This window comes from Anolis carolinensis, chromosome 1 (genome assembly GCF_035594765.1).
Source record: "Anolis carolinensis isolate JA03-04 chromosome 1, rAnoCar3.1.pri, whole genome shotgun sequence".
Taxonomy (NCBI): Eukaryota; Metazoa; Chordata; class Lepidosauria; order Squamata; family Dactyloidae; genus Anolis; species Anolis carolinensis.
In genome coordinates this window covers 27,293,321-27,354,268 of record NC_085841.1, presented here as the reverse complement: position 1 = coordinate 27,354,268, position 60,948 = coordinate 27,293,321, and the positions used below count along the sequence as shown (strand labels likewise).

The following is a 60,948-nucleotide window of genomic DNA, read 5'->3' as shown; positions in this document are numbered from 1 at the left end:
GAACTAGAAAAGGTCATATGAACAATGTGTACAAATTTAAAGCATGTTAATGTTTCTACCTGCATGCTTTTTAAGCATTCTATAGTCCAGAACGTCTACAATCAATCAATCACTATTCAAAATTGCAAAGTACCAATAGGTACACACAGCTCCTTTCTTGTATTGGAAACATATTTGGTACACATCAATAAGTCATAAAGTGAGGGACAAAGTGAAATTATATTTTATTAAATGGTACAAATGGAGCTCAGAATTGTCAAGCATGACCTGTATGAAGTGTGCTACAGTTGCTAAGTTTCATTTATTCAGCCCTGGGCATTAACATTAAACATACCTGGCCAAATTTTGATGCACATTATTTGCTGCATTAGTTTTTCAAGTACTACATTTCAAGCCTACCTGCCATTGTATAGAAAATAAGCATTAATCTCAGGCAAGAAGTTGAGAATAAAGGTTTGAACTGTCCTGCCACCATCAAAGACTCACTTGGTAGAAGCCTTCTTATTGGCTGCTCCTACCCTCTGGAGTGCCCTTCTATAGGAGATTGGGACTTGCACCCCTCTTGATTTCCTTTTTGCCAGTAGACAAAGACATTTCTACTAAAGCAGGGTTTCAACAAGTAAGCAGGAGAGCTTTTTATGGGGGTATTTCCTTTTAAAAACTTGTGTGTCTAAAATATTTTAATCGTTATTTTTAAAAAATATATAATAGTCTTCAATCTCACTCTGGAAGAAGACTGTATGCAAATGCAATCAATAAATTAATAATAGATATTGAACTGAAAGACCAAGATTTAAATTTTTGTTCAGTTACAATGCCTACTGAGCAACTTGCACCACTTAGATCCTGATCAGATGCATTCTTCTTTGCATCTTCTCCCTATTACTGCCATGGAGTCCCATGGAGCCCATCACATGATGCAGAGCAATTTCCGGGAAGACTCTTTGGGGCTCCATTTCATCAGGATGGAGAAACAGAGCCCTGAAAGACTTTGGAGGAGTCGACTTCTAATTGGAGAACATGAAGAGGAAGCAGAGAAAGAACGGGAAACCACATGGGATGGGAGGCCATCCCAGAAGACAGTAAAAATGGTAGAGAACAAAGGAGGGCGGTTCCCTCCACTTTCCCCTGCTTTGCCCCACTCCCCCCCCCCCCTTAGTCCTTATGGACTGAGGTCGTTAGTCCATGTCTACCATGTCTACCATGGCTGCTAAATCCATGGAGAATCTGGAGTACTATGCTTTCAACTTACCCTAGATTGACCATGATTATGGCTGCATGGGCCGCATTGATGCTGACATATAATGCAGTTATAAACTGCATTATATAGCAGTGTATTAGGATGCTATGCACTGGGCTGGATCCTCTGCAAGGCTGCATTGCTGTTCAGATAGCCCAGCTGGGCTGAGGCTCCATCAGTCTCATGGCCCATCCCCTTGTCCTCATGTCATTGATGTTGGTTCTCAACATCAATGACAATGAAACTGTTTGCAAATTTAGTGAGGTATATATTGGATATTATGTTATTGGTAGAGTATGAAGTCCAATAAATATCTGTCTAATTGGAGTCTCCCATCACTACTGTACCTTTCCTTTTTGATGGTTTGATCCTTTATTAAAGGAGCACACTGCCAAAGTCTGCAATTTGTCTTGAGGGTTTATAGTGAACACTTACAAAAAGTTCACTGAAATGACAACCTGTGTCCCAGGGTCCTACCCAGTCCATTGTTCACTGTTATATATTGCTGTATCATTAGCTCCCATATAGAAATTAAAAGGAGTCTGTGGACTTTATTATTCTTGTCATTATGTGTTATGTATGCATAACATACCTCCAAGTATCACATTACAAAAAGCACAGATTGCTATGAGAAGGATTTGGCATGTAAAGAACATCTTGAATACAGACAGTCCCAAAGTTACGAACAGGATAGATTCTGTAGGTTTGTACTTAAGTTGAATTTGTATGTAAGTTGGAACAGGAACATTTTTAAGTGTAAGAGGTAAATGTTTTCCCCTGATATTAAGTCCAGTCATGTTTGGCTCTGGGGTTGGTACTCATCTTCATTTCTAAGTTGAAAAGCTGGTGTTGTCTGTAGACACTTCCAAGGTTATGGGGTACCTATTGATCTACTCACATTTGCATGTTTTCGAACTGCTATCTTGGCAGAAGCTGGAGCTGACAGTGGGAGCTTACTCCTTTCGATCAGCAAGTTCAGCAGCTCAGTGGGTTATCCTACTGCACCACTGGGGGTTGTAGTTTTTAAGTGTAACTCCATATATATACATATACATATACATATATGCTTTGGATAGCATAGGGAAGGGTTAACACCCCTGTGGTCATTGTATGTCTGTCTGTGCCATTTCACTTCACTTTCTGCCCCTGTGATAATTGGATTTTGAAAAATTGGGCTTGTTCTGGAAACAAGAATTTGCGATAAAGCTTCAGCTGACATACCTTTTCCCCATGATAATTCTTCCAGCAATAAATTTCCCTTCCTGGGAGTAGATTTCTCATTTGGAAGAAATGAGCAAAGGAGCCCCTGCATCCTGCAACTTAGATCATGAAACCATAACATTGGAAGGATCCACAAGGACAATTTAGTTAAATACTCTACCATGCAAGAGCATGCCAAAAATGGTCTCGAGAAAGACATCCAACCTCATTTAGAATGAGCCTTCAGTTGTTTGCAGTCAATATTAATCGTAGCATGTGCAGGTGACTTTCATGATGTAATACATGGTAACCATGAGCACTCACTGCTAATGAAATATGGCCAGAAAGATTATATTTCTATAACGTGTGATCTCTTTCTGCAGATCATTTGTATGTACTTAGAAGTGCCATGCTCACCAAAAGTCAACATGGGTTTCTCAAAACAAGTCATGCCAGACTAATCTTATTTCTCTTTATTTTTTTAAATAAAGTTACAAATTTGGTTGATGAAAGGAATGTTGTGGATGTAAAATTCCTTGATTTTAGTTAGGACAATGACATGATCCCACGTGACATTCTCATGAAGAAGCTATAGATAGTGCTACTGTTAGGTGGATTGCGAATTGGTTAGCTGGTAGAACCCAAAGGGCCTTTTTCTCGCCCTCATCAAAGACTATTTTTCATCCTGGAAAGAAGTGACTAGTAGGTGTCACATGGTTCTGACTTGGGTCCAGTTGATAATGATGACCAGCGAGTCACTCTAAGATCTTGTGTTCTTTCTCATTCATAACTTTTTCCCTCAGTTCACTCTTGTAGTGTTTGGTCACATGTCTCCCAGTTTTTAATTTGTGAACACATCTACACTGACCACTTAATGTGGGAGGAAAGTAAAAGAAGTGGAAGTGATTTGAACATGGAACTGATCACACATCAAGCTCAGGAACCAGGTTGAGATGTGGGAGGTCCTTATATGCTACCTGAGGATTTTTTTCAAGCCCCCCTCCCCTATTGCAATGTTCACGTGTGAATCTTTGGAGCACTCAACTCCTATTCAGTTTTGCTGTGCAGTGTTGTTAAACTTAGGTACATTGATTAAGAGACCTATTCCGGAGTTTACCCTGATTTTGCTTCTCCTGGTTTGAGGTCTCTAATTCATGTTCCTGCATGCATCATTTAAACACTACACCTTTGAAATGCTTTCAATCCACATTAAATTATAAGTGCAGATGTACCCTGAGAAATATTGGAAAGTATGTATTCTATCAGGCTCTACATCTGAATGATTTCCTCTAATCTTACTTTGAATCATTTTCCTGCTATAGTCATGGTTCTGTCCATTCATAGTAATCTTATGGTTTTATGTCCTATTTCTCTTCCCTACTCCCAGGACAGGTTGTTCCTTGGTTTCTTGTGGGTGCACATCATCAAGGGGATATAAGGATAAAGCTTGTCTACCTTTCTAGAAGCAATTAGAGCTCCATGTTTCTTCCTCTATGGTTTTAGGCATTCTGCTGGGACCCGGACAAACCTTGTTATTCTGAGATGCTCTGCACCAGGTGTACCCTGCTCTTTGCAACCTGCATCTTCTTTCTCCTCACACTTGGAGGTAAGTTACATTGACAAGGAAAAGGATTTTTTGGTCAAGTCTCAAATATACACAGCAAGTTTAATGCAGTTTCTCTGACAGAAATGTGACTATTAAGCATCAAATTAGGTTATGATTTTACAAATTAAGCACCAAAACATCATGTTTAACAACAAATTTGACAGAAAAAGTAGTTCAATACGCAGTAATGCAATGTAGTAATTACTGTATTTACGAATTTAGCACCAAACTATCACGATGTATTGAAAACATTGACTACAAAAATGCATTGGATAATCCAGAACGTTGGATAAGTGAGTGTTGGATAAATGAGACTCTACTATATATGCACTACACACTTATATTTATTCATGGAAAGAAATCATTATCAAAAAGGCATAAACCAAACTTTTCTATACCTATTAAAATAAGACATGATATTGCATCTCAGTATGTAGCATGTAGTTGCTATTACATGGCAGTAGTGTGATCACTGATAGCATGATCATCCTTATTATCATGTGTGTATCATGCAATTGTACTGACTTTCTCATCATACCACCACAGAAATGGAACAGCACTGTCACACCACATAGTGATGGGACTGCTGCCGACCGGCAACTATTCATGGCTTTTGCTCATCAATAAATAGTGAAGGACAGGTTAATTCCAGGGAGGAGGCAAACCAGCAATGGAATGTACATGGTATCATGCAATAATCTTCAATAATGTTCATAGCTCAGCTAGCAATATTACCCAAAATGCTATACTGTATACAAATGTTATAACATGCCCTATCTTGTATGTGAAAAGGGAGGCCTGTTTCTACCCTGTGTATACTATAGGAGAAGCCATCACAAAATGATATTAAATAGCTAAAGCTCATGGTGATGTCCTAAAACTCTTATTAGGGTGGGGGATGGGAGGATCTAGATATACATTAAATAAATAAAATCAATTAAACAAGTAACTAAATAGGCATGACTTTGGGACTGCCTGTTTAGTTACTTGTTTGCAGCAAAGCCTTGAACATGCACTCTCACATCATGGTTAGAGTTCATCTACTATCCAAGTACAGACAAACATTTTTCCTCTCATTATGCTCAGCTGAAAAACTTTAAAGATATTCAAGTAGCAACATAACAGGAAGAGCCAGCAAAAGTCCTCAGAACTGAAAAATAATAAGAATGTTGAAGTCAAGGGGAAGAAAGCTTAGATTATAACTGGAATTTCTAAGTGGAGGCAATGTGAAGCCTTTAAATATCTACAGCAGAAGAGGGAAAGTAGCCTCAAAATAGATTTGAAATATTCACCCATGTTTTTTCAGCTTCTATTATATTTGCAAACAGATGACATTTTGAATTTTCAAATTTTCCTTTTGTAGGAGATGCTCTGAAGTGCCATATATGTTCAATGACAAGTGAGTCAAAACCTTGTGAACCAGCTATGGTCTGTACTCAAACCACTAAAACAGCAACATGCGCTACCGTCAAACTCTATAACAGTAAGATAACTTTGTTGAATTCCAGGGTGGGATTTTGGTTTTTGTTTTTGTTTTGCTATTATTATTATTATTATTATTATTATTATTATTATTATTATTATTATTATTATTATTATTTTATTATGACACAGCAAACAAGATAGATATGCTGGATTTCATATCACAAAATCACAAGTCGAACACTTCCCAAGTGTCTAGGACTGTGTGATGTATTTTCGGATGATGCATGCAGATCCCAGTAGGGTGGCCTTTTGCAGTTAGCAGATTGTGATTTTGTCAATGTCTATTGTTTCCAAATGCCGGCTGAGATCTTTTGGCACAGCACCCAATGTGCCCATCACCACTGGGACCACCTGCACTGGTTTCTGCCAGAGTCTTTGAAGTTCAATCTTGAGGTCCTGATAGCGGCTGAGTTTTTTCTGTTGATTTTCGTCAATGTGACTGTCACCTGGGATGGCGACATCAATGATCCAAACCTTTTTTTTCCACAACTGTGATGTCTGGTGTGTTGTTTTTCAGAACTTTGTCAGTCTGGATTTGGAAGTCCCACAGTATCTTTGCGTGCTCATTTTCCAATATTTTTGCAGGTTTGTGATCCCACCAGTTCTTTGCTGCTGGCAAGTGGTACTTGAGGCATAAGTTCCAATGAATCATTTGGGCCACATAGTTGTGCCTCTGTTTGTAGTCTGTCTGTGCGATTTTCTTACAGCAGCTGAGGATATGATCAATGGTTTCGTCAGTTTCCTTGCACAGTCTGCATTTTGGGTCATCAGCTGATTTTTCGATCTTGGCCTTAACTGCATTTGTTCTGACGGCTTGCTCCTGGGCTGCAAGGATCAGGCCTTCTGTCTGTTGTTGTTGTTGTTGTTGTTGTTATTATTATTATTATTATTATTATTATTATATTTGCTTTCATTCATTGACTCCACAGTCCCATGTCTCCTTTATGAACTTCCTATATGTCAGGTTTAATGGTACAAGCTGCAAATAGGTCAAATATCTTAAAGATCAATGATTTTATTGGCACAGGTAGCCCCTCTGCCAATGTAGATCACAACTGTTCCATGCTTTGCCTTTGGAGAAAGAAGGGAGGATCTGAGCCCCATGCTGGAAGCCAATTTTTGAAGCCAGTGATCATGTGGTAGTGACTTACTTAGGCGATCCCTCGTAGTTCAAGGATGGTGGTCCTCCATTTCTTGGAAGACGCCTGTGCGTGATTTTTTTTAATGTGTGGAGGTCGGTGCACGGCTGGTCAACACACAGTCTTCACAGACTGAGGTCCCAGCAGTGGTGTGATTCAGGGTTGTTGTCTTTTGGGCTGTGTGGCCATGTTCAAGAAGTATTCTCTCCTGACGTTTCGCCCACATCTATGGCAGTGGTGTGATTAATACAACGAGAGTGGCTTCTCAGTCTGTTGCAGCCTTCTTCCACCTTCACAGCCATTGTAACATGTACCATGTTATCTTCCGCCTGCTCTGCCGTTGAGGTCTTTGGGTCTTCGGATTGTTCTTGGTCTGAATCCTCCCCTGTGGCCACTCCTGAGAGTGTGTGACTCCCGTGGTTGTGCCCGCAGGTTCATTGGAACACGCAAGCCCCCTCACCACGTCAAGGTGACAATCCATCGAGGGGGTGACTATTATACAGCGATACTGTATATAATAGGCATGTGCAAACTTCGAGGTACTGAACCTTTTTTGGATATAATGTTTAGACAGAGTTAGATAAAATTGCCATCAACTGCCGAGGAGACTCTAAGGATTAACTGGACCCTCTTCCAAAATGTATTTTAATTATTGTTATTGTTAACTTGCAATGTTTTTGCTTTTGCTGGGAGCATGATTATGGTTGCTGACCTGAAAGCTACCAGGTTCGAATCCCACCCGGGGAGAGTGCAGATGAGCTCCCTCTATCAGCTCCAGCTCCATGCGGGGACATGAGAGAAGCCTCCCACAAGGATGGTAAAAACATCAAAACATCCGGGCGTTCCCTGGGTAACGTCCTTGCAGATGGCCAATTCTTTCACTCCAGAAGCGACTCGAGTTGCTCCTGATATGAAAAAAAATTAATATCTGTTCCAAGGGTACTATTGTGCGCATGTGGTGCTTTTTTGTCATGGCCTTGGGCCTATACAATAAACTATTTTGATGATGATAGTGTTTTAGGCAATACTTTGATTAAATCTGGATTATAACCCACAAATATTGTAGACACCCCCCTCCAGCGGAAAACAGCTTTGTACAGGTTCTCAAAGAAACAGTTGGATTCTTGCATATGATACATGGCTCATTAATCCAATGACAGATTGAATTAAAATCCTGTGTTTCATAATCTATTCTGCAAAACTGGGATAGTAATGACATTTTAGAGGAGTAGATTATGAGGCCACATTGAAATACTGAGAGAACATTTAAATAAAATTACTATTCTGAGACTTTTATCTGAAAATCAATTAACACTAACAGCCATTTTTTTCTTTTTCCTTACTTTCATTTTAGATAATAGGCTCTTTCTGATAGTTCGTGATTGTTGGCCAGAAAAAGAAAAAGCCTGTGGTACTTCACATGTGGAACCAAAACTTCAACTCCGTGCTAAAATCAGTTGTTGCAGTAACAAAGACTTTTGCAATGAGTGAAAATAGATGAATCTAAAAAGCCATCTGAAGATCTTTGCACTCTTCCTTTTGAAATTGCTATCTTTTTAATCTTGATCTTGGATCATGTCCCCATAGCCATCCTGATTTCCAAGTGAGCAAAGCAATAGGGAAGAATGAGCTTCATCTCCTTCTCTGAAGCTGCTGGGCTCACTTAATGGCAATGAAACAGGAAGGAAAGAGCAGGGACTACTAGTAAGGGGCAATTTTACTCCTTTATTCAGGGAAATGGGGTGCAGGGGAGAGGCAGGAAGAGACTGCCATCCCGTCTTCCCTGGCTGTCTGAACCTGGAGAGTGCAGGATAGCTATGGGGACATGATTCCAGATCAGGATCTGTGATGGCTTTCCCCACTGCCTCTTCCACACAGCTGTATAAAATCCACATTGAACTGGATTATATAGTAGTTTGGACTCAGATAACCTAGTTCAAAGCAGATATTGTGAATTAACTGCCTTGATATTCTGGGTTATATGGCTATGTGGAAGGACACTAAATTAGAGGTGTTCTGTGATTTTCTTCTTGAACAGAAATGTGGTACCAGTGGTAGAAATAGTATGAAAAGAATAGGGATATGTTCCTACCGCACACAAAAAAGAAGAGAAGTAAAAGATATTTCAGCAAACATGTTATTCAAAAGTACCATTATGCACAGCAACTAGGTACCATATATACTTGAGTATAAACCGACCCGAATATAAGCCGTGGCACCTAATTTTACCACAAAAAACTAGGAAAACTTATTGACTTGAGTATAAGCTGAGGATGGGAAATGCAGCAGCTACTGATAAATTATAAAAATAAAAATAAAAATAAAAATAGATAGCAATAAAATTACATTAATTGAGGCATCAGTAGGTTAAATGTTTTTGAATATTTACATAAAACTAATTTAAGATAAGACTCTCCAAATCTAATGAAATCATTATTCTAACCTTTTTCAATGCAAATGTGCTTACCAGTACATATCCTTTCAATAATAATAGAGTAAAATAACAAATGTAATAATAAGAATACTGATAGAGTAAAATAATAAATGTCATAAAAATAATAATAAATAGGGTAAAGGAATAAATGTGATAATAACAACAATAATAGAATAACATAATAAATGTAATAATAATAATAATAATAATAATAATAATAATAATAATAATAGAGCATGGCAATGCCCCCCCCAGTCTCCCTCTCTGAGAACCCCCCAAAAACACAAAGGTGCTCCAACTTTTCCTCAAAAGACGGAGAGAAAAGAGGGGAGACAAGATGTTTAGCAATGGAATATGGAGCATGGTGGGGTCTCCTTCCTACTCTGGGGTTTTTTGAGCAGAGCCATCTGTCTGGGGTGGTTTGATTGTGTGTTACTGAGTGGCAGGAGGTATGACTGGATGGCTTTTCCCGCTGCTGACCTCCAAGGCTGTTTCTCTCTGAGGAAAACGATATTTGCAGAGACAGAGACGGAGAGAGAAAGGAGGAGCCAAAGCAGATTTCTGCTTTGCCTCCAAGATTGCTTCTGCCCTTGGGAAGGTGGCAGTGACAACCCTTCCTCCTCCTCTTCCTCTCTGCCTCCCTCCCTCTTCAGGACCCACTGAATCTGAGCAGTGGCCAGCCTCCTGAAGGGATAGGAGCTTCCTTGGAGGGAAAGAGAGAAGACTATATTACCAAGCAGGCATGTCCTGCTTCTACCTCTCTCTTCCACTTCAAATCAGCCGACATTCTGCTGACGGGAAAGGAACTAAGCGGGCTTTAGGACCCAGGGCTTCTGGCATGGCTGCCTGGCTGCCTGCTCTCCTTCCTCTTTGGGGTGGAAAAATTGGAGTGGGAAGGGGGCGAGTGGAGAAGTGGGTGCCCTCTCCTTTCCTTGGCACAGCAACCCAGGTTGGAGAAAGAGAGGAGAGGAAGGCAAGTGCATAGAGAGAAAGAGAGAGAGCTCTTGAGAGAGGCTCAGCACAGGCGTGCGCCCTCTCTGCAAAACAACCATGCACCCCTTCCTCACCTGGGTTTCAAGGTGTGCTTGCCTTTTTCTTTTGGGTATATATTATACCACAATGTTCACCATTGTGTCAGCTCCTCTTCTTGTGAGCTTAATCTGCAGGCAGGAGACTGTGCATGCATCATTTTTGTGCCTACAAATCTCTTCCTGCTTATCGCTTGTGTGGATACAAGCGATATCCACACAAGCTGTAAATTTGCTGGGCAACCATGCACCTCTTCCTTTCCTCCTCTCTCTCTCTCTCTCTCTCTCTCTGGGCACTTGCCTTCCTCTCCTCTCTCTCAGCAGGGTTGCTGTGCGGAGAGCAGCACAAGCGCACACCCTCTCCAAACAGCCACACAACAACCCAGCTGGAGCGAGAGAGAGGAGAGGAAGGCAGGGCCCGCTCCTCTCGGCATAGGACCCAGCTAGGTGCGGAGAGGTGAAGGACCTGTCAAAGTGAGGGTCCCACCAGGATCCTCACTCAAGTATAAGCCGAGGGAGGCTTTTTCAGCCTTAAAAAAGGGCTGAAAAACTCGGCTTATACTCGAGTATATACGGTAATTAAACTTTTTATGTATGACAAAAACTCTTTGAATCTTCTAGTGACCACTTCAAAACAACATTCAGACTACATCCTGACCTGACTTCCTGTCTTTCAACACCCCCATTTTTTAAGATTTCTGTTTTGCTGACCAAACTCACATATCCATGCTTTTTCAATATGCCAGGGAATCTCGTGAGGCAAGCCAATCTGATTTTCCCCGTTATTTCTGGCTTACTCTTCACACATATTCAGTAGGTGATTCTAAAGACTCCTGTTGACCTTGTATAAATACACACAGATATTATAGGATCTCTTGAGAATATAATCTCATTCTTCTCCAAATCAAACTTAACTACATTACCCACTGCATTTCTGTCTTTCTTTTTCACCATCTTCCCAATGTCATTGCTTTTTTTTTTTTTTTTTTAAAACAACTTTCCAACTAGACAGAAGATAAAAAGGATGTATGGGTTCCTGTAAATTGGACTTTATTTGTCAGAAACTTTTAAAACTGTAGTGTGCCAGTAATTATTTAAAAAATAAACTGAACATTGTATCTGCTTTTTATATATGAAGTGTGTGTGTGTGAGAGAGAGATTTTAGTTTTTATGTACACGTTGTCTTCTACCTTACACATACTGTCATGCCCCATTAAGACCCTCACTGCTTACTCCTAGTTAAGCACTTTTTAGTTAGAGGGATTAATATTTTATGTATAGTTTCTGGGGGGTTAGTCTAGATAGCCTCTTTACATTTGAAACCTCCACCACCCTGCCTCTTTCAGAATTCCCTCAGGGGCAGAGCCTCAGGCAAAGCATTTCTGGTTCCTGGGAGAGTCAGCCTTTTTCGTACCTAGAAGGTAAAGAGAGAGGAAGGCTGGAAGGTCTACAAATAGCACATCCAGTTGGAGCTGCATGAGCTGTAATGAAGTCCGGTTGGAACTGTATTCAAGTCCAGTCGGAGTTAAATATTGAGACCATCTTAGAGACAGTTGAACACCATACAAGAAAGAGACAAAAAGAAGAAATAAAGATTCAAGAGTCTCAGTTCAGCCAGAACTGTGTCTATCTCTCAAAGACTTTACCTCTCCTCATAAAGACTTTCTAGTGAGACTCAGAAGGCGAGAAAGTCTAAAATACTTGTAAATTAATAAATTCTTGTTTGATTCAGCTTCATAGTCTCCGATCTGTTCACTGAGCAGCCAGTTCACCTTCCAAGTAGTTAAGGGGACAGAACACATACCATTATTTTAAACTATTTTGTAATATCTATATATTCAGATGAATATTACAAAGGTGGAGTTTCACATATTTTAGGTAAGCACACAGACTGCATTTTGCTGTGTAACATCACAAATCTGTGATAAGGTGGCACAGTACGATCGAAGTATAACTCTGTGGGAATAAAGTCATAGACTCCATCTACACCCCCATATAATGCAGTTTGAAACTTCTTTATATGGTTGGTGTAGATTGAAATGATAGAGTTTAACGTCATTGAACTTCATTACATGGGTCCACGATGACCATAAAATGCAGTTCCTAATTGCATTATGTTGCAGTATAGATGAGGTCATAGGAATACAAAGTTGGAAGAGACCACAAGGGCCATCCAGAGCACTACCATGCAGGAATATACAATTAAAGCATCCTGCTAGATGATGATTCAGTCCATATTAAAACCTCCAAAAAAAAGGAATTCTACCACATTCCAAAGCAGCACATTTTACTGTTGTACATTTATTAGTGTAAGAAAGTTACTCTTAATGTTCATGTGTCATCTCTTTCCCTGCAGTGTAAATCCATCACTCCATGTCCTAGTCTTTGGAGCAGCAGAAAACAAGCTTGCTCCCTCCTTAATCTGACATCTGAAATTGCTTTATGTTTTTTCTATAAATCTCCAAAGATTCCCATTGCCTCGCTCTTGGGCCCCTTCTACATTGCCATATAATTCAGATTATTAAATCAGATAATCCAAATTATCTGCTTTGAACTGGTTTAGGCCCCATCCACACAGCTGTATAAAATCCACATTGAATTGGATTATATGGCAGTGTGGACTCAGATAATCCAGTTAAAGATAGATATTCTGGGTTATATGGCTGTATGGAAGGTCTCTTACATGCCATATAATCCAATTCAAAGCAGATAACCTGGTTTTTATATGGCAATGTATAAGGGTCCTTCATAGTTGTGGTGGCTCTGTAGATGACTACAGCAGCCCTGTTAAGGGACCTCATATATACCTAAGGCCCTTTCTACATAACTGTATAAAATCCACACTGAACTGGATTATATGGCAGTGTGGACTCAGTTAACTCAGTTCAAAGTAGATATTGGGCCCATCCACACAGGACACAAAACGCACGAGCTCGCACACTTTTACCAGAGACATCCAAATGGTAAAAGCAAATTAATTTGGGACAAAGCAGGAAAATCCTGCTTTTCTTTAGTGTCTGGATGTCCTGCCGGAAGGTCCAGCAAGGCATCTAGACAGTCCCCCCCCCCCCAGGAATGCACGGGTTTTGGGCGGAAGTGAGTGGACTTTAACACACAACCAATCAGGTTTCTTAAATCTGATTGGGTACAGGTTGAAGGCCTGTGTGGAACTGGCCATTGTGGATTATCTGCCTTGATATTCTGGGTTATATGGCTGTGTGGAAGGGCCTTTAGTTAAAACATTATATCTGGTATTATATCAGTTTACATCAACAACTGGCAATAACCATGGTTTCTGGTGAATTTTTCTTCTGTCATTGTAGTATTGTTTTTCCTTCCTGAAGTTGATTTTTGCCGTTAAAAGCCCAACAATATTGTAATTCTTAAAACCTTGGGATCCCCCATCCCCACCTTCAGCTCATACATTCCTTTTACAAATACGAGGGTTATCCAGAAAGTTCATTACGTTTTGGAACTAAAAATAAACAAAGTATAGGAGAAAACATTTACCATATTCAGTTGAAAGCCAGACCCAAATACTAGTTCTCACCATAGTCCCCACTGAAATTTAGGTAGCTATCATAGCGATAAAAGTGTTTGAAAAGCCCTCCCCTCCCAAGATTCCCGCCTGGCTTGCGTCCTGAACCAGGCTGGTTTCCCTTCCCTCAGATGTCAAGTGGTGCGCTCAGCTTTCCGCACGAACTTCCTCGATCGCTCTTTTGTTTTGCAGTTGCTTGCAAGGAAGGTTTTTTGGGACAGGAAAGGTGTGCTTCTTGCAAAACCTTAGAAGAGCACCTTCTTTGCAAGCATCTGCAAAACAAAAGAGCGATTGAGGAAGATCGTGCGGAAAGCTGAGCGCACCATTTGACAGCTGAGGGAAGGGAAACCAGCCTGGTTCAGGATGTAAGCCAGGCGGGAATCTTTGGAGGGGGGGGGGAGGGCTTTTCAAACACTTTTATCGCTATGATAACTACCTAGATTTCAGTGGGGACTATGGTGAGAACTAGTATTTGGGTCTGGCTTTCAACTTAATATGGTAAATGTTTTCTCCTATACTTTGTTTATTTTTAATTCCAAAATGTAATGAACTTTCTGGATAGCCCTCGTAGATTGAATATCACATACCTTGAAGTAAGAAGGAATGAATTCATTATTTCTTTGGGAAAAATCTCATTCTGATGAGACTGACATTATTTAGCCTTTCAAGTCCTCGTTTATCGACTCTCACGTTTCAAATACACTTCATGGCACCTGTATAAAACCCACATTGAACTAGATTATATGGCAGTGTGAACTCAGATAACTCAGTTCAAAGACGATATTGTGGATTATCTGCCTTGATATTCTGGGTTATATGGCTGTGTGGAAGGGCCCTGGAATCCAGTTCCCTGCTACATGGCCATGAAGCAACATAGCGCATACATTATGTTGGCCATTGTTTAAAGCTTCCGAAATGTATCCTGATAATTCTTGCCCATCAAAAATGAAGAGATTTCTCTTTGATAAAGAAGCAGCTTTTTTGGTTTATCCAGACCTAAGTCATACCAGCCACTTCTAAATACACACAAAAATCCCACCTTTGACATTTTAGATGACCTTCATAGTGAGTTTTTCTTTAAGGAGGAAGGAAGAGAATTAGGGAAATGCCAAATGAACTATATACAGATTGAAATCATGTTAATGTTTTTATCTGCATGCTTTAAAATCCTTCTATAGCCCAAAACACCTAAAATCAATCCATGACTATTTGGAATTACAAAATGCCATTAGAACAGGTACACACAGCTCCTTTGCTATATTGGGAACATATTCAGTACACACCAATAAACAATAAGCTGAGGGACAAATTAAAATTATATTTATCAAATGGTACATTGGATCACAGAAACTGGGGGACAAAGGAAATTTAGATTTTATTAAATGATACAGCTAGACCACTGAATTGTCCAACTTGACCTGTATGGAATATGTTGGAATACAGTTCTGTGTATTAACATTAAACATATTTGGCAAATTATTTGCTGCTTTAGCTTTTCAACTACTACATTTGAAACTAGCTGCTTTTGATCTGAAGATAAGTATTAATCACATTTAGAATAACTATTAGAATGATCCTTTCACCATCACAGTCTTGCTTGAAGAGAGGCTTCTCAGTGGCTGCTCCCATCTTCTGGAACCGTATTCCATGAGAGGCTGCACTAACCCCAGAGGACAAACCAGAATCCAAAATTACCTTAATACGTTAGAAAGCTGGGCCAAAACTACCAAAATGCATTTCAACAGGGAGAAATATATGGTGCTACACTTTGGCAACAAAAATAAAATGCACAGGTATAGGATGGGTGATGGCCTGAAAACAGTACATGTGAAAGGGATCTAGGCCACAAGATGAATATGACTCAGCAGTGTGATGCAGCAGCTAAAATAGCCAATGCAATTCTATGCTGCATCAATAGTGTATGGACTGAGGGACTCAATTCCGCTTTGGTCAGAACTCACCTAAGAAACAGTGTCAATTTCTGGGCATCAGAATTCAGAAAGTATGTTGAGAAGCTGGAGAGAAGGATGACCCCAAGGGTCAAAAGTCTGGAAGCAATGCCCCCCAAACATGTTAACACAAATTGTCTCATGAGCCTTACAACCCTTTCCGACTTGCCACTTCATCTCATAACTTAAATACCACCAAGTTCTGTACTTAAAATCTGGTATTCCTCTGGTCCACTACCTTAAAGTGCAGTTTTTTGAGTCTTTTAAATGTTGAGGGCAGCAATTTTTTCCAACGTATCAGGGAGAGGTGAGGAAATGGATTTTTTCTCAAAACTCCGGATGTTTTGCCAAATTTCAATTGGATTAGGATCATCCAATTTGGGGGAGGAGTCAAAATAAACTTTTTTGGGCAATTTCTGTCATTTCCTTTTGCTCCCCAAGCAGGAAGGTTTGGTTGTAAGCTACATCATAACGCTTCTACTTTGCCACAAAATAAAATAGCCTTTGAGGGTACCTTTATTTCTTCCTTCCATGATTTGTCTGTGTCATGATTTGTCAGCCTGTGTTGCTGCCGTTCCAAACTGGAATCATCCCCCCCCCCATCGCTTTTCTCTCTCTCTCCCTCTCTGCTGTTGGGAATTGTGGGAGGATTGCTTGTTGATCGCCCTGACTACCACCTTGTTGTCACACCAGAAGCAAACCCATTTGTTCCTGAATACGTCTTCTCATATGTGCACCACCACTACAATAGGGAACAGTTCAAGGAAAGTGAGGTTGCACCGTATTCTGCTATTGTTCCATCTCTCTAGCTACTTCATGGTGCACCAATGACCCTAGATATATGCCCCAAACCATAAGCTTCTTGTTGCATCTGAATGGACCTGTAATTCCAAGACAGGTTCGGATCTGCCCTGCCACACTGAAACACCGTTGTCCCAGTCTAGGAAAGCAAGCCATTCTCCCAGATCTTTTATCATGCTCCACGTGACTCCAATTCTGTAATGGGGGGCTATGACACTAGCGGTAGCCCTGGCCTGGCATGCACAAAAGGGCCTAACTGGTGACACTACTTTGCATGCAAAATTGAGATGGCCTAAGAGAGGTTGAAGTTCCTTAATGAAAACTTTTTGCTTCCAATAGTGAAAGAAATGCACTCCCTGAGGGCACAGAGCTTGTCTGCTTGTCTGGGAGGCAGGAAATCCCCTTTGCTGAATCCTGTAAAATCCGTAGGTATACAATGGAGTTAGCTAGGCCTTCCTTTATTTCCTTGGCAAGAGGGATACCAAATTCTTTAGCCAGGGATATAATGCTTTAGCCAGGTTTAGCCAGGGATAAGGTTCAATGCTTACTTTTATCTTCTGTTACTATATTGTTGTTTTATTCTGCTGTGTTTATTATCCATGCATTTTTAGTGTGTTATATTTTAACTATGTTGTTTATGCTAGTCCCTATGTGAGCCGCCGCAAGTCCCTTCGAGGAGATGGAGGTGGGGTACAAAAATAAAGTTATGATGATGATGATGATGATTATTATTATTATTATTATTATTAATTGACACAACAACATAGTATGACACAGCAAACAAGATAGATATGCTGGATTTCGTATCACAAAATCACAGGTTGAACACTTCCCAAGCGTTTAGGACTGTGTGATGTATTTTCGGATGATGTGTGCAGATCCTAGTAAGGTGGCCTTTTGCAGTTGACAGATCGTAATTTTGTCAATGTTTATTGTTTCCAAATGCCAGCTGAGATCTTTTGGCATGGTACCCAGTGTGATGATGATGATGATGATGATGATGATGATGATGATTGTTGTTGTTGAAAAGAGACATGAGGTGTCACTGTTACAGTCTCCCACAAACAGGAAATCATCCTAGTAATGCATGAAGGACCTAGTGCCAGTGAGGGACTTGGTGACCCGTTCTAGGAAAGTACTGAAGATCGTGAAGGCCACACAGTTGACTGGGCACCTTATGAACATTGCCTTGTCAAAATACCAGAGATCACTGAACTTGATTCCTAAGAGATTGAAATCTGCCAGGTAAACCCGGCAGCAGTATGACCTGTGTAGAAGGTCCCTGAGAGGATATTTACATCTAGGAATGGTAGATTTACATACAAATTCAACTTAAGAATGAACCTACAGAACCTATCTTGTAAGTAACCTGGATACTGCCTGTAGTCACTGAATTAAGAAGCAATGTATTTAGCAACCTGAAGGTGAACTAAGCAGCAAGTATGTAAGTTATACCTATCTTGTACAGTAACATGTTTGCCATCGTACACAAAATTCTGTATGTTCTCTTAACATCCAGGTATGTTGCTATGGTGCACATTTCTACAAAATTAATAAAATGAAATTATAACATTTCAAATTTTAGCAAACTGTTCACAAAGTTGCAATACCTAGTATTGCATCATTTAAACATATCAGGCAGACTCCTATTGTGTAATTACGAATGCATAATTTTAAATTACCCATTTGTGACTGCTTTGTGTTCATGATCCCTAGTTATCTCCACATTTAAAGGATACACAGAGAACATGAAAGTACTCCAATCCCTAATTGCAGCCTGGGATCTGGTCTCCTGCCACATGGTTATGTAGCAACATAGTAGATACACCTTTTGGCCATTATTTAAAGCTCCTGAAATGTATTATTGAAAGTTCTTGCTCATCAAAATCAAGAAACTGGTTACTCTTGAATGAAGAAGCAACTTTTTGGTTTATGCAGACGTAGGTCTTGTCAGCTACTTCTAAATACACACAGACACCACTTTTGACATTTTAGAAAACTTTCATAGGGAATTTTCCTTTAAGGAAGAAAATTAAGAAAATTTAGGTGCACATATCTTCTTTCTTGAATTGAGAACATATTCAATACACATCAATAAACATTAAGCTGAAGGACAAAGAAAAATTACATATATTAAATGGTCCAATCGGATTACATAAGTGTCCAGTCTGACCTATATGAAATATGTTGGAATTGCTATGATTTCTTCCTTCAGCTCATTAAACATGCTTGGCAAATTATTGCTGCCTTAGATTTTAAGTCACTGCATTGATTTCTGATTTTAAAATAAGCATTAATCTCAGAGAGCAAGTTGAGAATAATGATTTGAATGGTCCTTCACCATCATAGTCTTGATTGAAGAGAGAGCCTTCTCAGTGGCTGCTCTCATCCTCTGGAACATATTCTTTGGGAGGCTACACTGCATCTTGTCTGCTTTCATTTTGTTGGTAGTCAAAGACATTTCATTTCTGCTCAAACAGTGTCTGAACATATAAGTAGGAGAGCTTTTCAAGAGAATATCTTATTCTTTTTACATTTGTTTGTTTCTGAAATATTACTATTTTAATTGTTGTAAAATGGTGACTATTTGGTAATTGTTTTGAAAGCCATCTTGGTTCCCACTCTAAAAAGGGGGCTTTATTGTTTATGTTTGTAGCAAAAGAAAGAAGAAGGAAATAGTAGGTCCACTTCATGGAAGTGGTGGCAAAAGGCAGATTTACTCAACACCATTTGTGCCTGTCTTTTCTCAAAGGTAAACAGTGCTCTGGCTGGGATTTCTGGGAGTTGTAGGCCAAAACACCTAGGAATCCACAGGTTGAGAACCACTGCCATAGATGTTCCCTTGTTCAATGGAGGGAACAAGGGAACATGTACCTTCCCTTAGATGTTTCCTTGTTCCACAGAGGGAACAAATGTGGTTGAATGTCTGAAGTCAAATAAAGCTTCAGACTTTCAGCCATGCTTGTTCCCTCCATGGAAACTCTGTTCTCTGTGCTCTCCACTCAGGAGGCAAGATTCAGGGAATGGTTGTAGCTGAAAATCTGAGGTTGAAAGGCATGTGTGTAGACAATGAATAGGGCCAGTTGAACGCATGGCGACAAACCTAAAGATACTCCAGAGTTTCCTGTGCAGTTGAGTATTTCCCAATTTTGCTTACTATAGAGCAGTGTCAGGCTAAAGTGAGAAAAGTTCTCGATTCTGTCTAGAAGTTGTCACGAAGACTGCCAGCACCGAGTTTGGGATAAGTATGTTTGTTTTTAGAAAGCATGGTGAAATTCAAAATCAGGACCTCATCACGCTAGAGCTTGGATCCACTTTAAATCCACTTTAGGTAGGGGGCTTTAAACAGCTTAGCCAGACAGGTCCTGGGCCTCACCAAACTACAAAACCCAGAATTCTGCAGGAGGCAGAAACCTGATTTAAAGTGGATTCATGCTTTAGTGTGATGAGGCAGCAAGACGGCTCTACTGAGTTATTGTAGGGATAGATGACAAAAGGGGAACCATGTAAATCAAACTTTTATGCACTTGGTACAGTACAGGTTAATTAAATCAGCAGCAACAACAACAATAAAAGGAATATGGGCATTGTATCATATACAGAAGTTTCAGGGTTGTTTTACTGTTGTTTTTCGGCATAGCCTTTGTTATACTTTGTAAATGCATGACCAATTTATGATTTCATGGCCAATTGGCCTTTCTTGTTGTTCTCTGATAAGAGAGAGAACATTCTTTCAATTGCATGTCAATATGTATTAGCAGGGGCATAAAAGGAACATCTTCACAGAGCTGGACAGGACTGGAGAGTAGTGTTTTTTTCCTAGATGACTTAGAGTGCTGCTCTAATACACTGATTCTCAAGATGTCCCTCACTTGCCAAATTCTTCTCATATCAATCTGTGCCTTTTTTCATTTGGCACCTGGAGGTAAGTCATGATGCTTTTATATCAAGACCAATAAATAACAAGCCATTCCTAAGCACCTCCTTTAACTGGAGTAAAAGTAACTCCTTTGATAATGTCATCTCCCACCAGCATCCCCTCCCCCCAAAAGGCAAAATTTAGACAATTTTGTAGTACAGTCAGACCCCAAGTAATGAAAAAGATAGGTTCTGTAAGTTTGTTTTTAAGCTGAATTTGTTTGTAAGTCACAACAGGGACATTTTAAAGTATTACTTCAGCCAAATAGAAATACTTTTTAGCTTTGGATAGCATAGGGAAGGGTTAACACCCTGTGGAGTTTGTTTTGCTGTCTGTGCCCCTGTTCAGAAGATTTCCCCTCACTTCCTTTTCCTGTGATAATTGGATTTTGGAAAATTTGGCTTGTTGTGGAAACAAAGACTGGTCAGAAATCTTGAGCTGAGACACCTTTTTTGCAGAAGTGATTTTCACTTCCTAGGGGTAGATTTTGCTCACTTCCAATTGTCTCACACCCATTCTTAACTATGCGTTGCTTTTAAGTCAGATGTTTGTAACTCGAGGACTGCTTGTATTTTGTTTTAGAAACCATGGAAACATGTCTGGGCATTGACTAACATGTTACAGATATTTCTGTTCTGGATACATGAAACATACTGAATAGAATTCTGCTCAAAGGACGTGCATTCCTGCTTGGAGTAACATTGGCAGAAAAATCAATAACAAGTGTACTGTTTCCCTCAATGTACAGCTCACTGAAATAGTTAGATGTAAGATCTGAAAAATGGCCAGTCCAGTGATATCAATTTGCCAGTAGTTGAGAAGTGAGAAAGAGGTGCCCTTCTGGGCCTTCTCTGCACCTCTCAATAATAATGAAAAGACATTTTTTATATTCTTAAGAGTTTCTCTTCAAGTGTGGTAGATCTGGTGTTTGGGAGTACTAGTGATTCTATGTTGTTATAACCTTTTCTGGTTACTAGTACTACTGTACTTTACAGTGGTGGTGGAAAAACTATTTGTGGACTTCATTGTATCGTAAAGGAACTATCTAAGTTGCTGGATCTATTTTGATGTAAATGTTCAGTATCTTGGGAGAGTTTGTTTAAAATTCAGAATCGATTAACTCGATTCAAATAGAACACACACCACAACCATGGAAAGCAGCATCCCCCATTGGTGTAACAATAATGAGATTTTGTCTTTGGGAACAGATGCAATGAAGTGCCATGCATGCAGTGCCTTGAATGAATCAGGTCCATGTGAACCAGTAGAGGATTGTGAGATTGATGAAAATGAAGCATGTTCTGCTACCAAAGTTTATGAGGGTAAGAGCTGTCTTTGGGTTTCTCAGCTGTCGTCTTTAGCTTCGAAGTTTCTATATACCACACACACCACCCTGAAATTCTTTGTATTCATAAAGTGAGAATACTGCTTGCTGGAAAACAATACTCTTCTTTTTTTCAAATATTATCACTATTGATGAGAAGAATATTTTAAAAAAAACACTAGCCATGAAAGATAGGTGGCAAATTGTAGTAACTTGTTTATATAGATTATAAACCTGTGAAAAAGTGTTTTGGAGTTGGGATTTTTTTCAGATTTTGAAATTCCTGTATTTAAATATGTATACATAATAATATTTCTTAAAGGTGAATTTCAAGTGTAAATATGAAAATCATTTATGATTCACATGCACTACAGTATATACTAGACTTGTGCATTTTGGCTGAACCACAATCTGTTTCTAATCAGCATTTTAAACAACAATTTCACTCAAATGTGGGCCAATGAAGAAGGGTCCATAGTCTGAAGATAATTTTATACATACATTTTGTAATAATATTCTACATGAAACAAAGTTTGTGTACACAGATTCATTAGAATGTCAAGATGTCACTTTCTCAGTCACCCATTTGGATAATTTCAGTGTCACGCTTACTTCAAACGATCAGCATGAACACAGACCAAAGGTAGCTGCTATCAAAACCAATCTTTATTGAAGAACACACAACTTGCAAAAGTCGAGAATGACATAATGTTTACATACAATCATTTTTATTACCTTTACTACAACGTCACCCCACACGTAAATATCATCACCCAAACCCCACCCCATGTATCAAATGACAATCACCACAACACAAACTACTCATTGAAATTGTTTTGATTCCCACTCCAGAATTTCCCATGCTTTGATGCCAGGTGTCCGTAGGAGCTATCGAGGAGTGCGTATTGTTATGGCTCCGATTCAAGAGCTTGTAGACTCAGCTCTTGGAATCGGTCCCATGACATTCAGATTATATTCTGGAGTTTAGAATTCCAAATCAGGATGTTTGATCTGTAATCCCACCACCACCACACTGAAAAGGTTTTGTAGTGTGGATTTGGTGTCATAATGCCTCTCCATGGTCAAGAAATCTACATTGTATACCTTGGGACTCATGCTTAAAATACCCAGATCTTGATTCTACAGGATGTAAATTTGTATAGAATTTCCATGCACTTCTTCATTTATAAAACTATAGCAAAAAATGTATTTAAAATTTCTCAGCAGAAACCAAACAATTAATTTTCTATGGGAATTATGAACTCAGCTCATTTACATCTGCTCTAGAAATCATTCTGTCAGTAGTTCATTTTGTGTTATAGTCACAAACCGCATCTGCTGTCTCACATTGGGAAATCTTAGACTCTGAGAGCAAGAAAAACCTTAGGGTCACCATAAGTCAGAAAATAAACTACATCTAAGATTAAGAGGAAGGAAAATCAGGAAGCGGCTTCAAATTGGGTTGCTGTGAGTTTTTGGGGCTGTATGGCCACGTTCCAGAAGTTGCTTCTGGAACATGGCCATACAACACGAAAAACTCACAGCAACCCAGTGATTCTGGCCATGAAAGCCTTCGATAACAAGGCTTCAATTATTTTTCCACCTACAGTAGAGTCTCGCTTATCCAACCTCAACTCATTCAATGTTTTGTATTATCCAACACAGTCTGCTTCGCTCATGGATCCACAGCTGTTTTTCTAGGCAGCTATGCACCAGGCGCATGCCAAGAGGGGCAAGACGTGGTCGACACAGACTTTTCCTGTCGGACACATCATCTGACCTGCACTGGCTATGTCTCGCTCCTCCTAGCGGGCATCCGGCGCACGGAGAGGCCTTCTGCGTGTTGCTGCCTAAAAAAACAAACAGCACATTGCTGCCCAGAAAATGTCCAGCAACAACAAAAGTGCAACCACACACTCAAACAAGTGGCAGTCCCCTCCTGTCACCGACCTATGTATGCCCTTTTTCTGTGCGATTATGACAACGAAAAGAAAGAAGGTCTTACTGTACATTCATTTTATGCAATTCTATCTTTATTTGTAGTCAATTTTTAATAGTCAATGGTTTGCAGTCGATGTTTTCAATACATTGCGATGTTTTGGTGCTAAATTTGTAAATACAATAATTACTACATAATGTTACCATGCATTTAACTGCTTTTTCTTTCAATTTGTTGTAAAACATGATATTTTGGTTCTTAATTTGTAAAATCAAAATGTAATTTGAAATTTAATAGGCTTTTCCTTAATCCTTCCTTATTATTCAACATTCACTTATCCAACATTCTGTCAACCCGTTTATGTTGGATAAGCGAGACTCTACTGTATCCTCAACACGTATGGATTCCCCTTCAATCTGTTACATCACTCTTATTTTCATGCAGTAATTTTTTTCTCTGTAAACAAGTACAGAGAAAGGATTGGAAAACATAGAAAAGAAACAGAGAACAATGAAAAAAGAAATCAGAAGGGGAGGCAGAGGTAGCCAAGGAACATTATCTCTTCTTTTCTGTGTTTTTCTGCTGTTCTCAGAATCATAGGACCTCATCTGATGGAGTTTTTTCCCCAACTTAGCATGCTGCTGAGATGTAAGTGGAAAGGCGGCTGCTGGAGCCCATCATTTGACACAGGGCTACTTCTGGCTGAGCTCCATCCTGGCTCGGTCTTGGCAGCATGCTTTGAGGAAGCCGTGAGGATACAGGTGACTATCTTCACTTAACGAGCTGGGGGCAATGTGGGAGGAAGCCAGAGACCAGGAAATGCCATGGGATGGTAAGGGGATGAAGCTGGGTGCTGCCCCACAGTTTCCTCCATTGCCCCACAGTCTCTCTCATTGTTCCCTGGATTCTGGACCTCCATCTGATGAGGACATGGAGCAATTGTCAGATATTGTAAGAAAAGAGATTCCACCTAAAAATTAGGAAAACTTTCCTGATGGTAAGAACTGTTTGGCAAAGCAATAGATTTCCTTGGAGTGTGGTGGAATCTCCTTCTCTGGAGGTTTTTAAGCAAAGGCTGGATGGCCATATTTCAGGGATGCTATGATTGTGTGTTCCTGCATGGCAGAAGGGGTTGAGGTAGATGTGGTCTCTTCCAAGTCTATGATTCTTGAACTAATGAACCATTTGCTATGTCAACACCTATGTCAATTTCATTAATTAGCAGTTGAAACTAAGAATGTTTGGTGTTAATTAATTTGAAGAAACCTACTGGAAACTCTGATTTTTCTGCATCATTTATTTCACTTTTATATAGAGGGAGAGGTATTTATAATACTACGAAGCTGCTCATGGGATAAAAGTCGCTGCGGTACAACAGAGGAACTTAAAGATGGGCGAACAATTGAAGTGAGCTGTTGTGAAGATGGTGACTTCTGCAATGATAATTTGTAGACAGATCCAAAAAGTAACTGGAGCATTAAACGTCTGTTTGTGCCTTTCCCCTTGGAATTATTCCTATCCTAATTTCTTTTCTCTAGAGAAATTGATTGAAACTATGACTGTTGATGCAATTCCATTCATTCACAAGAATTAAAACTACTACCATGATCAGAAGTCTATGTTTTAATTATCTTAAAGGGAAATGTTTCTAATTTTGCTGGAAATATATACATTTTGTCAAGTCCCTGAGAGCCATAATACAAATTGATAAAGCCCTGTTTCCAAGGTTTTCTTTCTGGAAAGGATGGGGTTCAAATCCAGTCATAGAAGCAGAGAAGAAAGAAGGCAGATGATAAATCTTGCTAATCAAAAGGGGTCATGGAGGCTAAAAGGACAAAGAGGATGAGAATTAAAGAAAGCTTGGAAAATATATATACACCTTTAGTTTTAATTATGCAAAATTCTTTAGACCTGAATTATTTTGGATTTGGGGTGTCCCCCCCACCCAGATTTTGGATTACCCAGAATTGAATAGTAATACATAATGAGATATGAAATGACATCAAAGATTAAACAAGAAATCCCTTTTCATTTAATCAGTAACACTCTGAGCTCCAGAAAACTCCAAGCTAGGTTTACTTAAGATTTATCATAATTAAAAAATGACTTGAAGGTGCACAGCAATAATTCCAAGATTAAGAAATTGGTTAATTAAGAAGGTTGACAAAACTATCAGAAAGAAAAATTGCCGCTATCTCAGCCACCCACGAGGACACATTTTTAGATTTTTTAATTCTGCTTAAGTGTTGACAAACCTGTACATTTAGAACTAGAAAACACACAGAGAGGAAAATAATTAGTCAGCAAATGAGAATGGAGGAGAGTAGCAGACACAATAGAGTAGAAAGGGAAGGAGCCATTTGTCAGGGATTTGGAAATATGAAAGGAGAAATATAAGAATGTACTAGGGAATTAGAAGCTACTAGAAACTGAGGATGAAAAGAAACATAAGAAGGTGTATCAAGGTGTGAAACAGAAAGGGAAGGATAGGTAGAGTTTTTCTAAATTTTTCTTAAAAAATTTAGAAAATTTAGGCAATTTTTCTAAAAAGGAAGAAGCGAGAAAGAGAAATTTAAAGAAAAATTAAGCCAATCATATATCTAAGGTCAACCTTTTGTTGAACAGGGACCACTTGACCAGGGACCACTTTGAACAGAAACCACTCTTCAACATTAGTACTAAAAGGGTTATGAATCAGTTTTTGGCCAACTTTAGATTTGGTTTGATTATTTGGAGTGCTGATTCAGAAAATTGCATTGGATAGACCACAGCAGCTCTAGTTTCTGATACAGAATATATGCCATCCAGTAGTCACCATCTGCTCACACACAGAAAACCATATTTAATAATCAAGAGCTGATGTGGTCTATCCAATGCAATTTTCTGAATCAGCACCTCAAATAACCCCAGGAACAGGCCTAAAAACAAAGATACTAAGGCACCATTGCTTCCAGGCACCGCATGGAATGGCTCCGATGAGTAGTCAGCCTCTCCCCTCTGGATATTCCCACTGGCTTGGCATTATAAGAGGGTTTTGCGAGCTCAATCACTCTCATTGCAATGGTGAGGCTGTGGACCATATTTTAGTTCTTAGGGATCACTCGTGGTCCATGGACCACAGTTTGGGAACCACTGATCCAAGACAAGGTTGAAGAAAAAAAGACAACAAACAATGAAAAGAAAAATAGGAAAAGCCACAAAAGCAGCAACACTGATATAGGCAATAAAGAGCCACTAGCAACAGCAGTAAAAGTGACAATAGGGCTCCAGGAGCCTAAAAGGTGTGTGATGACAATGGAGATGTATCCCAGGTGGTCCTGAGACTACCCAGAAGTGAGTTTTCACAGGCTCAATACCCCATTAAACCTGGGCCTTTCAGGAAGGCCTGGCTCTAATGGGGCATCAAATTAATTCAGAACAGAAGAGGGAAACCTTGTTTTGTTCCAAATTAATTCATTTTTACCAGAGGCATTGTTTTGACACCTCCGATAAAAACCGATTCAGGTTCCAGTTTGGTGCCTGTCTGGATGGACCTGCAGTCTGCCTAATGGTTTTCAGTGACTGCTCCAAACTACAGCAGCAATGAAGTTTGCAGCATGCAGTTTGAAAAGCCATGTTACTTTCCCAAGTAATAATAATACAGTAGAGTCTCACTTATCCAACATAAACGGGCCGGCAGAATGTTGGATAAGCGAATATGTTGGATAAGCGATAATAAGGAGGCATTAAGGAAAAGCCTATTAAATATCAAATTAGGTTATGATTTTACAAATTAAGCACCAAAACATCATGTTATACAACAAATTTGACAGAAAAAGTAGTTCAATACGCAGTAATGCTATGTAGTAATTACTGTATTTACGAATTTAGCACCAAAATATCACAATATATTGAAAACATTGACTACAAAAATGCGTTGGATAATCCAGAACGTTGGATAAGCGAGTGTTGGATAAATGAGACTCTACTGTAATATAATAACTTTATTTTTGTACCCTGCCTCCATCTCCCCGCAGGGACTCGGGGCGGCTAACATGGGGCCAAGCCCAAATTACCACAATAAAACAAGATAAAATACATTCAGAACAAAAACAAACATCATCAATATTTATAATTACACAGAGTTAAACTACCATTTTAAACAATAATGTAATGATAAGTAAAACTGCCAAATAAGAACAATATAGCGATTTAAGATAGTGAAGGACTGGGCAGTGGTGAGAGGAGTGCATAATTAAAGTCTGATGAGGTAGATAATAAAGTGCTGTAGTATAATAGGAGAATATGGGGTGGGATAAATGAAGAGTTATTACCAAATAAGGGCAAGAAAAACAATACATCAGACCCGGTGATAATCAGTGCTGAGGGGGTTGTTCTTGTGATCAGTTATTGGAGGCAAAAACACCCCCATCTGCCTCCCCAAGGACCTCCTACCACAGTTTACAACTCCCACAAAGACCTAGGCTGTATTCCTGTATCTAAATAGTATCCAGAGGACTCCTTAATTGCAGGGATCTTGGAATCTCTGGGAGGGCATAAAAATGGGGATGGGCATTATGAGGAGGGAATCAGGAGGCAGGGGAGGGGAATGGTAACCCATATAGGTTGTTTTTAACTTGTGGAATTGTGCAATCTATTAATTCTAGTTTGTCCAGCACCTTAAACAGACACTACCTCAGCCCTGTTGGCTTGTTCGCAAACTGCCTTTTTATATTTAATGTTTTAACTGTTTACTATTATTAGATCTATTAGTAAACATGTCCTAAATGTTTGATTTATATATTTAAATTCCTAATTTTGTTATTTTTGAGTTGTTCTATAAGTGCACCTGATGTTTATTGTTTATTATTTGATCTGTTTTGTTATGTTATGCCAGCATTGAGTGTTTGCCAATTTTCTGTTGTAAACCGCCCTGAGTCCCCTTGGGGAGATAGGGCGTTATAGAAATCAAGTTTATTATTATTATTATTATTTGACACACTTTTGATGTACATGATTTGCTGCATTAGCTTGTTAACTACTATGTTTGAATCTATCTGCTTTTGATCTGAATGTAAGCATTACATTACTTTCTCTTTGTTCTCCCATTAAGACAGGACATAATTTCAATTGCATGTGAATATGCATTAGCAAAGGCATAAAAAGGAACATTTTCTTAATAGGACTGGAGAGCAGTGTATTTTTTTCCTGCATGACTTGGAGTGCTACTGTGAAACACAGATTCTCAAGATGTCCTTTAGTTGCCAAATTCTTCTCATATCAATCTGTGGCTTTCTTCATTTAGCATAGGGGTCCCCAAACTAAGGCCCGCGGGCCGGATGCAACCCTCCAAGGTCATTGACCTGGCCCCTGCCCTCAGTTTTAGACTTAGGCTCGTCCAAAGTCTGAAATGACTTGAAGGCACACAACAACAACCGTCCTAATTAACTTGACTATCTCATTGGCCAGAAGCACTTCCCATTGAAATCCTGATAGGTTTATGTTGGTTAAAATTGTTTTTATTTTTAAATATTGTATTGTTCTTTCATTGTTGTTGGGATTTTTTTTTGCACTACAAATAAAATATGTGCAGTGTGCATCAAAATTTATTTGTATTTTTTAAAAAATGATAATTTGGCCCCTCAACAGTCTGAAGGATTGTGGACTGGCCCTCTGCTTAAAAAGTTTGAGGACTCCTGATTTAGCACCTGGAGGTAAGTTACATTGATTATTGATGGGGCAAGGCTTTTATATCAAGAAAATTAAATAAAAACTTTTAATGTTCAATAATACTTGTTTTACTAGTTACAGTTTTAACTATTTATATGTATATTTTTAAATATGTTGTGAGCCGCTTTGGGTCTGTCCTGAAGAAAGGTGGCATAGAAAATTAATAATAATAATAATAATAATAATAATAATAATAGCCATTCCTAAGCACCCCCTTTAACTGGAGTAAAAGTAACTCCTTTGATAATGTCATCTTCCACCCGCTTTCCCCCCCAAAGTCAGATTTAGACAACTTCGTAGTATTTTGTTTTAGAAACCATGGAAAACATATCGGGACATTGGCTATGACATGTTACAGATATTTCTGTTCCAGATTGATGAAACATACTGAATAGAATTCAGCTCAAAGGATGGGCATTCCTGCTTTGAGTTGCATTGGTAAAAGAGTTGTGGATTCAACCAAAGGCAAGACAACTACCAAAGACAAACCGATAAAAGTGAAATCAAGCCAACTACCAAAACGATTCCTAACCCACTTAGAAGAGCTAAACCTGTTAGATATATGGAGAAACCACTATGAAAACCAATGAGACAATACCTTTTATTCAAGCAGGCACGAATCACGGTCACGCATCGATATGATATGGGCAACAAGAGCTTTGACTAATAGAATAAAAAAATAGACATACTGCCAAGAATCATTTCCAACCATTGTGCGCTCGAACCCATAGTATAAAAGAGAAAATTAGACAATTCAGATGGTGCATAAAGGATAACTTACTGAAAAACAAGAAAGATATTGAACTAAACAAAAAATTACTTAAAGAATACCTGGAACTAAATAAAGGAAATGAGACATCCAAAATTAAACAATAGGAGGCTATGAAAGCAGTAATGAAGGGCAACTTCATCAAACAGAACTCCGTAAAAAACAAAAACAGAAATAAAGAAATGACAGAAGTTCTGGGGGGAAAAAAGAAGAAGAACAATTAAAAAAGAAACCTATAAGCAGAAAGATTGCCGTAGACCTGGACATATTTAAAAAACAGTTACAAATATTACAAACAGACCAAATTGTGAAACAGATGAAATTTATGAGGCAACATCATTTTCAAAATGCTAATAAAATTGGAAAATGACTGGCAAAAAGGATAAAGGAAAAAAACCAAAAGCAATACATTACAAAAATACAAAATGACGGGGAAACCTACGCAGCAGAACAAAAAATCGCCAAACACTTCAACAAATTTTGTACAGAACTATACAAAAAAGAAGAAACCCCCAAAGAAGAAATTACAACATACTTATGTATTTCAGAAAAAAACTGAAGACCTGGCTATGTACGTAGGCATTTGAAGAATAAGCATGTGTTGGCTTCGACGCGGTCTGAATTACGGCTCTTGTATAAGGTCTGGTGGATGAAAGGCATAAGCACTTTGCATTGTTTTAAATTTTGTATATTGTATTTTATGACTGTTTTAACTGTTTTAACGTTTTAGTTCATTGTATATCAGTGTAAAGGCATCAATTGCCACTTGTAAGCCGCCCTGAGTCCCCTCGGGTGAGAAGGGCGGGGTATAAATGATTGAAATAAATAAATAAAATGTAAACTGAGCCTACCAAAGCTAACAGAGAAACAAAGAGAACTACTAAACAACCCAATAACTATGGAAGTAATTGATTCCACCATAAGAAATCTTAAAAACAATAAAACACCTGGACTTGATGGATATATTGCTATATTTTACAAAACATTTAAAGACAAATTAGCCCCGCTACGGAAAGATATTCTAAATGACATACTAGAAAATAAAGGATTCCCGAATACTTGGGGAAAAGCCAACATCACTCTAATCCATAAAGAAATACAGAACCAACTGACATTAAAAATTACAGACTGATATCTCTGTTGAACAATGACTACAAAATATTCACAATGATAATTGCAGATAGATTAAAGTCCGTCTTAAACAACTGGATATCAGACGACCAAGCCAATTTCCTACCGAACAGACAAATTAAGGACAACATCAGAACAATAATAAACACAATTGAATACTATGAAAAACATAACGAAAAACAGATGGCACTTCTCTTCATTGATGCTGAAAAAGCATTTGATAAAATTAACTGGGACTATCTCCATCTATTGTTGAAAGAAATTGACATCGGATATAAATTTCGAAGTGCCGTCAGAGCCATTTATACAAAACAAGAAGCCACGATATTGATAAACGGACAAGAAAATCAGGGACCAATAGACAAGAATCTGGAAGGACTGAAGATCAGAAATCAAAATTATAAATTGAGAGTATGTGCTGATGATATGGTTTGATATTATCAAAATCCTTTGGGGAAAATTAATGAATGACTTGGGAAAATTGAAAAGTTTGGAAAACTAGCAGGTTTCAAACTAAACAAACAAAAAACAAAGATATTATAAGATACTATATTATACAAAGATACTATATTATAACAAAGAATATAGATGACAAGGCAAGGGAAAACTACAAACACAATCAGAGATAAAAATTGGAAAAAACGTACTTAGGAGTGACAATAACACCAAGCAATGCCAAGTTACAGAAAAATAACTATGAGCAATTATGGATAGAAATACAAAAAGACCTTGAAAAATGGAAACACCCAAACATCTTGCTTCTAAGCCACATAGCAACAATAAAGATGATGGTGCTACCGAAACTTCTATTCCTCTTCCAAACATTGCCGATAATCAGAAATGACTACCTCTTCATGAAATGGAATAAAAAAATAACAAAGTTCATCTGGAAAAAAAAAACAAGAATTATATCATCAATACTCATCGATGAAAGAAAAAGAGGAGGCCTTGGCCTTCCAGATTTCAGATCATATTATGAGGCATGCAACCTGGTGTGCCTAAAGGAATGGGCTACACTAAAGCAAACTAAATTGTTAATACTAAAGGAACATGACCTACGTTCAGGATGGCATGACTACCTCTGGTATAATAAAAAGAAGAGGGAAAAAAACTGTGGTAATCATTACATAAGAGCCTACCTACTTAGAATTTGGGAAAAGTATAAAAACAGACTTTATGACAATACCCCCTTATAGATTTCTCCGATGGAAGCAAAACACAAAAGAGAGAAAACAACACAAAACAGAGAAAATTGGCCGACTTATCAACAACATCTAAAAGAAACAGATAATAGGGAATTAACTATCAAATCATACAAAGAAATTAAGCAAGATCATAAACAGATAACTTGGTTTCAATATTTGAAATAAAGCAATGTTACAAAGAGGATGCTAAAATAAGTTTCAGACGAGAACAATGACTTTGGGAAGTAAAGTCATTACTTTACTTTGGGGCTGGGCTGTGGTGCAGGCTGGTAAACAGCTGCTGCAATAAATCACTATGACCATGAGGTCATGAGTTCGAGGCCAGCCTGTGGCTGGGTGAGCACCCATCAATTAGAAATAAAATATAGCCCCTGCTCGTTGCTGACCTAGCAACCCGAAAGATAGTTGCATCTATCAAGTAGGAAATAAGGTACCACTTATAAAAGTGGGGAGGCAAATTTAACTAATTTACAACATTGGAATGAGGAAGTGCCATCAGAGTGTATGATGAAGCAGCTGCTCCCCCCTGTGGCCAGAATCGAACATCCCCTCAGGAGAAGGTTAAATTGCCTCTGCGTCTGTCTGTCTGTTGTCTCTGTCTCGGTTCAATGTGTTTATGGGCATTGAATGTTTGCCTTATATGTACATAATGTGATCCGCCCTGAGTCCCCTTTGGGGTGAGAAGGGCGGAATATAAATACTGTAAATAAATAAATAAATAAAGCGAAGAGAAACAAAACTGATAAAAATGAATGGGCAACTGAACAAGAGCAAATCAAAGACTGCATGGTGAAATGGGCCAAATATATCAGATACAATATTAAATTAAAAAAATGAGAAGAACTCTTGACCAGAAAACTAAAATTCACCACTGACTTGGACATCAGGGAGAACTGATATAAAATTTAGTGCAGATGGTATTACACCCCAGTAAAGTTAGGAAAATTAAATAAAAAAGGATCAAATAAATGCTGGAAATGCAGAAGCGAAATTGGAACATTCGTCCATCAGTGGTGGGAATGTAAAAAAAGTTTAAAAAAACTTCTGGGTTAAGATACACTAAAGACACAAGAAATATTAAAAATAAATTTCAAATTAGAGTCCAAAATGTACCTATTAGGTTTAACAAATTCCAAACTAAATGAAAACTAGGATAGAATGTTTTTTCATATGAGCACTGCAGCAAGACTGGCCTTAGCAAGAGTATGGAAAGAAAAGAAAATACCAACCGTAGATGACTGGATTCTAAAAGTAATGGATATAATACAAACTGATTGTCTGAGTCAAAAACTAAGAGATGGAAAAAAGAAAGCAGACTGGTCAGGCTTTAGAGATTTTATTTAAAAAAGAATGGAAGTATATTCACAATAGACATGTCCTGTATATAAACAATGTTTCAAAGAAGGATAGCTTGGAACCATAAACAAAGGACTATAAAACAACCAAGTTTTAACCCCTAAGAGACAGATGGGAAGTCAGTTGTGGGTTTTTTTTTTGTTCTCTTTTGCTCTTTTTTATATTCTTCTTTCCTGTAACACTTTTTGTGCTCCCACTTTCACTGTATATACTGTTGAATACTTAATAAAAATCACATTTAAAATAATAATAATAGTAATAATAAATCAGTCAGACTCCTATTGCGTAATTACAAATGCATAATTTTAAATTACACATATGTGACTGCTTTGTGTTCATGATCCCTAGTTATCTCCCCATTTAAAGGATACACAGAGAACATGAAAGTACTCCAATCCCAAATTGCAGCCTGGGATCTGGTTCCCTGCGACATGGTTATGTAGCAACATAGTACATACACTTTTGGGCCATTGTTTAAAGCTCCTGAAATGTATCATTGAAAGTTCTTGCTCATGAAAACCAAGAAAGTGATTACTCCTGAATGAAGAATCAACCTTTTCGTTTCTGCAGACATTGGTCTTGTCAGCTACTTCTAAATACACACAGACACCACTTCTGACATTTTAGAAAACTTTCAAAGTGAGTTTTCCTTTAAGGAAGAAGGAAGAACATTAAGAAAGTTTCATATGCAGAATGTGTACAAATCTAATGCTTTTTATAATCACTCTATAGTCCAGAACATCTAAAATCAACCAATCACTATTCAGAATTGCAAAATACGATTAGAATAGGTGCACATAGCTTCTTTCCTGAATTGAGAATGTATTCAATACACATCAGTAAGCTAAGTTACAAAGGAAAATTACATGTATCAAATGGTCCATTCCTCCTCTCCTTCAAAAAACAATTTAAAACTTACTTCTGTTCGTTGGCATATGGAGAGGAGAATGACTAGAAGTTTACACTCAATCAATATACCTGTTCTGAATCTATCATTATATTCTGACATTTTGTTGGTTTTGGCTTAGCTGATACCATTGACCTCGCTGGCTTCATTGGCTACATAATATTTTAATAATGATTTTAAATGAATGCTAAGTGCTGTTTATATAACTTATGTTTAATATTGATTAGGTTAGATAGATTTGGGTTATAATTTGTTGTGAATATAGTTTTTTGGGACTTGGCTAGTTTGTTTTATGTCTTTTATTTATGAATTGGATCTGGCATTGAATGTTTGCCATCTTTTGTTGAAATCCGCCCTGAGTCCCCTCAGGGAGAGAAGGCAGAATACAAATAAAGTATCATCATCATCATCACCATCATCACCATCATCATCATCATCATCATCATCATCATCATCATCATCATCATCATTGATTACTCTTCATTCTGCAGAAAATGACTAATGAGGCATCTATCCTGGGCCCAGTGCTATTCAACATCTTTGTCAGTACTTGGATGATGGAATAGAAGATATGCTTATCAAATTTGAAGATGACACAAAATTGAAAGGAATAGGGAATATTCCAGAAAAGAGGATAAGAATCCAAAATCACCTTAACAGATTAAAAAGCTGGGCCAAAACTAACAAAATGAATTTCAACAGGGAGAAATGTAGACAATAAAAATGAAATGCACAGATATAGAATGGATGCTACATTGGTTTTCAAGGCTGAGATTGCATCACCTGGCCCATCCTCTTGTCCTCAGTCATTACCACTGCTCTGCACCAGAAAAGGAGCTTCAAGTGAAAATCTAGCAATTGCAAACACATCTGCTGAGTGTGTTTTCGAAGGCTTTCATGGCCGGGATCACAGGGTTGTTTTATGTTTTCCGGGCTGTATGGCCATGTTTTAGAAGTATCCTCTCCTGACGTTTCACCCATATCTATGGCAGGCATCCTCAGAGGTTGTGAACATCTGTTGAGTTCATAATAGGATGCCCAGGCAGTGAACTGAGCGGGGGAAGCTGTATTGAGAAGGCTGGTGTAATCTGTGATCCTCCAGCTATTTGGGCCTTCAACTTCCAGAAGCCCTATCCAGCTTGTTCAATGGTCAGGAATTCTGGGAGCTCAAGTTCAGAACACTTGGAGGGCCACAGGTTTTGCAGGCCTGATATAGAACAATCTGCTCCTTTCTGATCACATAGATGCCAACCCATTCTGACCTCAGTAGGCATAACAGCCAGCACCGAGTTTGGGATAAATATGTTTGTTTTTAAAAAGCTTGGTAAAATTCAAAATTATTCAAGACAGCTTTACTGGGTTATTGTAGGGATAGATGACAAAAGGGGAACCATGTAAATCAAACTTCTATTCACTTGGTACAGTACAGCTTAATTAAATCAGCAACAACTATAACGACGACAGCAATAATAAAAGGAATATGGGCATTGTATCACATAAGGAAGTTTCAGGGTTGTTTTACTCTTGTTTTTTGGTATAGCCTTCGTTATACTTTGTAAATGCATGACCAATTTATGATTTCATGGCCAATTGGCCTTTCTCGTTGTTCTCAGAGGGAGACAGAACATTATTTCAATTGCATGTCAATATGCATTAGCAGGGGCATAAAAGGGAATGGACAGGACTGGAGAGCAATGGTTTTTTTTCGTGTATGGCTTAAGAGTGCTGCTCTGACATACTGATTCTCAAGATGTCCCTCACTTGCCAAATTTTTCTCATTTCAATCTGTGCCTTTATTCATTTGGTACCCGGAGGTAAGATACACTGCTTTTATATTATAAATAACAATAAATAACAAGCCATTCCTAAGCAACTCCTTTAATTGGAGTAAAAGTAACTCCTTAGATAACGTCATCTCCCACCAGCATCTCCTCCCCCCAAAAGGTAAAATGTAGACAATTTTGTAGTATAGGCAGTCCCCAAGTAACAAAAAAGATAGGTTCTGTAAGTTTGTTCTTAAGGTGAAATTGTATGTCAGTTAGAACAGGTACATTTTAAAGTATTACTCCAGCCAAATAGACATAATTGTTAGCTTTGGATAGCATAAGGAAGGGTTAACACCCTGTGTGGTTTGTTTTGCTGTCTGTGCCCCTGTTGAGAAGATATCCCCTTGCTTCCTGTCCCTGTGATAATTGGATTTTAGAAAATTTGGCTTGCTGTGGAAACAAGGATTGGTGAGAAATCTTCAGTTGAGACACCTTTTTGCTATGATAACTCTTTCAAAAGTGATTCCCCCCCCCCCCTTTTTCTTTTTGTTTTTTTCCTTGGGCCTTTTTAAACTTATTTTTCTTTTCTTTTTCCCTTTTTCTTTTATCTTATTGGAAAATTTTAATAAAATCATTTTTTAAAAAACAAAAATGAATTTCCCTTCCTAGGGGTAGATTTCTCTCACTTCCGGTTGTCTCACACCCATTCTTAACTATGAGTTGTTTGTAAGTCTGATGTTTGTAACTCAAGGACTGCTTATATTTTGCTTTAGAAACCATGTAAAACAATGTATGTGCATATACACTCTTATGTTACTTCCAAGAAATGTAACAAGTTGTAGAAAGTATTGCCTTCTTACATTTCTTGCAAGTAATATAAAAGTGTATACGTAATATATATTGTTGTTCTATGGTTTTTTTTACATTTTTATTGAGTTTTACATTCATAATTCATAACAATAGTATCTCCCTTTTTTAACATTTGCCTTCCCAATCGACCAGTATTTTTTTCCTTCCCTTCCTCCCACACCCTCCCTCCTCAACCACACTGTATTTCTACTAATCTTGCAAATCCAGCCACAGGCAAAGTCTTTGTATTTTTTCTTTGATATAATCATTGGCTCCTCCATTTTTCACCCAGTTGAAGTAGACCTTCCATCTATTTGTAATGTCCTTTTGTTTGTTCATTCTTGTTACTTGCTTAGTCATAATTCCTGTAATGTCTAACAACACTTGATCATACATATAATTCCAATTATTTAACATCCATTTCAATTTGTCTCTCCATCCTCTAGCACTCACGACATGTGCTGCTCTTATTGTTACTTTAAATAACTCTTGGCAGTTAGTTTTTATACTTGGATGATCCAACACTCCCCAAAGTAGCAAATCATTATTAATTTGTATTGTTAACTGTAATAAGTCCTGAATTTTCCCTTGTATTATTAACCAAAATCTTTTAAATTCAGAACATTCCCACCACATATGTGAATAAGTGCCCTTTTCTTTATTACAATGCCAACACTTTGAATTCTTCCCTTTTTATCATATAAGCCAGTTGTTCAGGAGTTCTATACCATCTTAATACCATCTTTTTTTCTAATTTATTATATTTTTCTGTTTTTATTTTATTCATGTTCCTAATTATTTCTTCTACTTCTTGTGTGCTTAATTTTTAACCCCATTCCATTTGTTACGTATTGCTCGGATCATAAATTCCTTACTTTCTTCCCTTAAATTGTATATTCTTGCCACTGTTCCTTTACTTGTTTTTTCTCTTGCGTTTAGCAATATATCTACCTTCAGTTCTTCAGTGGGCTGTGCACCCTCCTTTTTTAAATTTTTTCCCAGATCCCTCTTACTTTTAACCAATTTTCTTTCCCCCCTTTTTCCAAAAAATCTAGCCAGTTAATTATCACCCCATCTTGTTTCCATATATCTTTTACCCTCCTTAATCCTTTTTCTTCTAAGGTATTTGCCAATGACTAGATTCCTGACATTGGGGGACACCTGCTCGACCCCACAACCATTGATTTTTGGGGTCCCGCAGGGGTCAGCACTGTCCCCCATGTTGTTCAACATATACATGAAGCCGCTGGGAGAGATCATCCGGAGTTTCAAGGTTTGGTGTCATCTGTATGCAGATGATGTCCAGCTGTTACTCCTTCCCACCTGTCACTAAGGAGGCTGTTCAGGTCCTGAACCGGTGTCTGGCCCCTGTGTCGGACTGGATGAGGGCGAACAAATTGAAATTGAATCTAGACAAGACAGAGGTCCTCCTGGTCAGTTGTAAGTCTGAACAGGGAATAGGGTTACAGCCTGTGTTGAATGGGGTCACACTCCCCCGAAGACACAGGTTCGGAGTCTGGGTGTTCTCTTGGACTCATTGCTGAGCCTGGAGCCCCAGGTCTCGGTGGTGGCCAGGGGAGCATTTGTGCAACTGAGACTTGTGCGCCAGCTGCGCCCGTTCCTTGGGAGGTCTGACTTGGCCACGGTGGTCCATGCTCTGGTTACATCCCGTTTGGATTGCTGCAAGGCTCTCTACGTGGGGTTGCCTTTGAAGACTGCCCGGAAGCTCCAACTAGTACAGCGGGCGGCAGCCAGATTAATAACTGGGGCGGCATACAGGGAGCGTACCACCCCCCTGCTAAGCCAGCTCCACTGGCTGCTGATATGCTACCGAGCCCAATTCAAAGTGCTGGTCTTGACCTATAAAGCCCTAAACGGATCTGGCTCAATTTACTTATCCGAACGTATCTCCTCATATGAGCCAGCTAGATCCCTAAGATCATCTGGAGAGGCCCTGCTCTCGGTCCCACCTGCCTCGCAGGTGCGGCTGATGGGAACGAGGGACAGGTCCTTCTCGGTGGTGGCTCCCCGGCTGTGAAACACCCTCCCCACAAATATCTGACAAGCCCCAACTCTTCTGGGTTTCAGAAAGGCTGTGAAAACATGGCTGTGTGCACAAGCTTTTAACGAGTAATATGATAACGTCGACATGGTCCGATTGAAGGCTGAAGCATGAGGTTTTTAGACAAATGGATCTAATTTAGATATGTTTTAATTTTTATAATGTATTTTAATGATGTATTTTTTATAGTTTTAATTGATTATATGTACTGTTTTTGTTTTATTATTATGTTCTTGGCATTAAATGTTGCCAACTGTTGTAAGCCACCCTGAGTCCCCCCGGGTGAGAAGGGCGGGGTATAAATTCTGGAAATAAATAATAAATAAATAAACCTTTAAGGGAGTCCCATACTCAATTGGGGCCTTTCCTGAAATGTTATATGCCCATAATTTTTGCCATTTTTGCCAGCATTCATATGCAATCTTTCTTGGACCTATTAGTTTTTCTTTTATTTCTTTAATATATCTAGTGTATAGTCCCTATTTTCCCCAACCTTCATTTATTTCATTCTCAACTTTTATCCATTTATCTTCTCCCTTTAAACTTATTTCTAGTAAAGATCATAGTTGGAAGGCCTCATAATACTATTTTAGATTTGGAAATCCCCATCCAAGTATTCTCCTTGGGGTATATTGAATCTTTTTCATATTGCCCCATAGTTGGTTGCTTTTAACTTAGTTATTTCTGTTGTAATGGTTATTTTATTTTTAAAATAAAAATATTTTATTTTATTTCTTATTATTTTTATGTCTCCCATTTTTGTCTGCAGCTCCTTCTGCTCCTTTCCCCCCATATTGTACACTAGCATTTCAGATTTGCACATATTCACTTTCAATCCTGAATATCTTTCGAAATCTTTTAAAATTATATTTATTTCACTATTTGCTTCTGCTGGGTTTTCCATTATTAGTAAAATGTCATCAGCATAAAGATTTATCTTCACCTCTTCATTCCTAATCTGATATCCCTTTATCCTGCCATTGTTTCTTATTCTATCTGCTAAAGATTCCATTGCTAATTCAAATAGGAGCGGAGACAGAGGGCAACCTCGTTTTATTCCTCTTTCTATTTTAAAATATTTTGTTAATCCTTCATTTACTCTTATTCTTGCTCTTGAAATACTATATATATATTTTTTATTATTTTAATAAATGAAGTATCAAATCTGTAATTACTCATTAGTTGCAGCAGAAAACAGAGGTTTTCCCTCCTTTCATTATGCTATTAAATAGAATCTTCAATTCTGGAATTATTATTTCTTTCATTTCTTTGTAAAATTCTGCAGTATATCCATCCCATCCCAGAGATTTTGCATTTTTCAGTGTGTCAATAATCTGCTCTATTTCTTGATAAGTTATTTCGGTTCCTAGTTTCCTATTGTCTTCTCTATCTATTATTTTCTGTATATTTTCATCAAATCCTCCTGCATGTATTTGTTTTTTTTTTTACAATTCCTGATAAAAGTCTACAAATATCTCTCTTAATTTCTTGGTCGAGTTTACTTTTTATTGTATTTATTTTTTAACTGGATAACTCTTCCTTTCATGTTCTTCAAATAATTAGCCAATTTTTGTTGGATTCATATTTTGCCTTTGAAAATTATTTTTAATAAATATCTCTTTTTTCCATAAATCCAAATTATCAATTTCTTCTAATTGTTTCTTTAAATTTTCCAACTTTGCTTTCACCTGCACTTGGTATTTACTTTGTAATAGTTTTTGTGTTTCCTCTATTTCTCTAAACACTCTTTTCCTTTCTCTGTCTTGCTGTTTCTTTACTGCCACTTCTTTTGCTATACAGTAACCCCTAATTACTGCTTTTGCTGTATCCCAGACTGTTTCTATACTTGCTGAGCCCCAATTCTCTTTAAAGTAATTTTTTATTTCTTCTGATAGTTCATTCCTAAGTTTTTCTGTCTTGATTATAAAATTTTTATATCTCCAAGTTTTTATTGCCTCAATTTCACCAGGCTCCTCTATCCTTAACTCCACTATAATAGGCACATGATCTGAAATCCAGATCGGCTGTGTTTCCATATTTAAAATTCTAGACCTATTTGTGTTTTTTATTAATATATAATCTATCCATGAAAAGGATTTATGACTTTGTGAGAAGTATGTTGGCTTTTGATTTATAGAATTTGCTTCAAATATGTCCTCCAATTTCCATTTTTTTAAAAAAAGGTTTTTGTTTTTTCTAAGGTCCATATTAAAGTCCCCTCCAACTATTAGCTCCCCTTGGTAAATTTCTTGTACTTTCCTAAACCACATTCTAAAATATTTCTTTTGTCCTTTATTTGGGCCATATACATTTTCTATTGTATATTTCTTGCCATTTATTTTGCATATTAGTACTATGTATCTCCCTTCCTTATCTATTATTGTTTCTAGTATTTCCAATTGTGATGAATGTTTCATTACTATCGCTACCCCTCTGGCTTTATTCGTACCTCTCTTCAGCTATCATGCTCCAACCTGGAATATTTACTAATTGTTTGTTATCCTTCTTATGTTTGTGGGTTTCCTGTTAAACAAAGGACGTTGCAATACGATTTCTTTGCTAATTGTATTATTCTTGACTGCTTCATATCCAAAGCCAACCCGTTTGTATTTAAAAAACACATTTTTAGCTTGTTACCCATTATCTTTGTGTATTTGTGGCTTATTATATGCTATGTTTCCATCCCTTATAACAGTGATTACTAGGCTTGCTCAAATAATTCGATTTCCCTGTTACCCGTTATTAATTCGTTACTTTCGTTTCTTTTGAAGCAATATACGGCCTTGATTGACCACACGTCTGGATATCGCGGTTTTGAACCGCGAGAGGCCGTTTTTTGTTATGTCGTCGTTTTTTTCGTAAGGAAAAAAAGCTTTTGCAAATCACCCAAACTCCCACCATTCCTAACAGCCTCAGGCCCTTTCCTTTTGCCCCTCAGCAAAAGGGGCGTCACGGGCTCAGCCAATGGGAGGGGGCGAGGGGGAAGGAGGCCGAGGAGGAGGAGGAAGACGGAGGGGGGAAATGGCCGCCGCTGCCGCCTCGCCTCAGCTCAGGCCTGGTGTCTCTCTGTGAGGCGGGAAGGCGGCGGATGGAGCCGGGAATGGAGAGACCGAGAGAGACAGAGACACGCAGAGATGGAGGCTGGCGTGGGGCCCGGCGGTGAGGAGGAAGAGTCCCGGGATGTGAGGGGGTGTGGGCCAGGCCCGTCCTCAGCTGCTCCCGGGGAGGGAGGGAGGGAGGACTACGACTCCCAGGGGCCCAGATTCGCACCCTCCCTCCCCCCAATACAGGTCTCCATACCATGCTACATGAACTTGAATGGATACTGTGGTTGTGTTGTCGAAAGCTTTCATGGCCGGGATCACACTGTTGTGGTATGTATTCCGGGCTCTATGGCCATGTGCCAGAAGCATTCTCTCCTGACGTTTCACCCACATCTGTGGCAGACATACTCAGAGGTTTTGACGTCTGTGCGAAGCTAGGCAAGTGGGGTTTATATATCTGTGGAAGGTCCAGGGTGGGAGAAAGAACTCTTGTCTGTGGGAGGCAAGTGTGAATGTTGCAATTGGTCACCTTGATTAGCATTGAATAGCCTTGCAGCTTCAAAGCCTGGCTGCTTCCTACCTGGGGGAATCCTTTGTTGGGAGGTATTAGCTGGCCCTGATTGTTTCCTGTCTGGAATTCCCATTTTCTGGGTGTTGTTCTTTTACTGTCCTGATTTTAGCTTTTCTGTAGCTAAAAATGCATATAAAATTGATTCTATAGGGAGGATAAATGATTGGATTTCAACTCCTACAGCTTAGCTTTCTCTGCCAATAATGGTACCATACCAAACTAAACCTCCCAAGATTCTGTAGCAGTGAGCCATCTTGGATATTGTAGGGGATTTATTATTATTATTATTATTATTATTATTATTATTATTATTATTATTATTATTAGACCTTGCTCCCAGGAAGGTGCCTTCGCTGTGGCTCCCAACTTATCTATCTACCTTTCCACATATTCTCCACATTGTGTGTATGTGTATGTATACTATATATACATGAGCCCTGATGGCGAAGTGTGTTAAAGCACTGAGCTGCTGAACTTGCATACTTAAAGGTCCCAGGTTCAAATCCCGGGAGCAGAGTGAGTGCCCGCTGTTAGCTCCAGCTTCTGCCAACCTAGCAGCTTGAAAACATGCCAATGTGAGTAGATCAATAGGTACCGCTCTGGCGGGAAGGTAATGGCACTCCATGTAGTCATGCCAGCCACATGACCTTGGAGGTGTCTATGGACAACACTGGCTCTTGGGCTTAGAAATGGAGATGAGCACCAACCCCCAGAGTCAGACATGACTGAACTTAACGTCAAGGGATACCTTTACCTTTACCTATATACACACACACACACACACACACATATGCAGGGACTATATATATATATATATATATACAGTATATATCACACACACACCAATTTAACAAAGTTTCAGCCACAAAAACAAAGTTTCTGAAGTAGAACAATGACTTTCACAGTAAAGACAACCCAATTTAACAGGAAATAAGACTTTCAAACCAGGAACAGATTTCTGCAATTATTAAAAAATGGTTTATTATAAAAGCTATGAAAATTCGCCAAAAATCAGAGGATAAGGGAAACGTTCCAAATTTTGGTGAGCTATCAGTGTTAAATGTGTTCTACCACTGTACCAAGTTTGAAGAAGATCACTCAAAAAATGAGGGCGGGAGAGTCCTGTAAAATCTCCCCTCGTGCTTTTTTTTTGGCCACTGCACATGCGCGTCCGCCATTAACGAATTAATTTCGAAAATAACGAATTTTCGTTAATTTCGAATTTTTTGGGTGGCAAAATTCGGAAATGACATCAGAAACGAAACGCTGGGGCCCCCACTTTTGAAACGAGTTTAGAATCAATTTTTTCATGGATCGCTCAAGCCTAGTGATTACCCCTTCCCCATTCTTAAATGTTGTTTTAAGGAAATGAATCTTTCCTTTCATTTGAGATTTCTTGCAGCTCTGGGCCCCCATTTCCTCTACTGTTTATTTTTTTATTTTTAATATTCCAAGCTGTACAGTGTCAGGACCCAGGCTGCAGAGCACCAATAACCATGCACAGAGACCAGAATCTATCTAATATCTTTATTAAAGGAATATATAAAGTCAATAAAAACAAGTGAAGAATATAGTTCAGAAGTAGACCTTTCAGGAAAGGTCAAATATAGTCCAGGAAATCAATGTCCAATATGAGATATTAGAGTCCAAAGTTGTAATCCAATAACCGAAACACACACTTTGCCAAGCAAAGTGTGGGGAAATGACAAGGTCCTTTAGTCCATGGAACTTGGCAACAAGGCTGGAAGCAAACTAGATTCTTGGCAAAACAAGGCTTGATTCAAGGCAACAAAAGCGAGGAACAAGAACAGGGTCCGTGGCGAATTCCGTGGCGAGGTCCGGAGAACAAGGCAAGGCTGGAACGAGAACAAGGTCCTGGAAACAAGGAACTGGAGTAGCGTAGTCTACACACGATCTCACTCCTGAAGCTGACGAATTGACTCCGCAAGGATTTCCTTGCGGTTAAACACCTATATAGGATCTTGTTTTCCCGCCAAGGAACACTTTCCCTGGGGAACAAGAAGTGAAACCCATACTGTGTCCAGATGCATGACTCCTTAAGATTTCCCAAGGGAAACAGGCTTAATCAGCTAATTATCTGGCAGCGATCCTGGCGCTTCGGCGATTCGCCTCCCTAGCGCCTCTATCTCGATTATAATTATCCCGGCGAGAGAACGGGGGAGATTTCTGCCCAAGGCTTGTTTGGCTGACTTCTGGAGGGCAAACATCCTGCAGGTGCAAGGGCTCCAATTCAGGCTGAAATGGTGGGAAACCAAAGTTTTCCTCTTCATCTGCCACAATAATACTTGGAACGGGACTACATGGCCCATGAGACATCACACCAGTTACTTCACTGTTTTTTTACCCATTATATGCCTGCTTTCAACCCTCTTCCCTCCATACCCACTAGTTTCGTTATACTTAAGCTTAAACATAATGTCCATTCCGTCCTACATCCATCTACCACAGAGACTTAAATGCTGTAGTCCATGATGTTGTAGTCCTTATTCATTTTGATGATCTTGTTAATCTAGCTGATAATTCGTCCTCTGAATCAGTCTGGTCTTCGTCTTCCTCTCCTTCCTCCGACTCACTTACTTCTCCTTTTTTGTTTGTAGCATTTTCTGCTTCTGGTTTTAAAGGGATACCCAGTTTATTCAGCATTCTCTGGTTCTTGTTCTGGTGTTCTTGTGATATATTTTTCTTTGTCTTTATATACAAGAATAGCCATCGGTAACACCCAGGAAAACTTTATCCCATGAGCAGTCAAACTGTCTGCATATATTTTAGAAGAGCTGTTATCTTCAGAGATTCCGGAGAGAGGTCATATTTTGGAAAAAAAAAATTTCCTTTGTATCTTAGGTCTCTGTTTTGTTAAAGATGTTTAAACACTTCATCTCTTTTACTTTCTGTGGTGAAGGCCATTATGATATCTCTTACACCTCCCCTTCTTGCATAATGAAAGGCTCTGTGGGCTCTTTCAAATTCAGTTTGCAATATCTCTATGTTTATACCTTGAAACCATGATATTAATTCCCTTTGTAAGTTTTCTGCAGGTATTTGTTCTGGGAAACTTGACAGTCTCAAGTTTTTTCTTCTTTGCCTATTTGATAACTCAGCCACTTTGAGTCTTAAAGCTGCAATATCATCCTGATTTTGCTGCGATTTTTTCTCAGTCTGTTTAAGTTTTTTCAAAATTATTTTATTATCTTGTTGTATTGTCTTCATTTGTTTCAACAGCATGTCCACGTTAGAATTATGATAGCTCTGCAATCATTTGTTGAATGTTTTGCAGCTCCCGTTGGACGCCATTTTTGGCTGTCTTCCCAGTTTCATTCTTGCTTATCTTATTTGATAAAGTCTCTTTTCCCCAATTTTTCTACTCTAGAAAGAAAGTTTGTTGGCTATGGGGGCCTCCTGCGTTGATTTGTCTATTAATAACCTGCTAAATTGGTTCTTATCTCAGGCTCTGGACATTATTTCCATTTGTTTCTCCGGAGAGTCAGGAACAGAGCTGCTTCCTCTTATCCGGGCATGTGCAGAACTCCCATTGTTGTTCTATGTTTTTATAACATTTTCTGATTAATACTACTACTATACTTTACAGTGGAGATGGAAAAACTATTTGTGGACTTCATTGTATCGTAAAGGAACTATCTAAATTGCTGGATCTATTTTTATGTAAATTTTCAGTATCTTAGAAGAGTTTGTTTAAAATTCAGAATCAGTTAACTTGATTCAAACAGAGACACACACTACAGCCATGGAAAGCAGCATCTCCCATTGGTTCAGAAGTGTAACAATAATAAGATTTTGTCTTTGGGAACAGATGCAATGAAGTGCCATGTATGCCGTGCCTTGGATGAATCAGGTCCATGTGAACTAGAAGAGGATTGTGAGATTGATGAAAATGGAGCATGTGCTTCTGCCAGAGTTTATGAGAGTAAGAGCTGTCTTTGGGTCCCTCGGTTGTCATCTTTAGCTTCGAAGTTTCTATATGCCACATACACCACCCTGAAAATCTTTGCACCCATAAAGTGAGAATACTGCATGCTGGAAAACAATACAGTGTTCCCTCATTTATCGCAAGGATTACATTCCAGGACCTCCCATGATAAGTGAAAATCCACAAAGTAGGGACACTATTTTAATTTTAATATTTGTACATTATTTTAATTGTTATGTGGCCTTTCTCCCCTTGCAAGCCCCGGGGAGCTAGTGAACCCTTCCCTACCACCGCCGGCTGGGCCCTTGCTCTAGGCCTGCCATGTTGCTCTGGCTGCCTCTGCTCCTGCAGCCAGAGAAGAAGATAATCTGGATTTTATATGGCAGTGTAGAAGGGGCCTCAATTTAGTGACAGTACCATAGTTTTGCCTGTAAATGGTCCCAGGTTCATTTCCCAGTATGCAGACAAGAAGAGACTGCTGCCTGAAAATGTGGTTGCTAGACTGTGTTGAGAATATTAGTCTGGTTGAGCTAGATGAACAAATGTTCTGCTTTTGCCTGAGGCAGTTTGTTAATTAGCCTATTACAGGAGGATATGAAAAGGCACATAGACTTGGCAGCATTATACTTTGAAACATAGCTGGGACCCCCTTATTGATTCCAATTAGTGTAGACCTAGTGCATTAATTACTATATCAAGAGTTATGTGAGTTCCATTGATTGGCATTGGGAGCTAAGAACATGCCTTGGGGTATGATGTTTATTAATTTGAAGAAAACCACTGATAATCTTATTCTTCCCTCCATCATTTCTTTCATTTTAATCTAGATGAAGGGCTGATTGCATTAATACGAGGCTGCTGGCCAGATAAAAATGATCTCTGTGGTGAAAAAGAGGAATACCCAGACTTGAAGACAACTATTGAACTGAAGTGTTGTGACAGTGACTCCTGCAATCAGGATTTGTAGACAGTTCTGAAAATAACTGGAGTATCTAAATATGTGTATGTATCTTTCCCCTTTGGATTATGCCTTCCCTAATTGTTTTTCCTGGAGAAATGTGTTGAAACCATGGCTGTTGATACAATTGTATGCATTCAGAAGAATACAATGATCAGAAGTCTATGTATCAATTATTTTAAAGGGAAATGTTTCTAATTCTCCTGGTGATAGAGAAAATTCCCGGAAATGCCTAAATTTGATTGGGGGGGGGGGGCAGGGTTAGGGGTTCAAAACACTCCTGAAATTTTCCAGATGACAAAATAAACCTGTTTACTCATGAATTTTTACTGGTTAACCAAACCCTCAATTTATTCATACTGTCATTACCCACCTTTCTATTAATATATATTGCATAGCAGCAATAGCTGATATAATGGAAGCAACTGGTAGGCAAAACCTAAGGCACAGCGTGGAATTTGAAGGCCCTCATGAAGGAAGCCAGACTTAGTGGGGCCGATTGACAGGGGCAGAGCTGCAGGCTATTTAAGGCTACTCCACTTCCCTGCTTTGCTCTTTGCTTCATCTTGAGGTAGGAGGCAGGTTCCTAATGAGGAATTGGGATTTTCCCTCTCCCCTTTTCCAGAGGATAATATGGTTTCCATTACTATGTCTTTGCCCCAGAGATTTACCCTACAGTTTCTGCCATTGGCATTTATTGGCAGGGATTTCCCAGCAGAGCATAAGGGCTGGAGGTTTGGGTGGCTGCACTAAGCGGAGTTCCCCTCGTCATCCGGCAGCATCTACGCCTCCTGGGCTGCTTAAAGGAAGGCACATTCTGTAGCAGAGGATGTTTGCCCACCCCACTTTTAGAATCAACAACAACAACAACAACAAGAACAATTTTATTTCTTGCCTGACTCCCCTCACGGTTCAAGGTGGGTTACAGAATTATTGTTGTTTATTCGTTTAGTCGCTTCCGACTCTTTGTGACCTCATGGACAAGCCCACACCAGAGTTCCCTGTCAGCCGTCACCACCCCCAGCTCCTTCAAGGTCAAGCCAGTCACTTCAAGGATACCACCCATCCATCTTCCCCTTGGTCGGCCTCTCTTCCTTTTTCCTTCCATTTTCCCCAGCATCATTCTCTTCTCCAAGTTTTCATGTCTTCTCATTATGTGGCCAAAGTACTTCATCTTTACCTCTAATATCCTTCCCTCCATGGAGCAGTCGGGTGTTATTTCCTGGCGTATGGACTGGTTGGATCTTCCTGCAGTCCAAGGCACTCTCAGAATTTTCCTCTATCTCCACAGTCTATCTTCCTTCCTTATGGTCCAGCTCTCGCATCCATAGGTTACTATGGGGAATATCATTGCTTTAACTATGGGGACCTTCGTTGCTAGTGTGATGTCACTACTCTTGACTATTTTATCAATGTTGGTCATTGCTCTCTTCCCAAGAAGTAAATGTCTTCTGATTTCTTGACTGCTGTCTGCGTTACAATTCTGGTTACAGCACTGCTAAAACTTAAACACATAATCATTTTAAAACATGCCATAAAATACACATATTAAAACATACTTCCATAAAATACATATCAAAATATACAAAACCAAAACAAGGCATATAGTGGAGTTTAAAATTCACAATTGAAACTCTTCATAAATGGTTGCCTGGGTGAGAGTCTGGATGGCTCTCCTATCTATCAGGTAGGATTTAATAGAGTCTTCCTTTTGGACAGAAGGGGGTCAGAATGGATGGCCCTTGGAATTTCTTCCAACTCTATGAATCCAATAATATATTCTGCTTGGCAGAAAGGGATGGGACTGGATGGGCCTTCGGGTCCCTTCTAACTGCATGACTCCAATAATATATATATATATATATATATATATATATATATATATATATATATAATGTTAATGGACTAGGGGCCGTGAAGTAAACAACAAAACCACACATCCCAGAACCACGAAACAGCGCATGTGCCGGACACAAACTGGCGCGCGCTCAACACACACACCACACCCACCCCCAATGGTCGCTCACGTGCAAGGGGACTAGAGGGCCCATAAAGCAGAGGCCGGAACAGGGCCGTGGCCTTACCTGGGTGCCCTGCGTCGACAAAGGCAGGGAGTTGGTTCCCAAGGCGATGCTGAGGAGATAAAGAGAGATAAGAAAGGGAACATCCCAAGGAAGGCAGATTCCTTCAGGTAGGGGCCACCTTGGGCCATTCCTCCCTCCAGCTGTGTTTTGGACTCCAACTCCCACCATTCCTCACAGCCTCAGGCTCCTTCCTTTTCCCCCTCAGCTCTGTCCATGGAGGGGATTTGGGGGAAGCCAGCACCCCATATTTCCCCTTTTAAAAAAGGAATAGGGGCCTCACCTTCCTCTTCTTAAAAGGGCAAGGGATGATTTGGAAAGGGAGCATTAGGAGGCGATGGCTACTCCTTGGAAATAATGGGGATCAGTGCTGAAGAAAAGGGGAGGGGGATGTGGGATGATGTTCTCCCCTTTTCCGATCCCCCTCTTTCTATAGCTGGCCCTTTAACAGAACGGGCGTCTAAGCCTTCTCTGTCATAAAGGGGTGAATGGTGTCCTAAGGATAGATACTGATCCAAGGATCCTTTCGCATCGAGCCCTGTTTGTGGTGGCCCTGTGGTTTGGACTCTGTTCCCCAAAATTTCTGTCCCTTGGACACACTGCCTAAGGCTTCTGCTCAAAACAGGCATTCTAGACAGGAAACAGTCAGAGCCAGTCTTCCCAATAAAGGATTCTTCCAGGTAGAAACCAGCCAGACCTTGAAGCTGCAAGGCTATTCAATGCTAATCAAGGAGATCCATGGCAACATCCACACCTACCTCAAGCAGACAAGAGTTCTTTCTACCACACTGGATGTTATTCCATAGATATTAGGCTTGATCGATCCATGAAAAATTTGATTCTAAACTCGTTTCAAAACTAGAGGGGGGCAGCTTTTCGTTTCTGATGGTATTTCCGCATTTGGCCCCCAAAATTTTTCGAAATTAACGAAAATTCGTTAGTTTCAAAATTAATTCGTAATGGCGGACGCGCATGCGCAATTCCCAAAAACAGCACAGAGGGAGAGGACTTTACAGGACTCTCCCACCCTCATTTTTTGAGTGATCTTCTTCAAACTTGGTACAGTGGTAGAACACATTTAACACTGATAGCTCACCAAAATTTGGAACGTTTCCCTTATCCTCTGATTTTTGGAGAATTTTCATAGTTTTATAATAAACCATTTTTTAATAATTGCAGAAATCTGTTCCTGGTTTGAAAGTCTTATTTCCTGTTAAATTGGGTTGTCTTTACTGTGAAAGTCATTGCTCTACTTCAGAAACTTTGTTTTTGTGGCTGAAACTTTGTTAAATTGGTGTGTGTGTGATATATACTGTGTATAGTCCCTGCTTATATGTGTGTGTGTGTGTGTGTGTGTGTGTGTGTGTGTGTGTGTGTGTATAGGTAAAGGTAAAGGTATCCCTTGACGTTAAGTTCAGTCATGTCTGACTCTGGGGGTTGGTGCTCATCTCCATTTCTAAGCCCAAGAGCCAGTGTTGTCCATAGACACCTCCAAGGTCATGTGGCCGGCATGACTACATGGAGTGCCATTACCTTCCCAGAAACACCCAGAAAATGGGAATTCCAGACAGGAAACAATCAGGGCCAGCTAATACCTCCCAACAAAGGATTCCCCCAGGTAGGAAGCAGCCAGGCTTCGAAGCTGCAAGGCTATTCAATGCTAATCAAGGTGACCAATTGCAACATTCACACTTGCCTCCCACAGACAAGAGTTCTTTCTCCCACCCTGGACCTTCCACAGATATATAAACCCCACTTGCCTAGCTTCGCACAGACGTCAAAACCTCTATGTCTGCCACAGATGTGGGTGAAACGTCAGGAGAGAATGCTTCTGGCACATGGCCATAGAGCCCGGAATACATACCACAACAGTGTGATCCCGGCCATGAAAGCTTTCGACAACACAACCACAGTATCCATTCAAGTTCATGTAGCGTGGTATGGACTGGAGACCTGTATTGGGGGGAGGGAGGGTGCGAATCTGGGCCCCTGGGAGTCGTAGTCCTCCCTCCCTCCCTCCCTCCCCGGGAGCAGCCGAGGACGGGCCTGGCCCACACCTCCTCGCATCCCGGGCCTCTTCCTCCTCACCGCCGGGCCCCTCTCTGTCTCTCTCGGTCTCTCCAGGCCTGAGCTGAGGCGAGGCGGCGGCGGCGGCCATTTCCCCCCTCCGTCTTCCTCCTCCTCCTCCTCCTCGGCCTCCTTCCCCCTCGCCCCCTCCCATTGGCTGAGCCCGTGACGCCCCTTTTGCTGAGGGGCAAAAGGAAAGGAGTTTGGGTGATTTGCAAAAGCTTTTTTTTCTAACGAAAAAAACGAAGAAATAAGAAAAAACGGCCTCTCGCGTTTCGAAACTGCGATATCCAGACGTGTGGACAATCAAGGTCGTATATTGCTTCAAAACAAACGAAAATAACGAATTAATAACGGGTAACGGGGAAATCGAATTATTTGAGCAAGCCTAATAGATATATCAACCCCTTTGTGGCCCAGCTTGATTAACACTGAACAGCCTTGCAGCTTCAAAGCCAGGCTGCCTCCTAGGCCACAGCAAAAACAAACAAACAAACAAACAAACAAACAAAAACAGTTCAGTGTGGATTTTATACTGTTGTGTAGAAGGGCCTCATACAATCCTGTTCTAGGCAGATCATATAAGATTATAAATATAATATGGAATAATTACTGTAGTCTAATAAAAATACATAACAATATAATTTCTAAAATCAGGACTATGCCGTCACACCCGGGCATCTATGATAAACTAAGATGTGCTGCTTTCTTTGCCCGGGTGAACTGCGAGGCCTTACTTCGAAGCTCAGGAGTCCCAGTAACCAAGGCCACTTCAAGTTGAACATCAAACAAGATTTTTATTTTCTCAAAGTCCTTGACAGACTTGGCACACGTAGTTAAGGTTACAAATATAAACAGTCAACTTATAAAATCATGCAGATGTTTCTTTCTTGCTTTTCCCCTTAGCTGCTGGGCTAACTTTCTCCAAAGGCAAAGAGATCCTGAGATGCTCTCTACCCTAGCCCTGAGCTGCTATATTAGAAAGAGCAGGTCTTTCCCTATCGAAGCTCAAGGCTAGCTTGGAGACGAAGTAGTTGGAGCTTCTTCCAATGGCAGAGAAATCCTGAGATATTCTTTGCCCCAATGCTGAGTTGCTATACTAGAAAGAGCAGGTGTTTCCCTATCTAAGCTCAGCACCAGTTTCAAAGGCGAGAGGTCAGTACTTACAATGGCTTGTCTGAGCTGGCCTGGCTTGACCACACAAGCACATCTGAGTTCTTTTCTCTTCTGTAAAAAGCAAAAAGGCTTCTCAAAATGGAGATTTCATCCCCAAGAAAAGGGGCAGTCTCAAGAACAAAATGATACTTTGCAAGCTTTCAGCAGCAAAGGCCTTGCAGAATGGTTACAAATCTCTGCTAATGGTTAACTGTTAGGGTGCTGCTGAGTCTGCAGTAACCCTGGAAGAAATGCAAACAGGTGCTATTTCCTACAACTATGGGACAATGCAAATCAAACCCCTGGGAGACGGAACAAGCACACTAAATAAACAACAACACTCAGAACACAGGGGAATTCCAGACAGGAAACAACCAGGCCCAGCTAACACCTCCCAACAAAGGATTTCCTCAGGCAGGAAGCAGCCAGGCTTGGAAGCTGCAAGACCATTCAATGCTAATCAAGGTAACTAATTGCAGCATTCATACTTGCTGCACTGAGACTATTCATTGCTATTCAACCTAGGCAATCAAGAATTCCACAAGGTAGAAAGCGGCCAGCCTTGCAAGCAGCAAGGCTATTCAGTGCTCTTCAACCTGGCCAACCAAGATTTCCCTTAGGTAGAAAACCCCCAAGCTTGGAAACCATGAGGCTACTCCATCCCATTCAACCTGGCCTAGTAAGGATGCCCTATATAGAAAATGGCCAGGCTTTGAAGCAGCGAGGCAATTCACTGCAATTCCAATTGGCCACAGCAACGCGTGGCAGGTCACAGATAGTAATAAATAATGAATTAATAATTCATAAATAATATATTTTTTTCATGTCAGGAGCAACCTGAGTAGCTTCTGGCGTGAGAGAATTGGCCGTTGCCCAGGGGATGTTGGGATGTTTTGATATTTTTACCATCCTTGTGGGAGGCTTCTCTCATGTCCCTGCATGGAGCTGGAGCTGATAGAGGGAGCTCATCCACGCTCTTCCCAGGTGGAATTCGAACCTGGCAGCCTTCAGGTCAGCAACCCAACCTTCAGGTTACAAGGTTTTACCCCATTACGCCACCGGGGGTGTAATATTATTACTAATAATATAGTAATTCCATCTTCCTGTTAGGGCAAGGGAAAGAGGAGTGTAATTTTAAATCCCTTTCTAAATTTAAGTTTTAAAAACACAGAACAGATCTCAAGCACACGTCTTTTGCTGAGGGGAGGAGACTAGCTTTGAAGCTGATGCCTTCAGGCACCTCCTTCCCTTCCATCCTGGACAATTTAGTTACATTGTAAAAACACTCCAAATCAACAATTTTTTTCATTTTTTTTTCAAAACCTCTTGGAAAGGCAGTTTCATTTTGAAAAGATTTGGAAGCTGGGTCTGAAGAACAAGCCCTTTGAGGAGTGGTTTAAAGAGCTGGGCATATTTAGCCTGAAGAAGAGAAGGCTGAAAGGAGACATGATGGTCATGTGAGTGGAAGTCATAGGGAGGAGGGAGCAAGCTTGTTTTCTGCTGCCCTGCAGACTAGGATGCAGGACAGTGCCTTCAAAGTACAGGAAAGGAGATTCCATTTGACATTAGGAAGAACTTCCTCACTGTGAGAGCTGTTCAGCAGTGGAACTCTCTGCCCTGGAGTGTGGTGGAGGCTCCTTCTTTGGAGGCTTTTAAGCAGAGGCTGGATGGCCATTTGTCAGGGGTGCTTTGAATGCGATATTCCTGCTTCTAGGCAGGGGATTGGACTGGATGGCCCACGAGGTCTCTTCCAACTCTATGGTTCTATGATTCTGGTTTGCCTTTTCATGGTTTGATGATTTGTTAGTCGGATCTCCCTGAATCTTCCGAAATATGAGACGACCTCCAAAATTTCACATACCTCTTATATCTAACTCCTGAGAAGCTGACTAAAATGTACTCAATATACAAAAACTACTGGAAACTTTTCGAGATCAAAATTCAAATAAACCCTGAAATATTTCTACTAGGATTACGAAATGGACAAATGAAATAAAAAACGTGAAAACATTACAAGATATGATAACTGGGGTGAGAATGTTATATGCACAAAACTGAAAATTACACAAATACCAACACCAGAAGAGTGGATTGCAAAACTTTTCAATCTGATGGAAATGGAAGATGAAGTTAAAGAATGACAGTGACAACACAAGAGAAAACTGTTTATTGAGTGCTTTGATTGTGTGTCATCAATGGCAGGGGACTGGATAGGATAGCCCTTGCAATTCTATGATACTATGATTTTATGATTTTATTAGTTTTGCCACAGTTGTAAATGTCCCCAAAGCACGTTTTAGCAGCCAAAACCGAGATCGAATGAAAGAGATCTGGTCAGCTGTTGATCAAAACAGAAGGAGGATTTCATTTCTAACCCTGCTGCCATCAGGTGTTGTTGTTGTTTTTTTGTTGTTGTTGTTGTTGTTATATTTATATATCACACTTTATCTCTCCTGAAGGAAACTCAAAGTTGGCTTAACATAAAAGCATTAGCATACAATATAAAATTTACAAATATGCAAACATTAAAACAGAATTAAATATAAACAGTATTTAAAAATCACAGTTAAAATAATTAATGACTTAAAAAATCAGAACCAAGGTCATTTTCACAATCACTTTATACAACCTATTGCACTGGCAGGAGAGGGATGGAAACTACATTTTCCTTATGCTTCAATTGACAACTGAACAGATTTTGTTCACACAGTGAAAGAGCTGGCTTTTAAAGTCATTTACAAAAGTTGGGCCAGAATATGTAGGTTATTGATAACGACATATTTATTTATGCAGTGGGAGAGTCTGTGGGATGTTCTTCAAGTCATTCATGTACTGCATTACTTAGTTTTCTGAACTTTTCTATCCAATTGCAATGCTATTATCTCGCTGTCATCTTAATCCCAGTATTACATCAGTTAATTTTATTTCATCTATTTCCTTTATTTTTATCCTACCTTTCTCCTGATATAGGGACTCAACACAGCTAACAAGAAACATGACATGTTACAATTTATACAGAGTGAATGCATTAAAATATAAAATATGATTAAAATAATATTGTGTGCCATGAAGCATAGAAATACTAAAATACCTTTAAAACAACATAGTCCCCCCCCCCCCCGCAAAAAAAAATCCCACTCAAACCAAGCTTGTTTCTAAACATTCACTAAGTGTTTTCACATGTCTAAAAAAGGAAAGCAGAGATGGGGCCATCTGCTTTACCATATACTCCAGTTTCTGAATCCAGATTATCTGATTTGAACTGGATTATATGGCAGTGTAGATTCATATAATATAGTTCAAAGCAGATAATCTGGATTCAGAAACTGGATTCTAATAGTATAGACTCATATAATGCAGATTGAACTGCATTGAACTGGATTATATGAATCTAAACTGCCATATAATTATTATTGTTATATTTATTATTATATTTATTTATGCCCCAATTTATCTTTCCCGAAGTGAACTCAAAGCGGATTAACATAAAAGCATTAGTACACAATTTAAAATATACACATATACAAACATTAAAACAGAATTAAATATAAACAGTAGTAAGATTCACAGTTTAAAACCACATGTAGCCAGCATGACTGCATGAAGCGCAGTTACCTTCCCGCAGAAGCGGTACCTATTGATCTACTCACATTTGCATGTTTTCAAACTGCTAGGTTGAAAGAAGCTGGGGCTAATAGCAGGAGCTCACTCTGCTCTCCGCATTCGAACCACCAACCTTTTGTCAGCAAGTTCAGCAGCTCCACTGGGTGGCACATTGAAACATAATGCATATTTAAGTTTAGACCACAGCACCTTCTGACTTGATCTTAAAAACCTTCATTTTTAAAAGCCTGCCTGAATAAAAAGGTTTTAGCCTGCATATAATCCAATGCAGTTAATCTGCATTCTTAAACTGGATTATACAGCTGTGTAGATGGGGCTTTATTTGCTCCTACTAAATAAACTTGAGGGGTGGTGGAACAGAGAGAAGTCCCTCTCCAAATGATCTTAGTGTTCTAACAGGCTCCTACTTCATCCATAGTTAGTTAAGATTTAATGGCCTACTGGCCTTTCCCTTTGTTCCTCTAATGAATACTGGCTGTTCTCTATAATGTTTGATCAAGAAAAAATACATAAAAAGGGAACTTTGTCCACACACCATTAGAAAACTGTAGGTCGGTGCAGTAGTTTGGAGCTCTCCTGAGATAACCAGGATCCTTCTGGTTGGTGATGTCTCCAAAGGTTCCGATAATTCTCTTTTTATTATGTATTTATCATAATTTTACACCTAGTGGTAAGTCCATCAACAACAATGATAAGTACTTGGTAAAAAAAAAGAATTTTATGGTGAAAGTTAAATGTATAACCATTTTTAAGATCTCTTTGGACAGGAGCTTAACATTACTGACTGAAGGGCTTATTTTGATATCAGTTCAGTGTAATACTGTGCAGTACGTGAACAATGTATCCAGATTCTGTCTTTACTAGGCCAAATATAAACAAATATATAATACTGGTACTTGCTTTCAAGTCAGAGGCTTTTTCATCAGGTAACAATACTTTTTAAAAAACAAATGAAGAAGGAAATTGACTTGAGCTGTTGCCTGAGGAGCAAAGATTTTAGAGCCACACTGAATACAAGTTTTCAGATTCTATAAGAGGAATAGTTTCTCTGGAAAAAATGATTCCTGATTTCATGTGTTTCTTACGTATCACCCTCCATCACACCCTGCTTTGCTCAACCACTGTTGTGTAGTTTAGTCAAACTCTTCTTTTTCTTAACATTAGCTTCATTTTTATTTAGGTATGTCAATGTAATTAAAACTTAGCAGTATGTGTTGGAAGATGAGCTGGGAAAGCTGGAACCAAAAAAGTACAATGAAAAGAGATAAGTTTACTGGATTCAAATGAGAAAAGAGTTAAGTCCTGCCGTGCTTCTTGTGGGGTACGATATTGTCCTTCCATACAAGCACATTACACTTTATTTTTTTTATTTATTTACAATATTTATATTCCGCCCTTCTCACCCTGAAGGGGACTCAGGGCAGATCACAATGTACATATATGTGGCAAACATTCGATGCTATTAGACAAACAACACTCAGACAGACACAGAGGCTATGTAACTTTCCAGCTTCTGACTTTGTGAGGGTATGCTCGATTCCGGCCACAGGAGGAGCTGCTGCTTCATCACCCACTGTGATGACGAGTCCTTTTGATGGAGTACTTCCTCATCCGGCATGCACGCTGCTGGACATTTTTATGGTGTTGTAAATCAGTTAAATTAGCCCCCCAGCATAAGCGGTCCCTAAATTTTCCTACTTGACAGATGCAACTTTCTTTCAGGTTGCTTAGGTAAACAACGAGCTGGGGCTATTTAACAGTTGGGCACTCAATCCAACTCAGGCTATGAACTCATGACCTTTTGGTCAGTAGTAATTTATTGCAGCAGGCTATTAACCAGCTGCACCACAGCCCGACCCCTTCTCATGGGATATGACACTGCTGTTTTGTATATGTACAAAATAAGTACATTGCTACTCTAGTGTGCTGTATTGTACAGTATCAATTAGCTATCTACCAGTTCACATATGTTTTTCATGTTTTATAGATCATGGCTTTTTCTACATGATACCATATTGATGTTCATTGATTGAATAGAAGCTGGTGCTGCAAGGCATCATTCGCTAGGACGACTTTCCTTGTTTAGGTAGATTTATAAGCCTGTTATGGGAGCCTGGTGGCGCAAGGTTGTTTCTTCTAAAAGCTTGGTACTGAGAAGAACAAAAAGTGTTTTGATTAATAGGTCAATAGAGGAAAAGATGGTAAAAGAAGTAACATATGCTGCATTCTGACAAAGGGAATAAAAAGCATGCTAATTTAAATTCTGTTACCTATAACAATTGTAGCATTCAGCAGCACTGGCAATAGCCATCATATAGTACGCTTGCCTTAGTTCTCTTAAATAAAAAAGTGAGCTTGTTTCCTGAACTAAGGGACTGCCATGAAGTTTTTCCTAAAGTTTAAGTGGGATTCTTTTTCCTGCTAAGAGTGAAGGTCTTACTAGTAGAACCTCAGAAGGAGAGCCATACAATTTGACCTCATCCTATCCTACTGATATTCCCTACTGATATTTGACCTCATCCTATCCTACTCATATTCCCCTTTCCATGATTTCAAGTGAAGAGCCATGCATGCCCTGTAGGAAAAAATAAAACAGACTCATCTCTCAGTTGTTCTGTGGAGTCCACATGTTTGTATTCACAGCAGAAGTGCTATATCCAGTCAAGGCGTGATGGAACTATGCTTGGCCTTTGCTCCCTTCCTCACATGTTGACTCTTTAATATTCAGGATGTATATCACTCACCTGAATACCTATGTACAGTAAGTCTGATCCCGATTATGTGTATGTTATTCATGAATGGAGATCTAAACATTCGGAAGAACTTCCTGATTGTAAGAACGTTTAGATAGAGAAATACACTACATCAGAGGATGGTAAAATCTCTTCCTCTAAGGATTTTTAAACAGAGGCTGAATGACCATCCTTTAGGTGTGATTTAATTCTACGTTCCTGCATGGCAGAGGGTTGGGTTGGATGGCCCTTGTGGTCTCTAATGCTACAATTCTTCATAAGGCCTGAAAAAAACTACTATTCCAGTTGAACTGATGGCTGTCATCAAATAAGGTAAAGGTAAAGGTTTCCCCTGACGTTAAGTCCAGTCATATCTGACTGTCGGGGTTGGTGCTCATCTCCATTTCTAAGCCGAAGAGCCGGTGTTGTCCGTAGACACCTCAAAGGTCATGTGGCCGGCATGACTGCATGGAGCGCCGTTACCTTCCCGCCGGAGCGGTACCTATTGATCTACTCACATTGGCATGTTTTCAAACTGTTAGGTTGGCAGAAGCTGGAGCTAACAGTGGGCGCTCACTCCGCTCCCGGGATTTGAACCTGCGACCTTTCGGTCTGCAAATTCAGCAGCTCAGTGCTTTAACACACTTCGCCACCAGGGTCCCTGGTCATCAAATATCTGAATGTAATATGGTCAAAGGGAAGGCAGGATTTGCTTTTATTGTGATTTTGCTCTGAACATGAAATTTCTTCTTTTTTAGCAGATGCTCTCAAGTGTCGAGTTTGCTGGGAGTCTTGTAGATCTGTTGAATCAAGTTTGGAATGTGAAGCAGTTGCTGGAAAAGAAGTTTGCCTTGCTGTAAAAGCCACTGGTAACAACACTTTGTGAACTCTTACTGTCTTTGCCTTTAAGGACACAAGATCTCCTCCAATATCAGAAAGTATACAGGAGAAACATATGCTGCAGTAATGTTGTTATTTTATCTTCAGCCACTGCATGGCTTCAATGTTAATAGGGTAAACTAAGAAACAATTACCACTGTAAAATAACTTGGGACGTGTTATACTTACATAATACCATTTTTAAAGATCCTCCTTTTTCTCTTGAAAATTTGCTTTTGAATTGTGGAAAGATAGCAAATCCTATCTTGAATATTAGAATGGCTTTTAAGAACTGAATTTTTAAAAAAAGATAAAAGAAAGATCCTTAAAAAATCAATGGTTTTATCTGGAATCTAAAATGGAGCATGACAATGGACTAATATAACAGATACCAGGACTACAGAGGCTGGGAATGGAGTGGAGGTAAAAGGACAAGTATAGCAGAAAGGCAAAAAAAGATAGAAGCATCATTACACATGGTATAAGCAGGAGTGATTGTCTTTGCCCACAGAATTGGTTGTGAAACTTCTGCAAT

At 39.3% G+C, this 60,948-nt stretch overlaps 1 protein-coding gene across 4 annotated transcripts; it reads left to right on the top strand.

Moving 5' to 3' along the window:
* Positions 1–19,809: 19,809 nt before the first annotated feature.
* On the top strand, positions 19,810–49,338 carry LOC134296458 (protein PIP-1-like). Of its 4 annotated transcripts, none has more exons than XR_010003209.1 (4): positions 19,810–20,345; positions 21,548–21,661; positions 23,329–24,363; positions 24,918–25,216. XR_010003209.1 is itself a non-coding variant. In XM_062971500.1 (4 exons), exons 1-4 carry the CDS (start codon positions 20,282–20,284, stop codon positions 47,882–47,884), a joined length of 432 nt encoding a protein of 143 aa, XP_062827570.1. In that variant the 5' UTR covers positions 20,237–20,281; the 3' UTR covers positions 47,885–49,338. The 4 variants fall into 4 exon arrangements, 3 of the variants coding, with proteins under 3 accessions (XP_062827567.1, XP_062827576.1, XP_062827570.1); XM_062971500.1 differs by lacking the exons at positions 23,329–24,363; positions 24,918–25,216 and adding exons at positions 46,801–46,914; positions 47,745–49,338 and having other exon boundaries at positions 20,237–20,345; XM_062971497.1 differs by having other exon boundaries at positions 23,329–25,216.
* Positions 49,339–60,948: the final 11,610 nt, after the last annotated feature.

Coding starts and splice junctions, on each gene's coding strand:
- LOC134296458 (XM_062971497.1), top strand. CDS start 20,162: ATGTCAATATGTATTAGCAGGGGCATAAAAGGAACATCTTCACAGAGC. Junction 20,346..21,547: donor TTTTCATTTGGCACCTGGAG/GTAAGTCATGAT, acceptor CTTTGGGAACAG/ATGCAATGAAGTGCCATGCA. Junction 21,662..23,328: donor TGCTACCAAAGTTTATGAGG/GTAAGAGCTGTC, acceptor TATCCAACACAG/TCTGCTTCGCTCATGGATCC.